Source organism: Aythya ferina (genome assembly GCF_964211825.1).
Source record: "Aythya ferina genome assembly, chromosome: 2".
Classification (NCBI taxonomy): domain Eukaryota; kingdom Metazoa; phylum Chordata; class Aves; order Anseriformes; family Anatidae; genus Aythya; species Aythya ferina.
The window spans coordinates 122,120,783-122,192,871 of record NC_140297.1 but is presented as its reverse complement, the minus strand read 5'-3'; the positions used below and the strand labels follow the sequence as shown (position 1 = coordinate 122,192,871).

Sequence of the window (72,089 nt, the reverse complement as noted above, 5' to 3'; positions counted from 1 at the left end):
TTTATCTACCTGAAGCCATGATATTTTGACACTCATGAATGGAACAACATATTTTCCCTTCTAGTATTCAAGCCCTCTGCTTTCCATTTTCAATCTTTACCTCAAGTGTCCAGAGTTAGAACTTACCTTTAAAAAGCTGACATATTCACACATACTTACCATTCAAGCCGCTATAAATAACATCAAGAAAAACACCAGAAGTTATTTATTCTTAAATATCCCTAAACCTACCTGAAATGAAAAGCAAAGTATCTTGGAAAGAGAGAGCAACTATACTGTGAACATTTGATTAGAGCAATACTGATTGCAGTGAAATGGAAAGATGAAATGAAAATGGCTGCTACATTGCCATGTTCCTGCAACACTCAAAATTAAAACATGCATGGAGAGCTGGAAATCTGTTAAGAAAATAATTCAATTATGTAAACAAAATAAAAACTCTACCTATTTTTATTAATATATACAAGCTGAATTAACTAGCAAAATGAAGATTAATATGGGGTGATTTTTTGAGCAGTTAGGAAAACTTGGCATAGTGTCACTTCCCCTCCCTATTGAAATGACAGTACCTTTGAGCAACTGCATTGCAGATGGCAATAGTATTTGGAGGAGCCTTCTCACATTAACACTATTAATCCATTGGAACATAACAGGTTTGTGCATTTTTCATTTGCATATTTATCTGAATACAAATAATAATACTGTCATATCAACTACCGTATGATTATTTTACAAACTTGCACAAGTACTTACACATAGACTTTCTGTACACATACCAAAAACAAGGTAGTTTGCTTTCCTTATTTTGTTATATATATATGTCTGTCTATCTGCTACTGGGTTGTGCCTGCCACTAACTGACCTCTGAGAGATCCTTTCAGCCACCACATATAACAGGATGCTATGTAATAATGAAAATCCTCCCTCCCTCCTTTCCTTCCTTCCTTCCTTCCTTCCTTCCTTCCTTCCTTCCTTCCTTCCTTCCTTCCTTCCTTCCTTCCTTCCTTCCTTCCTTCCTTCCTTCCTTCCTTCCTTCCTTCCTTCCTTCCCTCCTTCCTTCCTTCCTTCCTTCCTTCCTTCCTTCCTTCCTTCCTTCCTTCCTCCTTTCCTTCCTTCCTTCCTTCCTTCCTTCCTTCCTTCCTTCCTTCCTTCCTTCCTTCCTTCCTTCCTTCCTTCCTTCCTTCCTTCCTTCCTTCCTTCCTTCCTTCCTTCCTTTCTTCTTTCCTCCCTCCCTCCCTCCCTCCCTCTATGGATAACTGCTTTAAAACCTGGCATCATAAACCATGCATATGTGATACATCAGAGATGATTAGTACAGACAGGAGATCGGAAAACCATGAAGTACTTTTGAAACTCTGATAGGAAGTGACTCTTCCTGGTTGTTGATTTATTGATGCTGACAACTTTTTTTTTTTTCCTTCATTTTTAAAAAGCTGAAAGTACCTGGGTACTTTGAAAGATACTGAAGCCAAGTAAATAATGAAAAAAAAAAAAATCAACACAACCCTCTGTAGGATTGAATGTCCCTGAATGTCCCTGCTCCTGAAAGAAACTGTATGTGTAGCTTAAAAAAAAAAAAAGTGGGGGGGGGGGGGGGGGAGAGGGAAATGAAAGAAAAGAAAAAATAAAAAGTAAAAGAAAGAAAAGGTTAAAAATGAAAGGCTTTCAGAGCTGCTTCTTTACAAGCATCCAATATAATTTTCTGATGCTGACAAAGATCCAGCCCAGAAGCTATTTTGTTTCTTTAGAACCAGAGCCAGTATTATTCAACCTCTGTCAAGTCAAGGTCTGGGAATAACACCACCTTTTTAAAAGATGTCTTCCAATAGCCATACACCAATAAACTGACTAATGAGGGCATTTGACTTGAAAGTGACTGAACACATGGAGTAGTAATTTTAAAGGTGAAAGTTTCTTAGATATTTTCTTTTAAAGGGCATAAGTTAATTGCTTTTTTTTTTTTTTTTTTTTTTTTTTTTAACTAGCCCTTTAAAAATCACTTTCAGACCTGTTTTAAGTCCTCTCAACACACAGAAAGATGCAACTAATGTATTAGTGGATTGTGAAAGCTGCCAAGAAATATGAAAACTTCCATAGTCTCAGTTTACTTCTAGAACCACGTGCATAAGTGCATTCATCATAACAACAAAGACAAAAAACTCATGTTGTTTTGACCTATAGAAAAGGCTATAATGTTATAAAGAAAAAATAAAATCAAATAAAATGGACCCCCAAGCCTTCATATTATTTAAGAAAGCATATGATTTTTGAACATTTAAACTTGTACATAGACAGAAATACTGAGAAGCGTACACATTTTCAAAGGGACTGGTTTTTGCTTCACATTGGTGACTACACATGCCTTCCCTGTTTCACCTTTGGTGGCCTTGGATCCTTGGACTATTGACTACATCAGTAAACCAGTTTCCACACTAGGACAAAATATTGCTAAATTTTTAGAACCCGTAGCACTGTTTTGGCCTTGGTCAACTAAGAAGTACCTCAAATGCTTCTCAGACACATTCTAGGAGTTAGGGATAGCTTGCATGCACCTTGCTAAAGATTGCAAAGATTTGCTCAGTGCAGAGCTATAAGAGTGTACCAATAGCAGTATATGGTCTGTCCAGGTTTCTGTGAAAGTTTTTAGAAGACTTTTCTAAAGATAATAAACATTTCTGTTTTTTTTTTTTTTTTTTTTTTTTTTTTTTTTTTTTTTGTGTGTGTGTGTGTGTTGATGTGTCTGATTAAAAATTCCAGATGTTTAGCATAGCCAAGGGACCTAGCTAAGGCTTTGTTTACTCAAGCTTGTAAATATTCGGTAAGTATTTAGTGTCCTATAGATGGACTCTATGGACAGTAGCAGCAAAGGTCTACAGGTCTCCCGATTTTTCCAAAATATTTTACCTGATGATGAAAGCCAAGATAAATTTATGGTGTATTTTCTACCTCGCTGCTAAAGAATCCAGAAAAAATTCCATTGAAATCAGTGGCTGAATTCCAGTTGTCTCCACTGGGCTGATGATTTTGTGCATACAGCCAAAGCTGCTTAGAGAGCCAGATTCTCAGCTGGTGTCCATTGACTTTCATGGAGATAAGCCAGGTTGCATCAGCTGGGGATTTTGCCAGAGATGTTGACAAAAAGGCACAGATGAAAAGAGTCAGCTATGTGAGGTTTACAATTAACTTGGCACATTTGAAAGTACCCAAAACACCACTACAAGGGATACAGTTACTGTAAAGTACAGCAGGGCAAGAAAGTAATTCAGAAGATGAATGTTTCTAACCCTCTTAATAGGCATAGTGATAAGACAGGCTGATATTTTCCCACATAGAAGCTGTGGCCAGGATGACTTAGTTCCATCTTATAAGGATGTCTTCAAATTGTCCCCTTTCTTTGTGCTTTTATATTAATATACCTAGCAGCCAAACCAAGAAAGCCACACACTGCTTGAAGCAAACCAAAAGCAGTGTTCTTAACAGCACACTACTACCACTTCAGTGATATGTACTTCACATCTCGAACCGCATCTAATCCGCTGGGTAGCAACATAGGGCTCTGGGGCTCCTTGCTCGTCTTTATGCCCAAAAGCATCAGCTGCAAAGCTCCCACATCCACTATTTCTTTGTACTTGGTGTAAAGAAGGAAGCCTCAAAAGGAAGAACAAAAAAAATATAGACGTAGTATGTAATAGGTATGCAAGAGAACAGTTAATGCAGGTTTAAATCATCTGCCTTCATCCCTGCTCTGGTTCCTTACTGGGGTTTCTTGTAACACTGCAAAGCATACTGTTGTGAGACCTAATCTTCCAGCTCTTCTGTATCAACTACATACTCATTTGCTTCCAAAATACCTCCTATACAAAACATATCAATGAATATCTGAACAGATCTGATAGTCTGCAATAAATTATATCCAGAAAAATAAAACTACAGTTTTGAGGGGAAAAAAAAAAAAAAAAAAAAAAAAAAAAAAAAAAAAAAGATTAAATGAGAAAGTAAGTACAAAGTGCACAAGGATTTTATGTTGGAGGTGTGTATGAACCTGACAATGGAATAAAAAAAATCCCAGACTATGGGCATACAAATCCTATTCAAATGAAGATAAATTGAAACTTGCACAGTACATAAAAAGTCATACTACAGAGCATACAACAGCCTACATGTTAGGATTGGGAAGAGAACTTCTCTGAATGTAAAAACTGACAGAGGCATAATTTCTAGAAGTTTCTAGTAAGACACCTGATACTGACAACTCTTGCCAGTACAATACTGGAGAGAATGGATATTGGTCTGTTCCACTATGGTATGCGCTTTATCTTGAGGATTTTAATGTAAATAAAAATATATGCTTGCATTGCCTTGTTTTTATCAGTGAAAATATGGTTGCTAATAATCTAACAAGTTAATATACTGCTGCATTTATTTCTGCGTATTTAATGAAACAAATCTTTGAAATTATCCTTCAGTGCAAACAGAGAGGAAAGACTTGCAAGTATCATGCCATGTGATCCATGGAATAGGGCTGAGTCCTCACTTTTTCCTCTCATTATATGCCTGTTCCTGCTTATGAATTAAGTGGAGTTCCTGCTGTAAACAAAAAGTAGCTATGTAAAAGTGTATTGTGCATCTGCTACAAATTAGAGTTGGAGACAGAGTAGTCATGTTAAAAGTACAAAAACTGCTTTATCATGTTGAAGGTCCAAGAACATCACAGAGCTGTATTGGTACTAACTCTAAAGCCTTCCCGCTCCCTTCATGCCCTCTGTGCTATGATATGCTACTTACACTTTAACAGAGGTTTTTCACTGAAATGTTCCCGTCTGTGTCTGCTCTTCCCAAAATTGCAATTAAGCTAAGTTATTATGAACTATATCACACAAAATCAATCTGCTGCTTCTCGCCTCCAGACAGCCAAAGAAAGAATAAGAAGCCAGAAACATTTATTTGAAGTGTACCCTCAGGTCATGGTTTGGGATCATTCTTGAACTCAGCACCCTGTAAGCAATTCAACACCTCTGAAATCCTGTCTTCATCATTTTATGCAGCCAAAATGTAGATCCATGTGCTTGGCTTAATTTAAAGACACATGTTTTTCAAGGTCACATCAGCAGTCAGTGATAGAATATGTCAGAACTGAGGAAAGTAGCAATCTTGATATCGGAGACTGTAAATTGGCTTATAGTGTATTTTTTTTTTTATCTTCTTTTAAATTTGTTTTTGGTCTGTGTGTGCTCTATCTCAGAAGATACTTGTGTAAATAGCTGCAATGGCTTGAACAGATTAAATATGCTCTGTATGTAATATTTTCAATTGATCCACTACCACGCCTGGTTCAGCTTAACTTTAGTTATCAACTTTCTCAATTATATTGTTTGTTTAATTTGAAAATCAATTTGTATATATGTAAGTATTTATATATAAAGTGAATATCAAAGCTCAACTGAAGGCAGTGTGACTCCCCGAAAAACATCGGTCTTCATTACTAGCAGTTGTCTTTGAAAACATGCTGTTCTGAGTCTTAGATTGACAATAAGCAGCCATCTACAATCAAAACTTGAAGAATAAACAGAAAAATGGATGCTTCCAAACCTTTTTCTCTGATTTATTATTATTTTATTACTGTTGAATAATTTCAACAGTAGTTTAAATACTTTGTGGAATTACCAAGTTCATTTGTTCATTATAGAACAAATCATCTTGAGTGCAATCACACAGCATGCACAAGACAACCAACCAGTGGATCAGATCCAGCCAGCATAGGTTCATCAAAGGCAAGCCTTGCCTGACCAACCTCATCTCCTTCTATGGCCAGGTAACCTGGCTGGTGGTAGAGGGAAAGACTGTTGGCGTAGTCTACCTAGACTTCACAAAGCCTTTGACACAATCTCCTGTAGAAGCTGTCAGCCCATGACTTTCACAAGTACACTTTTTTCTGGATTAAAAACTGTCTGGATGACCAGGCTCAGAGAGTAGTGGTGAACGGAATTAAATCCAGCTGGAAACCAGTTACCAGTGGTGTTCTCCAGGGGTTTGTGTTGGGGCCCATCTTCTTTAATATCTATATTCATGATTTGGATGAAAGAATTGAGTGCACCCTCAGTAAATTTGCAGATGACACCAAGTTGAGTGTCAATCTGCTGAAGGGTAGGAACGCCCTTTAGAAGGATCTAGACAGGCTGAATCAATGGGCAGAGACCAATAGAATGAGGTTCAACAGGGCTAAATGCTGGGTCCTGCACTTTGGCCATAACAACCCCATACAAGCTTGGGGCAGAGTGGTTTTAAAGCTGTGCAGAGGAAAAAGATCTGGGGCTGTTGGTTGATGCTCACCTGAACATGATCTGGCAGTGTGCCCAGGTGGCCAAGAAGACGAATGGCATCTGGGCTTGCATCAGGAATAGTGTAGCCAGTAGGACCAGGGAGGTGATCACCCCTTTCTATTCTGCTCTGGTGAGGCTGCAGTTTTGTGCTCCTCACTACAAAAAGGACATTGAGGCCCTGGGGCATGTCCAGAGCCAGAGAAGGGCTACAAAGCTGGTGAAGGGTCTGGAACACAAGTCTTATGAGGAGCGGCTGAAGGAACTGGGGTTGTTTAGTCTGGAGAAGAGGAGGGTCAGGGGAGACCTTATTGCTCTCTACAACTACCTGAAAGGAAGTTGTGGGGAGCTTGAGGTCAGCCTCTTCTTGTAGATAACTAGTGATAAGACTAGAAGATATGGCCTCAAGTTGTGCCAGTGGAGGTTCAAGTTGGAAATTAGGAGACATTTATTCTCAGAAATGGTAGTCAGGCATTGGAACTGTTTGCCCAGGGAAGTGGTGATGGAGTCATCATCCCTAGGGGTGTTTAAGGAAAGGTTGAATGTGGTACTTAGTGACATGGCTTAGTGGGTAATATTGGTGGTAGGGGAAAGGTTGGACAAGATACCTTTTCCAACCTTAATGATTCTATGATTCTAAGTCACCAATAGGCCATAATACTTGTGAACATTCTTAGTTATAAGCAGGAAAACAGTCCTTCTTAGCTGCATTTAAGTGAAAACCTACCCATCTCAGAAAGCCCCTCCTTCCAACCCCCCCCCTTTTTTTTTTTTTTTTTTTTTTTTTTATAACTGCAAGACAGTGCTTTGTAATGGTCAAAATACTGGGCTAAAAAGCAGGAATAACTAACTTTTCTGCTTTGAAATTAATTCTTTCCTTTAGGAAAACAGATAGCCACTTTATAAAATTTCCCTATATCTGATTGTAATTTAATGTTGATTTCTCAGCAGTGTAATTCCATTCACTTCTGTAGAAGGCTCCATAATATATGCGAGCATAAATGAAAATACTATCAGTTTCCTCATTTTCAAGATGGAAATCATAATTATTCTCCCTTTGGGTAATGTAAGGATTAATTAGTATTAGTCAGTGCTCAAGAAGTGTTTCAAAAAAATATATAGTGTTAACTATGAAAACTAAACTGTTATTACTTGCGTGATGAAAGTTCACGCTGAATTGCAAAAAAAAAGGTTTCTAAGCTTGATCAACATAGCAGAAATTTGAGAAGGATGAGGCCTAAGTTCTTGGTAATTGAGATTTACAACCTTGTGATATTTTGTAACCTTGAAAAAATATTAATTATAATAATTCATACTTTACATCATACTTATTCTTTCTTCCTCTTCCAGGAGTTAATAATCAATCTTTTTAAAATTTGAAATGCACCTCCTCTTTCTGAATTCAAAGGCAGTTTTTTATTCTATTCTGGCAAAGTAGAGAGGCCTAAAATTGTGAATTATTAATGCATGCATCCATTTTAAAGTCTCTTTAGAAAAAAGATAAAAGAGACCTTGTTGTAAATGACAATTAGATCTACCATCTATGTAAGATCATAATATTATCAAGTGGTAACAATCTTATAGAGGAAAAATAAAATAATTAACAATTTTGAAAAGAAATAGTTAAAATAGACTCAGTTGTTATGAAGGAATTTATTAAGTTCCTTTAAAGGAATAATGGCCTGTCTACATAAATTTGAAGCTGGGAGTGATTTGAGACTATGAAAACCCATCACGATGACACACACAAAATATTGTTAATAAGGGTTTTTACTCTGAGGGCTCTTTAAAATGATTTTAAACCTGAGTATTCCAATTTAATATAAATTTTACATACTGCAAGTAAATATTAGAGTACTGAAGGATGAGACACAACAAACATGGTAGTGTTCAACCAAGATTGTAAACATGTCATAAACACCTGCAAATTACCTTTTATACTGCTCAGAATTAAACTCAGCCCCATACACATCTTTCATCTGCCCACTTTAACTTTTTCCTGATTTAAACTAATTAGAGAAGCAATATGCAACTGTGCATGAGGAATATGGCAGAAAAAAAAAAAAATCATATTTTTAATTTAAAGCCTCTTAGGAATCAGATAAACAGATACCTTTGTGTAAAGACTGGAAAGTATAGGATATGTTTGTAAAAAAAATCCAGTTCTGATATGCTCCTTTTTGTCATATATCTTATATATTTATGAAAGTCACCTCTTTCTTGTGTTATCAAATTGCAGCTTTTAAAGAAAGAAACAAACAGAATGCTGATATTGTTTGGACCAATACAGAAAATCTGCATTCAATATTCTGGCTTTTGTCTGGCTAAGTGACAAACGGAAATAAGGTCAATGACATTTTTTCAAGTCTGCCCTTATGAAACATACCACTGCAGCAATCTTGGAAAGACAGGCTTTATAATGGTGAGGATTTTGCATACATCTCAGGAAGATTTGGAACCATAAATGGATCCCAAGCCAGAAGCCACATGCTGAGCTACATCCTTTAAAGTTCCCAAGTTATGAGCAATCCACTGCATGTGGGTGGAGAGCTATAAATGCCGATAAATGCTGAATCTTTTCCTAGTTTATGTATCACCGAAAGAATCTAGAGCACATCTATACAGTTTTGTTTATTTCTCAGCTGAACGAAGCTAGAAAAGAGTGGACTTTATAGCATTTAAACTGTTTTGCATATCAATCATCCCAGTCATATTTAATGCATATTTTTGTAGCAATTTTTAATTTTCTAAATTCCTGCAGATTTTTATATGCTTAATTTCTAAGGTACGTTTTAGACAAATTGGCTTAAATTTTGCAGATGTTCCTACAACAATATGATATTGATGCATAAACATTTCATGTATAAATAAAATTGGTCTATATTGAAGGGAATTAAAGTCAGATTGGGATAGTTTTATTTTAGATACACCAATAACTTTGGTTACTAATGTGGTGTGAACACATAATACTTCACTGACAATGAAAAGATGCACAAAACCAGTTGCTGTTTGAAGGCTGAATCTTGATCCAGCTCATACACAAAAAAATATCTGTTTGTTTTATTTTTACCAATAAGAAAAGAATAAACAATGCTGCTAATACTGTGCAGCACCATGCACAACCAAACATCTTTTCCAGCACTGTAGGAACAGACTTGCAGGAGACAGATTCATGAAAGAAAATACAAAAATTCTATCAGCATTTAGAAAATTGAATGTGGTTGATGACCCAGATTAAGATAAACACAGGCTTTGCATTTTTTATGCTGATTACATGGAGTGTTTCTGTTACAAAACCCACCTACATTTAAAACCAAATATATATGATAAAAAACTCTGATACTCCTTTTTTAATCTACTTTTTTTTTTTTTCTTTCTTTCTAGGAAGTGTTTAAATGAAAACAAAGCATTTTAATTTCAAAATGTTATCCTAGAGCCACATGAGGAAAACAATTCACAAGTCAAATATTCTTATTTTCTTCCATGGCCAAGTTCATCAGCTGGACTATATCTCCCATGAGCCACTTTTTTAGGTTGTGAATGGAACAGTGTATGCATCAGAACTAGTGGCTACAAGCTACCCACAACCATGAAAATCAAGCACCCTGAAGTGTTTCATTTGAGAGAAATCTTAAATCTCAGCATCTCAGGTATACAACAGTATGGCCATGGGGATTATTTTTATTTTTTATTTTTTTTCTGTTAGAATCTAAGTCTGTATATTTGTAGTAGCAAACTGTGTTGATATTTTGGAAGCTATCTACAGACCATGTACTGTTCTGTACTGTTGCCAGGGCTCTGCTTGTTGCCAGGTAAGCACTCACGTGATTAGGTAACTGCATGTTCTTCTTTCAGGGTTGTCACATATAGATTTCATCAAACAAGAGAGCAAATTGGCCACCAACCCTGGCTGATAGGACAGGTAAGACAGAAGCAAAGCAAGAGAGAATGTGAGATCTATGCAATAAGAAAACTTCAGCAGCATACTGTGTGAAATTATGAAAAGTATACATGTATTTTTAAAAATGGGCCATAAACCTCTTCTGAGTCACTGAATGTGATTATTCATTATTGTTGTTATTTCTAATACTTACCGTGTTCTAAAGATGATAACATTTTATTAAACAGTAGTTCAGCCTTTATTAGAAGGTATTTAATTAAGTGAATGGATTTATTGCACACATTTTTATTAATTGACCTTTGTTAGGTAGCTATAAGGAAAAGGCAGATCTAGCATACTGCTGTTTAGCTTTCAAATGTCAGCAATAGAATGATACAGTATTACAACACTTAGCAATTTTCTTATTAACTTCTATACTGAACTCTACCCTAGCTCATAAATAAAGCAGGAGTTATTCCTAATACATAAGAGAACTGAGTCAAAAAGTGTAATCAAAATGAATAAGGATAAAAACTAAGAATAAGAAGAGGAAAAAAAAAAAAAAAAAAAAAAAAAAAAAAAAGGAAAAGGCAAACAAATTAAAATAACATGATACACTGATTTATATGACATGTTAATCATCTATTATTTATCCTAAGTGCTTTTTGAGTTCTCATCTAATTTTGCTATAGTGTCACAGATAGACTGTAGTCACCTTTTCCTGAACATTAATAATTGATAGGCAATAGTTACGTTGCAAATAGGAAGCTGACGTACACACTTTGGAAAGTCATACATTGTGATGGTCTCTCCTTTTGGGCAAAATCTATTTCGTCTGCGTAATATCATTCTATACTGCACTGAAGGCTTTGAGAAACTGAATCCACTCCTTCCAACCAACATCCACAGTCCTTTCTCCTCACAGCTGATCCTTACATTTCACTTATGTCTTACCTTCTTCATAGTTTTCAACATCTTACTGAAAGACATCTTTTTGTGTGCATATTTCAGTTTTGGTTCATCTGTTTTGTTAGGCTTGTTTTGCCTAGACCCAGAACACCACAAAGGAGTGTGTGCTGGGTGTTTACACTAGGTTATTTACTTCATAATAAGTGCATATATGAAAGGATGCCCAAAGCATATTCTAGGAATTTTCTGACGAAAATTCCTGCACTGGAAATTTCTGATGAGGATTCTGATGAGGAGAACTAGAGTAAGCCTGGGAAGATTAGGGAAGGCAGGGTGATTTATTTTTTTTTTACTCTTTACAAACTTGCAGTTCCTTAAATGAACAATAAGGATGAAGTATACTGTAAATTCTACTTTTCTCATGAGACAACATTTAACACTTTTGATAAAACATGTTTTGCTGATTTTCACCTTTTCACTCAGAGCTGGTTGTTTCCTTTGCTATCATATTCTGGGGATCAAGGAGAGTATGATTGCAAAAGTCTTTATAATATTTTATCATGGAAATCTGGTGCTAAAGTTCTAGATAATTATATGGCTATATTTCTATTTGGAAGAAAATCATCCCTATGAAGAAAATTTTGTTTTGAACCAAAACTATCTGACTTCCTGGTTTATGTTACAGAATCGGTTTTGTGGTACATGGACACTAGTTATATATATATAAAAATTTCTTTTTGCTTGAATTCTATTTACTATATATTACAGTGTCTACTTTGCTTTATATTTTTGCTTTATTTTTCAAAGTCTTTTAAGTCATTTCACTTGTTGGCAAAAATGTTTACAGATTTTGTTTTGTGTATGGATTTGTCTTTAGAGCTTTTCATGCTGCCTGTATTTTACTTGAATCATTCATTTCTGACATTTACTGTCATACTTGCAATACATAGATTTACTGAAAAATATATTAATATATTAATACAATATACATTTTAAAAAGAGGAAGGATGGTTCCATAATTCTATAGTAACTGCGTCAATTTGGAAGTTTTTTGTTTGTTTGTTTGTTTGTTTTTTAACATTTTACTGACACCACTATGTTGTCTATCAATTAATTTTTCATCACAGTTGTTCCTATTAAGTAGTCAGTTAACATATTTAGTAATCATGTGTCCAAACCATTTGATTCAAAATATTCATCGTTGCCTGCAAATATGAAAATAACGTAATTTCCCAACACTTGAGCTGCTATCATAATGGACCAAAACCAGCTTAATTTAGTTGTATAAGTATTCCCATTCAAATCATTTTATCAGTAATGGCTGGAAATGAACCGTGAAATTTAACTGTTTTCTAGTCAACTATAATCTAGAGTAATATCTCTTGTAGCTTTAGATGTTGATATAGAATTTTTTTTTGATCCAGTATGTTAAATCGATTCAGAATGCACTTGCCAACCTGACAAAAGGACTTGGAGCTGATTCCTATTAATACTGATTAAAATTAGTCCAGGAAAAGTCACTGAGCTCTGTAGAGAGTGAGAAAGGTTGCTAGAGGACTTAAATTCTTTCATTTTTCCACTTAGGCTCTTAAAAATCGTAGTTAAGTTTTATAAAATAATTCATTTTAGAAAGTTAAAGGAAATGGTGAGAAATAATAAAGTAATTTCTGAGCAAACAGTTAATAAAAATCATTAGTTCTTCCCTTAAATTTTATAGAGTTTAGAGAAGGATTTAATTCATTGATCATATATATATATATATTTGGTTTCAAAATTCAATATCTATTGTTTACAAGTAGATATATGTCACCAATTACTACACATGATAACTGAAATACCATAATACCATAATTTGATTATAAAAAATTGATTAACTCATAAACACTTGGATAGTAGAACAGGGGCAAGCAAGTCACTGTCACAATGGCAATACAACTTGAATCAATTTGTTCAAGAAGTATTAGCTTCAATTACAATATTAAAAGAAGTTAGTTTAACATTCTTTTTATGGTCTACCATGGGATGTTTTTTTATTAGTGTCATCATGGCTTATTAACAGATCAACTCTGCTTGAGTAATACCAGACCTCTTCATGACATTTATCCATTTTTGATACTTTACACAAAATCTATGTTAAAAAAACTTCGCCTAGGTTTTAAGTCATGACATTTTCCATTAGGAAATGCCACAGTTACTGTGGCCTGGATAGCCTCAGTTCAGTTCCTGATGTTATTATTTGTCTTTATTAACATATCCCATATTTCATTCCATGACCAACCACTATCTGAACTTCCAACAAGACCCTTGCCCCCTTCAGTGCATAGGCTGGACAGTGCTCTTTTAATGACTAGGCATTCAGTTTCTGTTTGTCTGTTTGTTTCTCATTTTTCATGACATAGCCCTAGGCAAAATATCTCTTGAACAAACCAAGCACTGAAGAAATAATTATCTTTTCCCTTGGGAGCACTACCATAGCAATCCTTCCTGTACTATTGAAATAACTCACAAATATTAATTCATTTATCTGCACAAAAGCCCTGTTCAGAAGAGAGAAGTTATGCAACAAGCAGTTTATAGATGGGGAATTTGAGGCACACAAAATTAAAGTCAACAGTTTTATGTTACATTTTTAAAAAAATTTTAAATGACCTGATTTTCATAATGTGTAACTACAGTAGAACTATACAGAGCTGGTCATAGCTTTTGTCAACTTTTTCAGTTGTGAGTACAACATAGGTCTTGAAGCAAATATTTGTATTGCAATGTTCAGATTTATGGCATCAATGTGGAACTCTAAAGGTTTCAAAAAGACTGGTCTGAAAGGGAGGTTCACACAAGGGGCAGACAGTTCTTACTTCTTTTAGGACGGTGGCTGAGCAAAAGGCAGAAGTCTTGTGGAACAACAGGAATGTCTCAGCTTCCCAAGAGAATGATCAACATGAAGGCCATGATGGACTAAAGCGAACAGGATAATGTTAACGAAAGCCAAAAATGGAATGAAGGCAAACTGACAACAAATGGCTCAGCTCACATAGTCATGAAAAACAGACAAAAAGCATGAGATGTGTAAGAAACAGATCTGTAGTCCCAGCGTTACGATTACTCAAGATGGAAAAAGAAAAAAAAAAAAAATGTACGTCTGCACAGAACTTTCCAACAAGGAAACCAAGTCTACCATTTAACTTTAGGTGATCCAGATTCCTGAGACACAGAAATTTCAAAAATGTGTCAGGCAATTATATTATAATTAAATTATTTGCACATTGTATATTACTACAGATGGGTAGAGCTGTTTCTACCCATCCATTTATTTATGTTATATTCTGTTAAAAAGGTCATGTAGGGGATCAGAAAAGCTTTATACCTTACCTTTGTCTTAGCTACCACACTTCATGAAATATTATTTCATCCTGGAAAGCATGAAATAGAAAGATTATTCCAACAGTAGTGCAGTACACTTGGTTCTGGAAAACTTTCTGGTGTGTTGAGTAGAGTAGATAGTGACAGAAAGAAAAAGTAGCCTGTCCAGCAAGGGAAGTCACAAACTAATTCTTTGAAGTGTCAGAGAAGAGAATTTCCTGAGAAGCCATATGGAAAGACTACAGGGAGAGTTGAATTTTCCTTGAAATGATAAGACATTGAGGTTTGGGCTTGCAATTTTGTATGAAAAAAGGCATAAACACTGAAAAGACACAGTGATTAGGAAGCTGACTTGTTTCCAAGCATCTTGCTTAATCCCTCTCATCCAGTGCTTCTAAGGCCTCCCCTATTCAGCAAGTTACCTTGCTTTAACTTGGTAGTTGTTCTTTAAATAAAACATTAGCTTTAGGGATTGGATGCCATAAGTCTCTCTTGGCACACTTGCAACAAGAATGGAAAGTGGGGAGAAGTGGTTCACTTTGGCAAAGATAGTACCCTGGAACTACAATGTGATCCTTTCCAGCCTGATATGAGTAATAGCAGGACAGAAAACTATTGAACTATGCAATGAATTTGTGTCAAACTCACCTTTGAAGTGGGAAACTCACAAAACACATTTCTATTCATTCTATCTGATAATCACATCTTGAATCCAACCATAGCTGCAGAGAAATTTGGGAATTTAATTTATTTTGAATGTTATATTCTAGTAAAGTATTCTAATGAACTTAGAACTACTGTGTTAGAACAAAGTTAGTAATATAAGGACAAAGACGTAAGTTAAAAGATGATTGTCTTTTTTTTTTTTTTTTTTTTTTTTGGTAGAATTTATTAGGAATAATATGGACAAAGAATATGGAAAGATGTTAAGAGTGTGAATTTAAAAAAAAAAATGGACTCTGGAAAAGCAGAGACACCAATCCTGAAGATCCTTTAGATTGCGCAGAGCCACCCATAGTTATGCTGCAGTATATCAAAGTGGACACTGACTGATATAGGCATTGAGGGCATTATATTCAGAGGGGTTGTGCTGAGCATGCAACTGGATCTGAAAGATTGTCCTTATTGATCCAAGACTGGGAGTCCAATTAGACTGCAGACTACCACAAGCCATTGCTCTGTAAGCATACTAATACCCCTAACAATAAATGAAAGGATCTTTGTTACAGTGGAATTTCATAAATCTTGAGAAGAATCAAGAGAGGTCCTCTTGTGTTCAAATAGTTTATTACCTCACTTTAAGCTCCACTCTCTTTCCTACTAGTAAGCCTCTGACCAAGTTCTATTCTTTCTGTTTTTGTAAGATTTTAGTGCTTGGCTTTGGATACAGCACTCGCTTATCTTGATTTCCAGACTTTTACAATTCTTGCCCCATGCCAGCATTACTTGATTTCACTAATACATAATCTTTATCTCAGAATTGCAACATTTCTGTCAGGTTCAGAGGAGCTCAGATTGGGACTTTTCTGTTATATTCAAAAACTAATTGAACAAGTTTTGAAAAATAAGCATCATAGCGTCCAGCTCTATACCTTTTATTCAAGCAAGAATACAATGGTTTCTGTTTTGTTATTTCCCTGCTTTGTTCAACATAAAAAATCAACACTCTTTCTCCGTTCATAGATCTCTTTGTTTCAGCTTCCTTTTCTTCAGTGTTGCTTATTCCTTGCTCTGTTGCATGCACACGTTTGGTTAATTTACCCAATTTAGCGTCCATTGCATCTCCCTTTCATTTAAGTCTCTCCCATGCTGTGAAGAATGACTGTACAGGTCCATTTTATTTCTCTAAATATTGCTGCAATATCTACAGGAGCTTCTTTTTCCCTAAAGGGCACTGAGACAGATGCTGTGTTTTCCATAATGCCTGTGAATTCTCTTGAGTAACCTTCACTGGACTTCTGTGGATTACATGACAATTCTGAACTGTTGTTACTCTTAATAATCTGTTGCTCTACTGTAATCTCTTGCTCATCTTTCTTCAATGCTGCCAAAAAGTTAAGATCCAGAAAGGACTAAAAATTTAAATATTAGACTAGATTGCAATCTAAACCACTTGGGGGTAAGTATATAAAAATACAAGTATTTTGGCACCTACCTCCAATGGAATTCACAACCAAGACTACAAAGGCAGCATACTGATTTCTATAGGAACATAGACCTTGATAGGACATTGAAAACTGGACACAGTTTTCAGAGACAGGGTGAATCAGTCAGTTCTTTCAGCAGAAAGCATCCCTCATCCTCCCTCCAGGCTGCCAAGTACAACATGCTGTTTTTAGAGCAGGCTGGAAGAGGGGGAAAGGGGTGTCTCCTGAATTCCTTTGGAGAGGCAGGGCTATGAAAACAACAAAACCCTGGTCAAATTTACTATCAGTGCACAATTAGAGTTTGTCATTTTAGTATTTTTCCATTAAAGCATGCTTAGTGTGACTCTGTATCTAATAATGATTCTGAGATAGAGACAAAAATATCTTTTTTATTATTATTATTTTAGTTTACTTTAAATTAAAAAAAAAAAAAAAAAAAAAAAAAACAACCTCAAACTGAAATTATTGAGAATTTTATGCTTTGGCAACTTAAATTAAAAATATTTTAATAATATTTATCAGAGATGATGGTAGTGGTTTCATTTTTATTTTTTTTTCTCACTTTGTCTTTGAAAAGTTTCTGGTTTGATTCCCAGTAGGTCAGATTCAATTTCAAATGTGATGCCTTTGCTGAATTGCAGAAGAAAGTCAGAAGATGATTAAATATGCAGAACTGCAGACAGTAATGGTCAAGGCTGAGTCTGCAAAAGAGAGTGAAATGTGAAATAGAAATACATGTCCTTAATCTTCTTTATTACTGATGATTTGGTATTTGGGGGCATATATACAGGAGTTTTCAAGTAGCAAATTCTCTTCAGGAAGGATATATAATTTACTTTCCTTATTATTTTTTCTTAAAATATTCCACTGAATATTTCTCCAACTCTTGGCTTGATTTTGAACAGAAACTTCAGCAAAATAAGTCAATTATTATCAGGACTAAAGAACAAATGGTAAACTGTGTTGGCCATACACATTTCAGGATGTCCATTTTAAGGTGTCTAAAAGAGGCTTTTAATAAATTAAATATTTATCCTGTGAAATGAGGTCAATTTTCAGTCTTCCAAAAACTGAGATACTCAAAACCATTACTATTGTAAATTTTGGCCATGTGCACATGCGTGTATTTATCTGCATGTATGAGTATGCTATTGTAACGGTTTTAATTTTCTCTAACTTCCCTGAATAATTTGCTGGAAATTCTTCCCTTGTCATGTATAGTAATATGGATTTACCATGTAATTAAACATATGGTGACAGATTTAGTTATACAAAATGCTATTTGTCAAATAATATATCCACTAAATTTCAATAAATGTTTACTATATGCCTTATATACATTAAATAGGTGATAAATTTCATTAGAGAGATTCTCAAAACTTTTTTTTTTTTTTCCTAAATCCTAGTCACTTTTAACACATTTAAATTAAATCCGTATTTCAGTGACTATATTTAAAGTGTGGCTTAAATTCCCTGTAGTTCACCTCAGAGGTTTTTTTATTTTTACTTCTGGCTAATAAACTAAGAGGCATACCAATCATACCAGTAAAACCCCAAGCAAGCTGCCCTGTATCATACTTCACACTTCATCAAGATTCTTCCTTGTGTAGTAATACTATTCATAGGGTTTTATATTTGTTTGTTTTGTTTCTATGGTTATTTTTCCACTTACCTTAGGAAGTGGGATTGGTTTTTCTCAGCTTCCAATCTCCACTAGAACATTCTGAGTTCTCCAGAAAATCACTTAAAGCTCTTACTGGTTAAATAGAGCTGAGTGAACAGACGTGATTTATCTACATCTGCTTGAATGAGGTGAAAACAGTCTCAGATACAGGGAAAAAAATACAGAAAAGATTTCACCTCCTAAAGTTTGTTTAGATCATTTGGTTATTTCCATTATAAAAAGCATACATCTAACATTGTAGGCCCCCAAAACTGTCCTTAAAAATAAATTAACTTGTATCAATAACTAGAAAATAATTACACAGCAATTCTCAAATTTAACAGCTAACATTCTCTTTATCACCCATCCTATGTCCCAGTTCAAACTACATTTTCTTTTTTAGGAAAAAAAAAAAAAAGCAAACCACAACAACAACAAAACAAAACAAACAAACAAAAACCAATAACATAACTACAGAGGAGTTTCACTGCTCTACAGGACTCTGAAAAATAAGCAGCAAATTGAATTCCAAAACTACAAAATCTCCCCAGTGTTTGAGAAAATGCCTTTACACATATGTTCTTGTCACAACTTCACAGAAAGCCTGGAAATTTGAATCATCCCAGTCATCATACTATAATCATGACAATCACTCAAATAGCAAGCATGCATTCAGGATGTGAAGGACAAAACAAGTAGATCCAGTCTCCTGGAACTTTAATGGGAATTCACATACTTTGCTGGGATTTTCCTCTTCAGTGTGCTAACAAACAATAAGATCTACATCAAACATGCAGACGGCTGTTCAGTCCCAATGAAGAAGTGCACACCTTTTCAACTAGTCTTACAGTTTTCCTAAGCATGTTAACATGCTAGCTCCTGCTCCCCAGGAAGGTGTTTTCTTCAATGCCATGTGTCTGTCCTCTGCCACAGGGATAGGGTGTTCTTCGTCTATCCTAATGACCAACAGCTATGAAGTCATGCAAGTTTTCTCATCTTCTCTAAGAGTAATTCCTTATCTCAGAGGGCTGTTTTGTCCATTCCTAAATTGATAAGGAATCAAATGCTTATTATAAAAAGAATTGAAATCTTCCTGGCAAGTAGAGATGAAATATACTTTGAGACTGCCACCACATGGACATTTAAAAAGACACAGAGAAGTCAATGAGTCATTGAGTTCCTCAAGAAGCAAATGGGATGCAGATAAATAAGCTCCTTCAAATAGAAGATAGAAATTTCTTCTTATTCCACACCCTACCAGCTTACAAAGCCCATATTGTCTATGGAATATGTCAGACTAAGTTTCAGGTCGTTCAGCTGAAATAAATCAAAATCCTTATCTTTTCTGTTTTTACTTAGGGTGAAATCAAACCTAGCTGTAGCATCCAGAAGATTTGAAGAGATGGTGATAGAAATGATTGCATCCAACAACACAAAGCCTAGAGATGCAGTCTTCTCTTTGTCTCCTCTAGTGGACTCTTGTACATGCTAAATATGTAAACAACAGCTGCAGGATGTAAAAAGCCACTAAAAGCTCAGTCCTGTGTTTCAGGTATTAAATTACTCAAGCTCACAGAGACTTATTTTTGTTCTGATTTTAGAGATGTTGACTAAGTAAATCTTATGTTGACAAGAATGAGAGCAAATTGGAAGCTAATTTGTTGCTGGCTGATGTCAGAAACAATATAACTTTCCCACTGATGCTACACAAAGAACTTTATTCCTAAATAAAATACTTTGATAAAAAGCCATCCTCTTCATGTAATTAGAAAATACAAGAGGGTAAAGCTAGAATTTAAGCTTTAATAGTGAAAGATAATAAATCCTGTTTACAACCCTTACAACAAAAGGCTTTCTATAACACAAAAGAGATGGAGAATTCAGTTTCAGAAATATTCTGAAAGCATGTCATCTCAGAGCTATAATGAATTGTTTCAGTCTGCTAGAGAAGAAAAAAATATAACAAAGTAGTTTGGCAATTTCAAACAATGTGCAAGCTTTTGTCCTCCACTGAGGATGAATAATTAAGCACACCAGAAAACATGATCTACTACCAAAACATAGTTCAAATACAGAAATACCTTCAAAAAATATATATATATATATTATTTATTGGGTTAAAATCTTTAAGCATGTGATAGGCTGTTGTGTATAAGGGTGAGTGAATTGCTGTGTGGTGCTTAGCTGCTGGCTGGGTTAAACCACAACAGGTGTCCTTACTGTGTCCTCTTTGGCCTTAATACAGGAAAGTATTTACATTTCTACCTGTCTGTAAGTGTGAAAGTCACCATTTTTGTGTGTGTGTAAATGTGAATAACAGTTTGCCCTGTGGTCTTAATATATTAAGGGATATTATGACCAGTATCAGATTAGGCATTAATTGTGGAAAATTTCAATTGCAAAAATTGATTGGATCAAAGCTTCATTAGGATGAGATGCAGAAATAACATTTTTGAATGTAGGAAGTGGCTAATTCCAAGAAATATTAGTCTCAGAATCCAAGAAAAGGCATTGTTCTGAATTTGGTTGTCAGTATTGCACACAACATAACTCAGGAAGTACTAGTGGGAGAGCCTTTTTGTAATATAAATGACAGCTTTAACATTGCAGAGGATAGAGAAATAGAAATAAATACAGCATGTGGCTATGAAATTTAAAGAAAGAAGGATTAAAAAAAAAAAAAAAAAAAAAAGGAAAAAAGGGAGGAAACAATAAAAAAAAAAAAAAAAAAAAAAAAAAAAAAGCCAAAATCCAAATGGGAACATTCCAGACTGGAGTCTGCCTAAAACACTAGTGGAAGAAATGTGGGATGTATGAAAAAGGAAAGAAAAGCAGACAAAAAAACCTGCAATGGGATAATGGGATCAAAGGGAAATCTTACAAGCTTATCACAGGGAAAATATTAGCATTTAAAAAATGAAAACTTTTCCTAAATGAAGAGAACTCTATAAGAAAATAATAGATCATAAGAAGAGAATAAGAGGTCTAAAAATTATTTGAAATATACCTTGCAAAAAATATTCTAGATGATAAAAATAAGTTCTTTCAGCACTTCAGTGTCTGGAAAATTGGTGGTAATATCTGTGACAAGTGTGTAAAACAACTCATGAGTGAAAAAAATAATAATAATAAAAAATATCAGAAAAGCTCAGTTGTTGAATTCCTTGATGAAGATACTGGGAACAATCTCACATCTGAAGTACTCTTTGCAGTAGATGTCAGAGGAGCTAGATCCAGTTGAAATAACTATAACACAAAGTACTAAACTGAATGGGTAGGCTGGAAGTCTGCAAGTCACCTTGTCTGTGTAGGATTCACCCAAGGATGAAATTCATATGAAACTGCAAAAGTAACACCCTTGTCACAGTGACCCATATGTTACCCACGTGACATAGGGTTACAAACAGTCAGGTGGCAGGTGGAGTGCCAGCATAAGTCCTTGGGAGGGCCCAAGAGAGGATCCTGGGAACTACAAACTGGCATGGTAGCCATTGCACAGAAAATGGTGGAGACTGTATCAAAGAATAGAGCAGGCTGGGCCCAGCTGGGAAAAAATCTGTGTGGTTTCTCTGAGGGCAAATACTGTCTCCCTAACCAGTTGGAGATCTACAAGGATGTCAGTATGCACATGAAAAAGATAACACTTCAAAGGTTATTTAAGAATCAAGATTGCAAGAGACAAGAAAAAAATTCTAGTTGAAATGTAAGGCTGGTTAAGGTCAGGAAGCAAAAGGTTGGACTTACTGCCACTTTCCAGGATGTAGAAGAGTCAAGTGGGGTTCCCCGTGGATCAATGCCAGCACAGTTTTTACCTGACATCTTTTTTCCCAAGACACCTGAAGAAAAGAGCCTGTGAATGTGAAATCTCTAAATTTCCAGACAAAACTAAGTTCTTCTGGGAACTCAGATGTTGTGACAATACCAAGCAATTCCAGAAGGACACCATAAAACTGAGTGACTGAGCAAAAATGTGGCAGATGAGCTTCAGCGTGGATAAAACACTTAAAGAAAATAATCTAAAATGTTCCTAATCTAAAATGTTGCAGTGCTGAACTCAGAACTGCAGCTTCAGAAAGAGATCTTACAGTCGTCACTGACAGGTTCTTGAAATCATTGATTTAATGGGTAGGAGTCAACAAAGTGTTTACAATCATCTAGAAGGATCTTGAGAAGAGAGAATATCTTTTTGCTACTGTATGAAAATATGATGAACTCATATCTTGAGTTCAACGTGTACTTCTGGTTCTTGCATCTCAGGAAGGAAGCAGAGTTTAGGAAGGTTGGAATGTGGCAATTATAATGTCCTAGAGGGCAAAGCAGCTCATGTTGTGAGCAGAGGCCAGGGCTTTCCAGTTTCAAGACAAAATGGTTGTGCAGGGATAGGTTCACAAAATGAATGAGGTTCACAAAATCTTAAAAGCAGTGGATAATAATGTGGAATTGTTGTTCTTGAAGTCCTGCAATAAGAGAAAAAGAGAACACGATTAAACCAGCTGAAGATCTATTTAAAAGAGCATTCTAACATAGAAGGTGTGGAAGGTACTTATCCAGCACTATGTTGTGAAAGCAGAATGTGTCAGCAAGCTCAAATGGGAATTAAGAAAAGTTATAGATAGCACCTTCAGGAGTTGTTGAATATTGTGGTGTGAGGACAGGAAGGTGGGAGTTAATCTGTGCACCTATTCATTTCAACATGATATCAAAATACAGTCAAAGCCCACAATCACATGTGTATATACACACTTGGGAACAAGAAAATGCTCCCAGCTTGCCTTTCTCACAGGGAACTTAAGTAACTTCCATGAACATCTAAATGTTCAGGTGCTTAGGAGCACATTTAAATGAAAAATTTAAAGGCTTGAAGGCTTACTTAAATCAGTTACTCATCAGGGACTCAAGCTTGGACCATGCCTATATTTTCTCTGTCTTGAGAAGGGAATGAAGTTCATTCTGAAGGAACTCTTTACCACAGACATTTCTATACAAGTGACAGGCAGTATAATGTTAAGTATAAATATTATTGCATAGAGTATGTTTCCATTACCCTTTAACAGTACTTTTACTAATAATTATTCATTCATTTACTTTCCAACATGCCAGCGATTGCATCAAGAAGAGATTTTTAATAAACTTTCCATGCTTTCCCTATAAATATATTTTTTTAAGTTGTAATAAAACAAGAATTCTGGCTACTTTGGTGTTTATAATATGAAGCTCAGAATTTCCATAGATCTTTGACAGTGCCAAAATAAATCCAAATTATAATGCCCACAGGAGAGTCAGAGATCAAAAAGTCTGTGACTCTGATAACTCTTTGCTGTGTACCTACTTCATGTATCAAATTCTTTTCAAGTACCTCTAACATAAGCCTTTTATGAAACCACCCGTAATTCTGTCTCATTGCTAGCTTCATGCAAAATGGGAAAGAAACTGCCTCTATACCTAGTATTTTTGCTAAGACTTCTATTTCATCCAGAAAGAAAGTATTTTGCTAGAGGTAAAATAAAGTAGAAAATAAAGCACCATAGGAAGGACCTCTGCAGTTGGTTTTCACTTTGAGCTTTTAGTGATGCTTGTTCTCCCCTATTAATGTAGCCAGCATTGTTAACTCTTTCCAGTGAAAGGCTTTGGAATGAAGGGACAGAGAACTTTGGAGAATATTTATATCCAACATCATCAAAAGCCTCCTTGCTGCATAGTAGTGTTTTGCTTGTTTGTTTGATTTGCCCAAAGTTTTTATATTCTTAGTTAGAATGACAAATTTCATATATTCTTTATGGTGATAGATGATAATGATAATGATAGTTATTATTGTCTAACAAACCCAGAGAGGACTGAGGACTCCAGTGTGCTCAGTGAAGTACAAATAAACACACTACAGTACTGGCCTAGAAGAATTAGGTCATGTAGAACAGGTGGGTAAAATTATTTATGCTACACAAAACTACCCGAAACAAAGATGGATAAGCACATTGTAAATTTCAGTGCTTCCTACATATAATCACACTGACTGTGAGAACAGAATGGGCTATTAGATGTTCCAGAATTTTCTTGACAGCTGGTTGACATTCATGCATCTGCCAGTGGACATACGTGGAGGTGCAAGGGAAGATTTCTTGAATTTCCTGCATTGGAAAATTAAGATATGAGAAGTTATTTCAAAATGTTTGCAGTCTGAATCTGTCTTGCTGCTTACCCCAGGCCATTACAGGTGTGTTTTAAATCATTTGAGTTTAAGCAGAGCATCTGTTACTGTTATGACACTGGGGGGTGGTGTCTCACCTTCCAGACAGCAACACATTTGATGGTGGGCATTTTCCATGCTGTTGCAACACCACAGCACATGTGTAAAGTTGTATGATGAGGAACACTGAAGCAAACAGTAAATAATTTTTTGGTATTTGAAGAGTGAATGTATAACAAGAAACTGTGAGAAACACAACACAAGACTGTTGTACATCTATTTTTGCTTCCTTTACAGTGCAGACTCCAGAATAGATTTTAAATTCTTTTCCTAGAAGAGCACACAAACAAATTCAGTACCTACTCACAAGGTATTGGCAGTGGGCAATGCTGAGAGTTAAGCAAGAATGCAGTCGTACCTTAAGCATACTTCAGGAGGGATAGCGCATTGAATCTTAGAATTACAGAATCATAAAATCATAGAACATTCCAAGTTGAAGGGATGCACAAGGATCATTGAGTCAAACAACTGGGTCCACACAGGACCATCCAACAATCAAACCACATGCCTGAGAACATTGTCCAAATGTTGCTTGAATTCTGACAGGCTCAGTGATGTGACCAATAGCCTGGGGAACCTGTTCTAGTGCTTAACCACCCTCTTGGTAAAGAATCTTTTCCTAACATCCAGCCTGAACCTCCTCTGATGCAGCTTCATGCCTCTCCTTCACAGTCTATCCCTGGTCACCAAAGAAATCAGTGCCTGCCCCTCTACTCTCCTCATGAGGAAGCTGTAGGCCACCATGAGGCCTCCCCTCAGTCTCCTCTAGGCTGAACAAACTAAGTGAGCTCAGACATTCCCCATACATCTTGCCCTCCAGACCCTTTACCATCTTTGTTACCCTCCTTTGGGCACTCAGTGATAGTTTTATGTCCTTCTTATACTGTGGTGCCTAAGACTGCACACACTACTCTTGGTGGGGCCACTCCAGTGCAGAGTAGAGCATGACAATCTCTTCCCTTGACCGGCTAGCAATGTCATGCTTGATGCATCCCAGGATATGGTTGGCATACTGTTGACTCATATTCAAATTGCCATTGACCAAAACCCCCAGATTCCTTTTCGCAGGGCTGCCTCTCTTTCCCCAGTCTGTACATATATCCAGGGTTGCCCTTTGCAAGGTGCAGAATGCGGCACTTGCTCTTGTTAAACTTCATATTATTGATGATTGCCCAGCCCTCTAATTTATCAAGATCTCTCTGTAATACCTCTCTACCCTCAACATAGTCAACAGTTCCTCCGAAGTGTCATCTGCAAACTTCCTTAGTTACTTTCAAGTCTTGCATCCAAGTAATTTATGAAAACATTAAAGAGAACTGGCCCTAAAATGGAGGTCTACAGAACCCCAGTTCTGGCTGCTTCCAGTTACAACTGGCTGCCAGCCTGTTGTAACCCCATTTACTAGAACCCTTTAAGCCCGACTCATCAGACAATTGTTCACCAACAATACATGTATTATTTATTTATCTAGCAGTGTGCTGGAAATTTTGTCCAGAAGAATACTGTGAGAAACAATATTGAAAGTTTTGCTGAAATCCAAAAATATTACAACACCTAGCTTCCCTTGGTCAACTAGGTGGGTGACTTTGTCATAAGAGGGAATTAAGTTAATTAAGAATGACTTTCTCTTTTTGAACCCGTGTTGTTTGTGACCAATGACTGCCTTATCTTTCATGTGTTTTTCAATAACTTCCAGAATAATCTTCTCCATAATTTTACCAGGCACTGAAGTGAGACTGACAGGCCAGGGTCTTCTTCTTGCCCTTCTTGGAAATGGGAATGACATTTGCCAGCTTTGAGTTAAGTGGGACCTCTCCAGATTTCCAAGACTGTTGAAAAATAATTTAGAGTTATTGCAATGACATTACCTGTCTCTCTGAGTAGCCTGAGATGAAACCCATTGGGTCCAGAAGACCTGCATGCATTCAGTTGGAGCAGCTAGTCCCACACAAGTTTGGTGTTGCCTGAGAGTTTATCATTACAGCAGTCATGGTCCACCAGCTCACCATCATTGGTGTTGAGAAAACAGAGGTGAAGAAGGCATTAAATGTCATTGCTTGGTCTATGTCCCTATTTGTGAGGTGAACATTCTCATCAATTAGCTAACCGGTGTTATCTCTGGTCCTACTTTTGCTGTTAACATATTTAGAAAAAAAAAATAAAGAAAAAAAAAATCCCCACAGTACTGTCCAGCTTAAACTCTAATTGTGCTTTTGCCACATGAATTTTCTCCCTACAATGGCAAACAGCATCTCTGCAGTCCTTTCATGTTGCCCAACCTCTCTTCTAGAGCCCATACACTTCCTTACATATGTTTCATTGAGACAGGGAGAACACAGAAAAATGTTTAGCTCCCAAAATTGTACTGTGGCTTCTTCATATGCATTTTTTCAAATGTTTTCTGCTTTGGAATGAGCTCACTCTTCAAAGAATAATTTGAAGCAACATCTGTCAATAAACTGAAGCTGATGTTGCTGTTATGGTCTGCTGTTATGTGTCATTATTATAAATTAACTTTCTCTAATATGCTTAGAAAATGTAACTCCACCTGAAAAAAAAAAGAGGAATTTCCCTGTTGATTATGATCCTATATATCCTGCTGGTCATGTTAATTATGTTCTGTGCCAGAAAACATGATGTTGAGGTAAGCCTTGAACCTTTGTGTAGGCCAGCTCTGCTTGTCCATTTGGCATGGTTTAATTTACACTTGGTATCAAGAACTATGTGTAGCTTTTTGTCAGAAGATGTCATTGTATTATCTGGCCAAAACTGGGTCAATATAGTGATAAAAATTAAACTACTTTGCTTCGATGTAGTTTAAAGAAAACTTTTTTTTTTTTTTTTTTTTTTTGTAGCACGCTGTTTTCCTCACAATTATGGACAACAAATGTGGAAAATGACTATAAATATAATAGGCAATGTTCTAGAATAACTGATATTTCATAGTTACACCATATTTTTTCATCTTCAGAAAATCTGTATTAATATATCACTGTCCAATGGAATCTCAGAAATGGCAACTAAGAAACATACTTTTCTGAAACTAATTGGTTTTGCATATACAGTAGTGAAAGCAAACTGAAAAATGTTTTCCTGCCTGGTGAACATTCATGTTATAGCCTTGAGCAAACAGGGGTAGTTTTCTTTTCAACTTCATTTTTGGCACAACGTCTTCACTTAAACAGACTGCAAGCTTATAAATCTTGACTAGCTCTTAACTACACACAAGCTTATTGTACATACATTCAGAGACTGTCCCTACTGCACTCCAAAAAGCTCATAATTAGAGTAATTATCTGAGACCTTTTTTTTTTTCCAAAATAATCTGATAAATGAAAAATTAAATATTTTGCACATTTCTGGGGAAGAAACTTTTTACTTTGAACTTAAAATCTTTAGAAAGTTGGGGAACAATGAAGAGAAAATATGAACAGCTAACCAACATTAAGGAAAATAATTGGAATGCTAAACATCTGGTTTTGTCAGAAAATAGATATGTTACAACTAGAAACAACTTCAGATATCTTATGATAATTACTATAAAAATCTGAACAGAAAAAGTCAGTGGAGTCAACTTTTCAGGGAACTTCAAACACACTTTGAAGAAAGTGTGTTTTCAGCCTTGATCTGAGCCAGAGGAAAATCTAATAATTGAGTTTAAGATTAGAAATGAGCATTACATTTAAAAATATTTAAATGTGTAAATTGTCTCTGGGTGATGAAACTTGTTTGGTAATTTAAAATGATTTTTTTCTTTTCTTTTAATGCAATATCTTCCTTTAACCTAATACATAATGATTTCTGCTCAATGTGCCCAGAAGGAATTTTTATATCATCATTCACAACTTAGCAATAATAAAAATCAAGTTTAAAAATGCCGGACTTTTTATTATTATTATTTTTCCTGAAAGACAAGCAATAATATTTGTAGCTGATCGCAGGTTCTTTCCTTTCTCGGTTCTGTTTCTTTTATTTTTCCAGCATAAAGTACATAAACTGTAGTTATCTTAAACTGCTTCAAGAAATATCTCAGCAACTCTCTGAAACAAAAGGGCTTCCTCATTGCTCACCCATCTGTAGCATAAACTGTAAATATTTTTCTTTTCTTTTCTGAGAATTGCAGATATAAAATCTTCTTTTTTTTTGATATATAGAATTTCAGCATATGCAACTAGCTTGTTGATATAACACTGTTGATTGATATAAAGTTTTGATCTAAAACTAGGATAAGTTATTCGTCTTTACAAATTTATATATACTGGTTAGAAAAACCATACATCACTGTATACCACCATATGTCGAGGCAAACAGAATTAATACATATATAGCTAGTAAAAAAAAAGGTAAGCAGAAACAGAAAGAGACAGAATATTTGAGAAGGAACATCCAGCAAAATTGCACATCCCCACTGAACAAGAGAGCACCTAGGCAACAATTTATTTAATTTTGGAGAGTCACAGGAAATTCAGTGGGGTGGGAAGACTTTAAGAATAGACCCACAACACCAACAGATAAATAATCTGGTGTTTATTTATCAGGACAAATATGACAGGTGGATAGCAATTTTTATTCTACAACATATACTAAATGTCTACATGAACCAGAGCTTCTTCACCTCCATTCCATTTAGATTAGTACAGCTGATACTCAGGGAAGCAGGACCCTCTCCCCACCTGGTGACATGCCAGGTCCATGGCCTATTGCTTGGGTCCTAAATGTGCCAGTGCCTCACAATCTCTGGCTTCTGCATGGTCTTGCATGTCTGTATACAACATTCTCTCAACAACAGAAAACATTTAACTGTTTTATCTTTCTAAATTATATTCATGTCATAGGTCACTATTGGCCTTGTTAGTCATGTAGCCTTGCACCAATCCCTTTGACTTCTTCTGTACCTAAGGTTTCTCTCACTATGTTTTCTCTCACCCATTGGGCTTCCTGCCCCAAATGTGATTAAAAAAAAAACAACAACTGTGAACTCAGCAATAGGAACTGCATATAAATTTGACTATTGCTTCTTTATTTTTATAAGTCATATTAAATTAATGCCATCAGTTGGAACCAGTAGTCAAGGACTCATTTTTGGGGGCACCAGTTTCAGTGAAGGCTGCACTGCATCTCATGACAGGATGATGCATCAAGCAGGTGTAGTAGTCACTGGTGTAAGGTCCTAAACCAGTTAAGGAATTCTATGCTTCCTATATCTCTATATCTGTGCACTATACATGATATATGTATATACACACTGAGAAAAGGCTTCCATCCTCATCTCCGTCCTCCACTGTCATCCTGAGCTCTCTTAACAAAGCAGTTTCTGCTGCAACAAGCATTAGCTCTACAGGGAGGGAGAGCCTTTTACACAAGAGGAAAACTTTTCTTAAGGTGGTTCGGATCTATGGAAGTTGCATGCTAACCATTTATTTGCTAAGTGCCTCAACAAGCTAGTCATAATATATAAGGAAATAAATGACTTGTGAGGTGATAACAATTATTGACTCAGTACAAAGCTTTATTTTATTATTTTTCTTTAGTACATTGCATCAAATTAACAACATTCTGTTAATTTTAACATACTTTCCAATTTGAATGGCTACTTTCAGTGTAGCAGAGCATGTACCGTCTTAATCTTAAAAAAAAGAAGAAGGGTATGGCCACAATAATGTACACATTTCCCACTTTACAGATATTCTTCTTTTCCTACCTACATGCAATACAGATAACTAAACTGGAATTTAAAGAGTCTGAAGATCTCTAAGAGATTTGTAGAGAATGGAAGACACTGAGGGCAATCTCTGGTTTTAGTACTACTTATTTGTTATGCTTCTTTACTTCCACAGTCCTTCCTTTTCCTTTCTTCTCTTTGGATTGCCAATATAGTATACATGTATCTTTAGAAAAATTCCTTTCTGACTACCTATGTGTATTACAAATATTTCTATGTACTTTTATGTATACAAATACTTCTACACCCATTATCTCTTCATATATCCTATTTCCTTAAAGTCTTTTCTTACTTTACATCTTGTCAATTTTGACCTGGTAAGAAAAGAAACAATGTTTCTGTAGTCTATAAAACTATTTGGGTAAGGGACAATATGATCTTAATATACACGGGACTGGACAGAGTAGGTCAGATCAAAACTACTTTTAGTCCCACATCCTGTTTTCAATGTAGGCAATGATAGATTCACTAATACACTTTAAAATTTTTAAATTTAGGGTTTTCAGAACTCAATATAATTTATTAACCTTAAATTCCTTCATTCTCTTCTTGAAGCCATGTAAACTTTTAAATCAAAACAACATTGAGAATATTTTAAAAACTATGTTTAGACTTCCATGCATACAAGAAGAAAGCAACCAAATGAGAAAAATAAATAACTACAGGTATTAAATATATAAAACAATATAAATCAATATTCAAACTTATGAGCTGAAAATCACTTTCATGAATATGTAAGATAAGTCATAACTTTTTTATAAAGTCCAGAGGATCTTCAGTTTATAAAACACTAATAAACTATACCAGTAGGTTTCTTTGTTTTATTCAATATTCTTTTCACTCTTGTGCTTACATTACATAAATGCCAAAGAAACTGTCCCATAATCTGCAATTAGCACTGAGTGATATTTAGAAGTAGCAACCAAAACCCAAAATATCTTTTCTCCCAGCACTTTCAGAGATTTAAAATGTATCCTAGAAAAATATACATATCTAGTATATGGTATTAAAGTATTATAATAGGCAGCATTTCTTTAGAAATGCTTGGAGTTTCTAATCACAGATGAACTGAAAATCTCAGCTCTAAGTACAGGCAATTGTTTCTCTCCACTTTATAAAACTTTTGAACTTGAATGTCTCACAATTGTCACAGTCTTTTGGCTTGATTAATGAATCTTCCTTTGGGATAGCAGATTCTGCTGCAAACATATCACAGGCTTCAGGAACATAAGGAGTTCTTCACATAAGCAAAATCTACTGTACCTTATCATCTTCATAAGGTGACAGAAATCGTCTATTATTACTCCTGCTGTTGTATAAAGTATACTATCAACTAGAAAACCATTTTGTGTATTTATACGGTAGTATAAATGATAGGTATTGTGGGGTTTGTTTGTTTGTTTGTTTGTTTTGTTTCAAATCAACTGAAGTCTGATATTGTTATATCACACTGGCTCAAACTTTTCCACACAATTTTATAAATCACAGTAAAGACCTCACTGCTTTATGCTGGAAACATTCCACAAGATCTCAAAATACGTATCATTAACCCTTCTGTTTAAAAACAAACAAGCAAACAAAAAAATCCACCTATAGATAAAAATATTATATAAGTGAGTTGACTAGAAATCCCACTAGTCGCCAAAAATATCTGAATGTAATATTAAGAAATGTTGAACTCTATTTAGCACCTGCAAGTCATCATTCACTGGCAATAGCAAAACACAGGCCCCATAAAATAGAGATGTACTGTAAGAAATAAAGTAAAAATATCAGCTTAAATGTCCTTCTGCTCTTTAAAGAAGAATTGTTTTGGAGACAGAAAGGGTAGAAAAATTACTACACTGTTATAAATTTAGTTTCAGTGCAACTGACTAGTCCATAATTCAGTAAAGTGCAGGAAATGTTGGCAGGCTCTTTTCTTGCACCAGTCTTTGAAGGACTGCAGAACCTCCCAAAAGCACCCTCCAAAGGTGTCCTCTCTGTGTCCCCTGACCTCCTTGTTGCTTGATACTTCAGCCAACTGTGTCTTATATATAGGAAAGTAATTCTTCCTTAGAAAGCTTAGAGTTCAAATGCAAAATACCACCATAATGTAAGTTAAAATGGTGACAGGTGAGTTTGGATCTGGCAGCTATGAAGGACATTTCCACTGCATAGAAGTGAGCAACTTATGCAGGGGAAGATACCTTTTTAGAAGGGGTTTGGAGCACAAAAGGGAAAGATAAAACAGGTATGCCTGAAACTCATGATGGCCCATGATACTGGTATCTTTACCTGCAAACATACCATTTATTGCTGCTGTTTTTCTGTGCCTGTTCATTTGGAGTGTTTCAACATGCCATACTCTTCTATGAGTTCAGGTGTGCTTTCTTTTACTGTCACCTGCCTGCCTCTTACAGGCATTCTAAATTTTCTTGACGAAATATTTTTTTTTCCACTGTTCATCCTGTTTTGGCCTCATATCTTCCTTTCTGTGATTTTTAAGGCAGAACTGATCAGTTTGGCCCTTTGTTTTCTGTATCAGCCCATATCAAACTCATCTCTTGGGGAGGAATAGGAGACAGCCAAGGAAGCTAAGCACACTCTGGGCACTCAGCTTCACATTCTTCCTCTTGACCATACAAGCTATCTTCCAGGCAAATTTTGAAGTGATTCACATGTGCAAAACCTATTCAGGATGAGATGATGGCGCAGTCTTGTGTTTCTCAGTGTTATCTCTCGGTCTTAGCCCCTGTACTGTCTACTAATTTGGACGTGTGTAATTTTACTGCTGACATTATGTTACAATTTTGAGATTGTTAGAATCCATATGTTCATTTCCTGTACATAAAAAGAGAATAGTAATAGGGAATTTCCCCACTGCATTGCCTTGTAATAGGGAAAATGGCAAAAAGGTAAGCAATTCATGACTCTGGGGAGTTTTCTTGTCAGAATAGTGTGTTTCAGGTGAATGTCCCTCTGTAAACCACATGTGCAGAAGATGGAAGGTGAGGCACTTGCAAGCAGAGTGGATTTGGAATTTTTATAAATATTAAAAGTGCAGGATTTTTGCTATTTGGCTGGATGTTATTTTCCAAGGCTTAGTTCTATAGAAAATAAATGAAATCTCTATCATGCAACTTTTCATGCATACTAATGTTATTATAGGGTGCTGAATATATTAGGAATCAACATAAGATAGTATTGGGATGATATATGCTGTGTGGTCTAAACATACATTAATGAAAATGCAATAAAGTAGTTATGTGGTATTTTGTGGGGAAATCAACCTCATGCACACATATAGTAAAGGTATCTTAAATGAATGTTTGTTATGAATTATTTATGGTCAAAAACAAAAGAAGTAAATAAGAATATATATGTCGTAATATATTATGTAAAATGAAGCTAAAACAAATTCAGTTTCAAACTTTTGGCTCAGTACTTTGCCATATGCTGTTTGAAACCTGTTGAGATTTGAGATCTGAGTGCTACAAGTCATGTGAAGAGAACATGAATTCACCAGAGAATCTGACAAGAGAGTTTAGCCCTGCGTTGCTGATCTACGGTATCTATCTTTCCTAAACAATCCCTGAAAGTTTGCGTGCTCCAAAGTATTACCTTCGAAAAGAGTGAGCTCATCAACTTCAATGAATTCATCTTTTTCTACTTAAAAACAAGCAGAAAATGCTTGTGTTAAATGTATGCTATGTATACCTATTAGAAAATCTTACTTTTATTCATTGTGAACACCAAAAGAAAAGGGGTTTATTATGGGCATATATTAATGTTTTATGCTGTCTGTTTGTTCAAGGTTCAAAGTATTTAGAAAAACATCACATCCAGTTTTTCAATAACTGACCTCAATTTATAATACTTATCTATTTTTTTTTAATGAAAATATAAGGCTATTCTTGTGTACAAAATTTGAATTCCAGTATATATAAACAATAAGCTGTAACACAAAATCTATAATGTTCATATATGTTTGAAGCAACTAAAATGTCCAAAATATATGGACTGGCTGAAGCTTGTCCTACTAGCTTTAATTAGTCATTATTTCTTGGTAGCAATTACCCAACATGTCATTCTATACTGAATGAATTCCAATTACAAGTGATTGCAGATCATCCTGCATCAATCAGAGAGGATAATTCTTGATTCAATGAGATGAAATGGATAATGTCAATTAGCTTGTTGGTGTTCTTTGATTGCATATTCTTTACAAATAGTGTAACAGCTGAGTTGTACCACTCTGGCTAACTTGGCTAACATTTCACAGATTATGTATAATGTCAAGAACATGAGCTGAAAATGTGAAATACAGTCTGTGTGGTGCATAAAGACTTATTAGTAAAAATGCCAGTACATAGTAAGACAGACTGCATAGTGACATAGATGAAAGGATCTACTGGAAGATAGCTTGGGGAAAAAGGAAAGAGAGGCCTGTGGGGGGGAGGGGGGAGGAAAGGGGTTCTTTCTTTCTTTCTTTCTTTTCTTTTCTTTCTTTCTTTCTTGCATGCCTTCCTGCCTTCCTTGTTTTCCTTCTTGCCTTCCTTCCTTCTTTCCACAAATATTAATCTTGCATGAAACTATCCCTAACATGGGGTTTTACCTCATGTCTATCTCTAATACTTTAAATGTTGTAATGTTCATTACATTTGTCTTCTGCAAACAGAGAGTAGGTTCAAGCTAGCTCAGGCTTACAGGAACAGCCCGAATCTATTAACACAGATTCTGACTAGGCAATCCCTAAATGAAGGAAATGGTGCAGTCTTTTCTCATTTGGCAACAGACTGAAGGGGACTTGAGGTAAGCAGAGGCTACTGATCAAGCCAAGGAGTAGTACTGTGTACAAGTAGTAGCACTGTGTAGTAGTAGTACAAGTGATATGTGCACAAGTGTTTTTTCTATATATATTTTATTCTCAGAATTCCATGTATTTTGGTGAGAGGGAATAACAAACTAATTCTAGGGAATCGGGCTTGCTCTAGTAGCTTCCTTTGCATGGAAGAAAAGGAATGACAGACATCACACCTTGTTGTGGGTTTACTGGTTTAATATGACTGGTGAGAAGTACAGAAGTACAGAAGTACAGTCTGAAAGCACAGTCAAAGAGAAAAGTGATTATGTACATTCATCTAGAGAGAAGTGAAGATAATCTGTGCGCTTGAGTACCAGTCATAGCAGCCTAAATTATTACTGCATTTCTAATCAAAACTGGAGGGTAGAGGCAATGCATAGAACCCAGAGATCTACTTCAGTGTTTATTCAAAGAAGAACAGCCTCGAATTGACATTGTACACTGAGTGCTGTTGTAGCCAAACTGTAGGGTTACTATCAAGTAACGCTCAAATTGACATAGGTTCCTTCTCCTGGCAAGATCTATTCAGAGAAGATTCTTTTTAGTGGGCCAATTTTCTGTTTTCTGTTTTTGTTTTTGAGAAAAAAAATAGTCACCATGTAGAGAAAAGTCAAATCAAGTAGATTTTAAACCGAAGGAAGAGGAGAGGCATAGAGAGAAGACTGGCACATCATATTCTGGTGTAAAATTTGTGCCTTTATATAGATTAAACACTCTATAAAGAGGCATTAAATTATGAAATAAAGTTGGAGATAAGGATGATAAGCAGATGTAAAGGCTTGAGTCCAGGATGTTCCTAGAAACACAAAACTGACAACTTCTTGCTGGCACAATTGGTACAGTTTGTGTTTCTGTCATTCTGGGACAGAGAGGCATCATACTAAAACCTTGCAGATGACTGAAACACAAATTATATAACCTAATGATGTGCTATTAACATGATGTAGTGGTTACTGTAAGCAAAGAGACCTCTTCAGATGATTCTTGTTTCCAAAAATAGTCTCTTGCCAACTTTTGAGAGACAACTCCAGCATTCGCACTGATATTCTTTCTTTTGTTGTAGAGAGATCCAGTGAACCTTCTGGACAGATAGGTCCCACAGAATCTGTGGGCACAAAATGTTTACAGTTACAAGGAGATCCCCAGTATGCAAGTATCTAATAACAAATATCCTCTAAGTAGAAAATCAGAATAATGAAAACATACAAAAATTTCTAACACAGATAGATCTGAACAGGCTTCTACAGCATTTTCTAATCAATCTTGAAGTCCTGGAATAATGCAGGCTAGGCACCATTGCAATAACACCTTGATTCCTGCCCCATTTACATAACTAAATTTTATTTTAAAGAAAATACAGACATATGGTGATATTTCTCCTGTGAAGTCAAGATGAGACCAGGGAGAAGAAACCTGGATTTTAAAACTAGGAAGTGCTCCTGTGTTTCTACTCCAGATATCCTTGATATCTTTTGCAAACCTAAATAACAACAGGAGCCTTGGAAAGGGCTCTACATCTCAATGTATACTCCATCCCTGCTGTTTGGTGCACATACAATACTAATGACTCAAATCTGGTCAAATCAGGCCTCTTCTTAACTGTACTTTTCGGAACTGCAACTTTTGGAATCTATGAATGTTTATTTTTTTCTGCTAGAAAGCATATATTCAACAGATTAAAATTTCTGTGTTGGAGAAGAGTCAGACTTTAGTAGGAAAAAGTTTCTGAGGGTTAGTGTGGAACCTGTGCTGAAAACAGAAGGATCAAGTACAGAAAAGTATTCAACAGTCTGTTGAACCAGCACTAACCTGCAATGTCTGAGTGCTCTTAACTAAAATGCTTGTCACTCTTTCAGTCTATTGCTCTTTTCGCTGGTGAATTATACAACATCAAAAAGCAAGAGGAAAAAATGAGAACTGCAAATAGTGAAAAAAAGGATTTTTTATGTCTATGGGCAATCAGTCTCAAGCTTTTGGTCTGGATCAGGCAGGTCTTGTCCTGTATGGCTCATAAATTATAGGATCGTTTGGTGTGCCTTAGTTTCCTTTCCCCTCAATTAGTGTTTTGGATAATATCCTCCCTTCCTTCCTTCCTTCCTTCCTTCCTTCCTTCCTTCCTTCCTTCCTTCCTTCCTTCCTTCCTTCCTTCCTTCCTTCCTTCCTTCCTTCCTTCCTTCCTTCCTTCCTTCCTTCCTTCCTTCCTTCCTTCCTTCCTTCCTTCCTTCCTTCCTTCTTTCTTTCTTTCTTTCTTTCTTTCTTTCTTTCTTTCTTTCTTTCTTTCTTTCTTTCTTTCTTTCTTTCTTTCTTTCTTTTTCTTTCTTTTCTCTCTCTCTCTCTCTCTTTCTCTCTTTTCTTCCACATTTTAAGTTTTATGATAGATCCTTAACCAACAAACAGCTATGATTCTATGATTTTACAACCTTTTAAATGCCACCATGCATCCCATTTGGCCATGGAACGTTTCTGTATACTATGCTGAATTCAGCCCCCTCAAAATTTCTAAAGAGTATGATCTGGGAAAATAAAATTAGTCCTTCTGTTCTCTAGCACGAGTGAGTCTTATCAGATCTGAGTTACTTGCTTATTTTTTGGCATTAAGGGGATGGACAGTCCCCAGATAGAAGTGAAAGTTATTGTTATAAAATGGATTAGAAAAATCTAGCCACTTCTTGGTTCATCTCCATATTATTAAGAGGCTAAAACAGCAGGGCAGGAAAATTTTCCTCATTCGCCAGTAGCCAAACTGTGGCCAATCTGGATTCTCTTCTTCTCTGATGGAATCTCTGCAGCCACATTTCAGGACTGAAAATAATTTCTTTCTTTTTTTTTTTTTTTTTTTGTCTTTTTTTTTTTTTCTAAAAACAAACAAACAAAAAAAAAACAACATTTTTATTTTTGGTAAATTCTTATTTGTGCCTTAAATGTGCTAAACAAAGCATTTTAAAACTAAAGAGATGATCTACAAACCTTAAAGATGATCATAATGACTGGTGCTTTGCCCAGAAGAGCTGGCAATTTAAATGAGTTATTGGAAACATCATTTATTGGACAAGACCAAAGACAGCATAGCAGACAGAGTGGCTCCAAATCCTGTTTCATAATGGAAAATTTTGTACAGCCAATTCTAACTGTGAAAAGGGTAAAAGAAAAAGTTAGCATGCTAAAACCAACCTGCTTACTTTGGGTTTTGTGTTTCAGACATGAAACACTAACTTGTTGACTATAATAACAACCAGAGGGTAAACCGTGTTACTTTGAAAATAATTTGAAAATAGCTAACATACTATATGTGTATTTGATGTAGGGTGAAACTCCTCAATGTTTGTATAAAGATATAAGTACTGCTTTCTCTGCAAAAATAGGGAACAAGTTTAAAATAGATTTTCTCCAGAAAAGAAAGTCTCATGTTTAGAAGCCAAAGTGGGATTTCTGACTGAGATGTCTGTCATTGATATTAAAAATAACTAAATCAAAATCATTAACAAAAACAAGTAAAATTTTACACTTCTAAATCAGATCTCAGCAGATCTCTTAGCAGTATATTAAATGTATCATTTGGCCTGAACAGCCTCATATGCTAGAAGATATAGCAACTGGTTCAAGCATCTTTATCATTTTGCATTTTGAGTATGTGCAGCATATAATTAAACAAGAGCCTGTGTCAGCAGGGAAATCTCCATTGAAGTGAAAATTTGATCACACAGTTAATTTTGCAACTGTTTTCATGAATAGAAATGTTTCTGGTTATTCAAGACTCAAAGCTACTTTTATTCAAGTCACTATTGGAATCACTGAGACTTCAGCAGAAACAGAATCAAAGTCATTATATGAACCACTAGCAATTCTTGAAATGCTAGTGACTTTTTCCTTTCTATAAAAAGAAATTTTTGGAAGAGTGAGTCATCTGGAGAAAGAAATTGGACAAAATCTTTTTTAATACAAGGAGCTGTCCTATTGGGATTTCTTACTCTTTTTCACCCACAGAAATATAGCAGACAGTATATTTATTTGTTCAAAGAGAATGTTAATTTTGAGAAGAGAGTGCATGATTTTAACAAATGTTCACATGTTCATATCAGATTTTTTTTTCTTTACAAGAATCAGTTGGTCTGAGATTATAATGTGAACTGTGAATATTGATTTCAAGTGGAAAACAACAACACTTTTAAATGACTAAGCTATTCAGTTTTTTATGTAACACCAATGAGTTTAAAAAGCAGACTAATAGTGCTCCCCCCATCATTTCATCTTAGGCAAGTGAGCTAAATTTAGCAAATAAGCTGGATACAAGGTTCTCCATGCTTGTCAAAATATGATGGCAATTAAACTGGCATCTATTCTGTACTTTTTTTATATATATATATTTTTTTTTTCAAGGGTTTGACAGTTAAAAACTATTTAGAATATTTATGACACTTCCAATGAGTTAGTTAGATTTTTTTTATTGCGTTGCATTTTGCATAATATAATTTGTCACTACTTCTTTATTAAGCTAGTTTTATATTCATAGTTGTCCCACAACACTATATTTTCCTCTTTGTCAGCTCAGAACTTCATTATGAAGGATGAGGTTTTATCGTTTCCTAGTGATGCAAATGTCTACAGTGAATAAGTGTCATTATGCAGGAACAGGAATTTAGTTTTCCTCCATTAAGCAGCCAAGCTAATGACTCAACAAGTTTATAGCCCACCACAAAATTTGATAGCTTGGTGTGAGTTAAACAAATGATGGTTGCATATTTATATGAAAATGAAAGCGACTTTTTGGGGCTGGATGTTGTGCTTCTCCCATTTGCAGCCTAGGCTTCCATTTTGAACTTAAAGAAAGGAAATTCCCAGTTACTTTAAGACGAGCACACCTCTTGTCCCTCCTCTAGCTGACATGAGTCCTATATGACAACACCAATGTAATGGGGAAAAAATATAATAGCGAACATTCAAACCCCATGGAAACATTCCCATTTAATGGTTTTAAATCTCACAAATTTTCATTATATCCAGCAAATAGGCTATTCATAATAAACATTAGATGAAACAGAAGAGGATATGTTTTTAGCAGTGAAGCATTTCCGTCTGGGTATGATACTTACTCCATGCTGTTTCAGGGCAATGGACAGCTATCTAGCCAAAAAGCCTTCCAAGCTCTTTCTTTTCTCTATACAGTTAATTTTAATTAATTAAGAGAATGACTGAAAAAGGCCTATCTCACTGTCCGATTCATTCCCTCTGTTGTATAAATTTTTCCACATGGTATTTTTTTAAATGCTTTGCTTCTAATTCCAAATATGTCCAAACTTAAAGCTTTCAACATTTCCTTTGGGAGATTGTTTCTCAATTTAAGGGATCACATTGTCAGGATGATTATTCAGATATTTAGACTTTTTTTTTTTTCCTTAATTTCAATCTATTTCTCCTGGGGTCAGATTCCTGGCTGGCATAAACTGTCATAGCTACTCTAATTTCCTTTGGGTTTGGACAGTATGAAATTTGGTCAGGGCTTTCCCTTCCTACTGTGCTAAAAATTCTTCTCTCATCTGATACATTATATGATTAATCATCATGCTCGCATTTAGTCATTGCATTCTGTATTTAATAACTCTATCAAATCCTGCTTTCTAATACCATATTGCTTGCTGTGTCAATCATTCCATCCCATAATTCACTTATTAATCCATACTTCATGTAGAGATTAAAATCAGATGCTGAACTAGATTAAACTTCTTCATTGTGATAGTAGAACAGCTGCCATGATCATAAAAGAGGATTGTACTGAAAGCAATGAAGATACCACTTTTGATAAACTTTGTATTTGATATTTCTGTTTACAGGTAAAAGCAAACAGAATCAGTGATATAACATGTTTTTGTTGAGATTATTTTTAAAAAGTCCTATAACTTCTCTGCATCTAAGTGTTCATAAACAAAAAATGATTATTTAAGATCAACTCTATACTTCAGTGGTGTTTCCTACCTAAAATATATCCCCAAATCTGGCTCATAATACTTGCTGATATAAAATTACCACCACTTCCCTAGCTTGTAAATATATTAGTTCCACAATGAATGGCTATTTATAAATAGCAAGGGAATACATTGACTCAGGTTTCATGACTGAGCTGCCCCTTGTTCATCTTCTCAAGGAAGAAACCAAATGAGATTTAATAAGAGCAAGTGTAGAGTCCTGCACCTGGGAAGGAACAACCCAAAGTATCAGTACATGCTGGGGAGCCTGTACTGATGTACTGAGTACCTGCTGGAGAGGAGCTCTGAGGAGAAGGACCTGGGGGTCCTGGTGGACAACAGGTTGACCATGAGCCAGCACTGTGCCCTTGTGGCCAAGAGGGCTAATGGGATCCTGGCGTGCATTAAAAGGAGCGTGGCCAGCGGGTCAAGGGAGGTGATCCTCCTCCTCTACTCTGCCCTGGTCAGGCCTCACCTGCAGTACTGTGTCTAGTTCAGGGCTCCCCCGTACAAGAAAGACAGGGATCTCCTGGAAAGAGTCCAGTGGAGGGCCACAAAGATGATATAGGGCCTGGAGCATCTTCCCTATGAAGAAAGGCTGAGAGACCGGGGTCTGTTCAGCCTGGAAAAGAGAAGACTGAGGGGGGATCTCGTCAATATATATAAATACCTGAGGGGTGGGGGACAGAAGGATGTAGCCAACCTCTTCTCAGTGTTTTGTGGGGATAGGACAAGGGGCAATGGCTGCAAGTTAGAGCACAGGAAGTTCTGCACTGACATGCGAAAGTACTTCTTCACGGTGAGGGTGACGGAGCATTGGAACAGGCTGCCTAGGGAGGTTGTGGAGTCTCCTTCTCTGGAGATATTCAAGGCCTATCTGGATGCCTACCTGGGCAGCCTGCTCTGAGGAACCTGCTCTGGCAGGGGGGTTGGACCCAATGATCTTTCAAGGTCCCTTCCAACCCCTACAGTTCTGTGATTCTGTGATTCATCACTCATGTTTTCTTCTTCTATATGTACTTTTGCTACTTTCTGTACTGAAAAGTGGCATCACTGTTGTTATATGGCCAACCTTTTCTAAAGTCAAAGATAGATTCACTTTCTGAACAAAACACTGGTGCATCACAGAAAAACTGTGATGAAATTTTTTTGTGTGACAAATAATGTTATCACTAACAGTATCCTAGAAACTCCATTACTTATAAGTATTGCAAAAACAATGTCTTTAAATGATAATACTATAAACATCAATGGTAGTTGAATGCCCTGACCTTGCTTATTTCCAGCCTAATTCTTACAGACATCTATCTTTAATGTCTGTTACTCTGACAGTACCAAGGTAGTTCACATTTTTGAGTACTCTTCATGGTGACAACACACAAAAATATCTCTTTGGATCTGAGAATTGCTTTAGCCATGTATCATTAGAGCTGGAACCTCAAAAAGTATTTCAATGGCTTGAGCAATGTGTTCTTAATGTATACCCATGGCATTGAGGACTATATTAGGAAAAATTTCAAACTATTGCTTCACTAGTCTCTTGTGAACAGTAGATCATGTTTCAGACTGTAGGCTTAAATTGGTGGCTTTTTTTTTTTTTTTTTTTTTTTGCTACAGCAGAAATAAATTTCACAGGTAGAATGTATAATGTAAGTTTTTATAGGGAGGGAAAAAAAAAAGGAAAAGAAAAGAAAAGAAAAGAAAAGAAAAGAAAAGAAAAGAAAAGAAAAGAAAAGAAAAGAAAAGAAAAGAAAAGAAAAGAAAAGAAAAGAAAAGAAAAGAAAAGAAAAGAAAAGAAAAGAAAAGAAAAGAAAAGAAAAGAAAAGAAAAGAAAAGAAAAGAAAAGAAAAAAGAAAAGAAAAGAAAAAAGAAAAGAAAAAAAAAGCATAAACTAGTTCACAGTTGGCTTTCAGTTAGTTCTACATATTAGCAGTCACAAAAATGAGGTTTGTGGCCTCAGGCACTAAATTCAATCACTTCATCTTTTCAAGTAGCAACCCTATTTTTGCTTCCCTCCAGGCACACACTCACAGGGCAATCATGTTGAATTCTCAATTCAAGTATGAATGGTTAGCTAAGCTTTTCTCTCAACAAACCACATTATAGAAAATTTAGGGAAAATCAGGCTATTATTGAAAATCACAAAAGCCAGATTTTGGTAACATGATAGCTCTAGGGACTGGAAAAAGAAAAATCAAACAGTTGATCAAGTCTAAGCCATGACACAGGTTATGCTTGATACCATCATCTAGTAGGTGTTACAAACCCTGTGTGAAGTGATTCAGTGGTCCCAACTCTATAGTTAAATGTCTCAAATAAAATAGTTGCAAATAACATGACGTTTTTTGTTGTTTGTTTTTTAATAGGCTTCAACAGATAAATAATGGATATGCTAGAACTGATGATCTGTAGCGGGTACCTTCAAATCAGGTTGAAATATTGGTGAAATAATCCCACTGATTATATTATTCTGGACTGGCAATGATTTCAATATTTTTTTTCAGAGAGTTGGATTTTTATTTTTTTTATTTTTTGATAAGTAGACCAAATATTTTTACAAAGGCCACAAACATTATTTTATCACTGAGTTATCACCCACTACTGATGCAAAAGAGAAAATAATCAGTACCATCATGTTGTGTAGGTAGGGACAGAAGAGGTAGGTGGGGATAGAATATTCTGAAATTCTTAAGAAGCTCTGCTACATAACGAAAATATACCCACAGCAGCTTTTGGGCCCGGGCCAGATTCACAATAACAGGAACATAATTCTTTTGATTTTGTAGTATACAGTTTAACCATAGTATATTGTAAGGTGAGAAAAACTGTAAAAATAAATCCTTGGTATAATAATGTGACAACAAATTATAATCATAGTAACACATTTTGTATGTGTTATCACTTAACATTAGGGATTTGTTTGTGTTACAGAATTATTGTTTCCATTTTATTGATTGAGAAATCAAGGCCCAGAGAGATTTGTGATTTTTTTTTCAGACACGCTGAGTTTCCCCATTTGAGTGAATTGTTGTTGGTCCTGTTCCCATAGGTCAAGTGTTCAGCTCATTAAAATGTTCCACCATCACAATTCAATGACCTTGTGGGCAATCTTTGCAGAGGCTAATGACTTATTTAACATCAGCATTGATCTGCCAGGTATGATCTCTTTGAGTTAGAAGATCTATAAATACAGCTTAATCATTCAAAGGGCTTAATTAGCTACTGCATCACTGCAGTTTTATGTTGATGTAATGTCATTGCCTTTATATGAGATTACTGAAGAATCAGACTGTGATTTAATATTTACTAGCTAGTCTTTTAAATACCTCAGGCTCTTCATATCTTATTTTCAGAGATGCTGCTATCTAGTGCCCATGGGCTGTATGAATTTTAGCTTGGACTGCTGGCTAGTCCAAATTTCTGTATCTTTGCATGCAGTTGTGAAGACTGCATGCACAATGTGTCTAGATCAACATATATTTAAATAGGTATTAATGTGCAAAAATAAATCCACACACAAAATTTGGTAATTGCATACACATATACATTTCTGGAAAACTGATGTTCAAAGATGCTTTTTCTTTTCAAAATCTTTAGTTAATGGTAAGTCTGTTAGGGAGATTGCTATTCTTTTCCTTTGCTGTTTCCTATGTGAATAGCTAGAAAAACATGCTCTCATTTATCTTTGACAGAACTAAAAATATGTGATTGTGTTCATAATCCTTATACTTCAATTATATTTCATGGTAATATTTGCTACTTAAACATTATGCAAGCTGTTCCCCATTTAATGACTGTTTGCTCCTGTTCACAAAATTTCAAGGTTAGCAGAAGGTCAAGCTGCACTTTGCTGAAGAAGCCAGTTATAAATCTCACTAATGTATTTCATCATGTGATGTTTTTCTGGTCATACTGGTGATTGTTCTGGAGTAGCAAAAGGTTAGCTGAGCCTACATGATACAGTGATTACTTCTGAATTCACTGTTTTTACAGAGAAAATATAGGTAATGTTGCTTCCACATTTCTCTTTCCTATTGCTGTATTTGAACTGAGAACTGTATTCTTCCTTAAACATAATGAAACTGTGCTAGCTGATGGCAATAAAGGTTTCCTTGTGAGAATTTTAGTTGTATGGTAGATTCTAGGGACATCTGCAGTGAACAGTTAGCTGTTTTCTAATTGATAGGTTAGCTGTTTTCTAATTTATAGGTTCTTGATTATTAGCTTCTTCCTAAGAGACTTATCCTTTATTCAAAAGAACTGCACCTTTAGTCTCAAGCTGTCTGCTGTATAGAGAGTAGCTGAATGGGGAATATGTACTGGGTAAGTGGGAATATATCAAATAGAGGCTTTGGGAGTTTATGTATAGGAGACTCCAGGTAATGTGGAAGAAGCACTGGTAGTTATAATCCACAAGGCTCAGTCCCTAGCCTTGGCTGGAGAAATCACCTTCAGAAAACTAGAAACTATGACCCAGGCATTGATCTGGAGTGAAGATGCTCCTGCACAGGCAGCACCCATCTCAAACAGCATCCATATCAGGCAGCATCGAACTCAAGAATTTTTAGATGTTTGCTATGAAACAGAATGTATTTGTAAGCATGTTTCTCCCTTTCCCTTTCACAGAATGGAGGATACCCAAAGGAGGAGAAAAAAAAAAAAAAAAAAAAAAAAAAGGAAGTTGCTCTTCCTTTAACAACTAATGTTCTAACCCCACTGTAGAAGGCCACCAAATATGTAAATATGTCAAGATATGCACTGTGAAGCCATGTTGGCTGTTACCAATCACCTCCTGGCTCTCCATGTGCCTTAGCATAATTTACAGGAGGATCTGCTCCATGATCTTGTTGGGCATGGAGGTGAAACTGGCTGGTCTGTAGTTCCCTGGGTCTTTCTTTTTTTCTTTTTTGAAGAAATGGGGGTTATGTTTCCCCTTTTCCAGTTACTTGGAACTTCACCAGACTGCCACAACTTTTCAAATGTGATAGATAGTGGTTTAGTAACTTAATCTGCCAGTTCTCTCAGGATCCCCAAATGCATCTCATCAGGCCTTATGGACTTGTGCACATTCAGGTTCCTTAGATGCTCTCAAACCTGATCTTCCTCTACAGTGGGTAGTTCTTCATTCTCCTAGTCCCTGCCTTTACCTTCTATGACTTGGCTGGTGAATGTTATGTGATTGGACTCAGCCCATTAATATAGCCTGTCCTCTCTGCAAAGCCTTCCTGCCATCAAGCAAGGAATGTAAAAGAAGTTTGGCTTTGCAAAGTACGGTATGCTGTCACATCTACAAGAAATTCTTGCAAAGCTGATTCTGAAATGAATGGGTGCTTATACGCTTACCCAGACATGCTAAGGACAGAACAGAGAGGGGTAGCTGAGACAAAAACTGTCCCTTAGACTGACATTCTGTGAGTGACTGAGCATGAACAGACTGACTCAGGTAGATTTTACACTCACATTGAATTTTAGGGAGCCCAGCACTTAAGAGAAACAGAAAACACTAATTCATTCAGGGGCCTTTTGGCCTGTGAGTTTTCTATCTTTGATGATTTGTCAATGGTTCAGGACCAAATTAATTATTTTATTAAAACACTTATTTTATGTTCATGGTAAAATACTCCAAGACATTCTGAAGGCATCTTTTTGATGCTAAAGGTCACGTATTTTCCCACCAGCCATGTTTACTCAACTGACTTTAGTGACAATGAAGAGCCAAAATAGTTGATTGAGTTAATAACGCACAGATTGAAGTATTTCTAAGTAGCAATCACAGAACAATCATATTATGACCTGTCTAGTCAATTGCACATGAATTATGAAGCATTAAAATAGGCCTTGATGGCCACTACCATAACAAAGGCACAAGTAGCAATGCACCGATTGGTTTTACGATGACATTCATAGCACAAGAAATGAGTCAAGTGTGAGTAGAAGTGCCCAACATTTTTTATTATATTTCTGTGTTTTAAATATTACCTGAAATGCTTCCATCATTTTCCCAAAAGGGTTTGTGGGATCTTTACCTTTATAGTTTGCATTAGACATTCCAGCAGCAGGAAAAAAAAAGGCTTAGTGAACTCGACTTGCTTATAAGGAAGAAAGGAGTGTGTAATGTTTAAAAAAGTGACTGTGCCTTACAGGAAGACACATGTTAGAAGCTGCCAGGTATGCGGCCAGATCAGTGATCCCCCAGAAGATCCCCCATCTGTGCTGCAGATGCCTATTTAAATATTATAAGTTCTAACCCCAATGTTAATGGAGGGAGGTCTTTGATTTTTTCCCAATTGCATGCAATGTACACTCACAATCAAATGGTGTGTGGTTGGCCTTGAGTCTGTAAATGCCTGTGAACAAGTGGAGTTGGGCTGTAAGAAGGTCTCTTTAGAACATTTCACTGACAAGGGCTTGCACTGCCTCAAGCAGAAAATCGCATGCCTAAGTGCTGGCTTCTGTCATCATAGCTAAACAAACCCCGAGAGAGGATTTTAGGTTTGTTTTTAAGGAAAAAGATGTTAGTCTTTTGAGCTCTATTCTCTAAAACAGAATAATCTCGATCCACTGGAAAGCAAAACAAAATAAAAATCAAGATTTCATGATCCAATAGATCACAGTTAGATATTGTAACCTTTATAACTTAATCTGGAAATCACTATGCATAAGAACAAAAGTAGCTGAAATATAGCTCATAGGCAGGTTGTAACCTATGCTTGCTCCTCTGAGATTAATAGCACCTTCATCTCCGGAAGAGTATCAATCATCATTAATAGGTTGGATTCCAGGCTTCTGCCGTCATTGCTTTTCTGATTATTGAGGACTCATAGAGATAAGGCATATGCTGTGAATAATAAGCCTACCTGGTCTCCAACCAAAGTTACAAAAATCTGAAGTTACTTATTTGGGTGACCTGCACAAGTCTCAGTTATCTGAGATTTGAATGGATTGCTTGTATTTTAGAAATCTTTAACCATAAACAGAAATTCTTATACAGTAAAATATAAAAACATATTGGAAACTTAGATGTATTTTATGGAGTGTGTATATATATATATATTTATTAACTACTTGCTAAGACTTGTGTGTGTTTTGGTACTTCTGCAGCAGAACAGGTAGAAACAGAAAAGACCATAAGCTGTATTTCTTTCTGTATGGAGATAAACTTAGCTAAATAAATGGGTATTTGTATTGAGATTTTATTTAACCAGTTTGATAGAGGCTTCTGTGGCAAAATTTAGATTTGGCTTCAAAGCAAACTTTAACTCATCCCCAAGCAGAGTAATTTCCTCTAGTGCTCTAGGGTACATCTACATTCAGGTAGAACTATCCAATAACTATTGCATTTCTTATGTATGTAAACATGCTCTGTTTTATAGAGAACAAGAGAAACTGATGGTCATTGAGTGTTCATAGTTTCCTTCCTATTACCCGAGAACTGAAATTCTTTAGTGTCTTCTAAAACTAGGTCATTAAGTTTCTCTTATGTCTAAAATAAATATGAATTTACTAGCCTCAGTATATGCATTTTAAAGAATTAATAAGAATTTAATAAATGAGTTGTGTCATTCTCATTAAAATGTACTACACATTACTGCACACAGTTATGTTAAAAACGCTTTTTCAGTGTAAAGCAGTTAGAGATATAAGTTAGCTGAATACTAAGCTCTCTTTAACTCCCTAGTATATATGACATAATAATCAATTATAAGATCACCCATGAGATTTTGCACAGAATAATTGATCCTGTCTGAATAAGGAGCTATTCAGCTCTGTTTTCCTTTTAAAAATTATTATTGTTATTGTTATTATTTTTATATTAATATTAATATCAATGTCAATATTATTTTGGTGTGTGGCTCTCTTTCCATCCCCAGCAATCTCCCAGACTCTTGATTGCCAGATAAAATCTTGACATCAGTGAAAAGCAGTGTCTTTTCCCCAGTCACAGCTTCAGAAATAGAACAGTTGTTTTGGCTGTAGTTTAAGAAAAACACATAAGGGGCTGATACCTGTCATGGAGAATATTAACCAGAATGCATAAAAATTGGCAAAGAAATAAGCAACAAGGTCTTATGACTGGATCCAATACTTTAACAACAAACAGGACCATGAGTCCTGACTGCAGACTATTGTCTGTATACATTTTTTGGCTCAGAACAAGAAGGTTCTGCAGTGAGGATGTGGTTTTCTAACTTTAGAGCAGGAAGCTAGGTCACGGCTGAGATAATTAAGAGAAGTTCTTGAGGGAAGGTAGTAGGCCCTGGTAAAGGACTGTTGTCCTTTCCTTAGTCTAATACAAGCTTCATTTCTAGTGGAGAAAAAGACTGAACCTTCCTATGAGTCTTTTGTCACAGAGCATGTACAGGACAATGCTTAAATGGGATCTAGAGCTTTAAGCAGAAAACTTTGAAAACCAAACTGAAACTGCAGTTGCCTTTGCACTAATGGAGGAAAACCACCTACCAGAGGAATCTTCTCTTTTTGCCAGGGTATTGCTATTCATGTTCAATGAAATGTCTGCAAAGAAAAATTCTCAGTAAATGAAGGACCTTACCGTTGTCACTTGGTTAATCAGAAATGCCATTTCCGGGAGAGTAAACATAGTTTTTCTTCAGATAAAGCATTTCTACAAAGTAAAAACAGTATCTATGTCATAAATACTATGAAGTTATAAATAGAAAAAGACCTGTTACATAAAAGGTACATCTACATGTTAGAAAGACAGAAACAAAGGTATTTATACCTACAAAATTAAAGTTTAAATGTATTTTATTCTGTGTCATCTTTCTGCAATCTAGACAACATCAGATATGTGTCAGAGGTACAAAACAATGAGCCAAATGCTAGTAAAAGACCAATAAGAAACAGTACCAGCAACACTCTTTTCCATTAAATTAATCTTATATCCTTGAAATGCAGAAGGTCCAGAGAAGAGTGGAATGGAGATATATTTGTTTCTCCATTTTTACTTCATAAAGCAAGAAAGAAAACTGCATATGGAAGCAAAATATGAAAGTTTTAAAATGTTATTATTATTTTAAATGAAGTTTACATGTTCTTCAGAGAAGTTAAATCAAATGTTTCAAATGTATGGTATAGATTTTAGTCTGTATAAAGGCTGACAAAGGTGAGCAGCATGGAGGTGGGAAAAAGGTGCTTCTCTTTAAGAAAAGCTTTGAAAATAACTGAGTGTGAACTGAACGCTATTTTTTGCAGAGCTGTTTTTATGAATTCCTAAAATATCGTTGGAGGAGTCCAGTATCTTAGCTGTGTGTTACCTAGCTCTGCCTCAATTTGTAATTGAATGTTAGTAATGAGCTCCTGACAAAGTGTCACAAATGACAAAAGGCCCATATTGGACCCAGTTGTAATACATTTGGGACAGGAAAGGATGGGGAGAGCTACACCAGTATTTGCCCTGAACAAACTGGTAAGTGTGTGCCATGCCTGACAGTGCTCATGAAGAGGTATACCCTATTGCTGCCCTTCCTGCTGTCTCCCTAGTAAACTCATGTATATTAAAAGAGCTTTTAATACAAAACTGTAACCATATCTGTTTTGAATATTTACTATCAGATGACCATGGCTACTGGAATCAGAATTTGCCTGTTCATAGCCAAGTATGAGCTTTTTACCTGTTTTTAGCACTTATTCCAACTCCCTCAGCTGAGTAACGTTAGCAATAGTAGACTTTGGTCAGAGTTCAAATAAGCAAGTTGCTCTGTTCTCTTTGGACACAAGTCCCAGATCTTAAGTGATGATATTTATCATGGCAATGTCACCTTCATATGGAGGAATGTATGGACCATGTATTTAAAAATATAAAAAGCAAGAAGATTGTGTTCCTTTGGGGTTTGGAGAAAGAAACCCCAAATATCAACAATGAGATCTTTGTCATTTTTAAATTTAGATTTTTCTATTTTTTTTTTATAAATTTGTGTTGATGCCTAGATAACAATCTGTGAAGGATTGGCCACTATTGCCACAATCTGTCCATCCTGTACCAGAGAGCCCTTGAAGGGAATTTCCATCTTGATGTTGCTGGGTGTCTTGGCTTTTTGGAATGCTACAAAGCAAATTGTAAACAGTCTTCGCTACACCAGCACAAGCATCAGCTTTAGTACTGCTTTCTGCTGAATGTGCTCCACAAAGATTCAGTGAATGACGTTTTTTCAGGAATAGTAGGCACTGTTTACCTTCTTGTTGTAACACACTGTAGTTTTCTTCAAACTTACAAACCCTATTAACTATATTAGTCACATTCATTAATTATGTTTTTCTGTTTTACAGCTTTAAGACAGGGATCAGTCCAAAATCATGAAGTCTGTTTTAACTCTTTTCACTCCAACTTTAATAGCTAAGAAAATGCTCCTGAGCAGCATATCTTTTCTAGGTACAAAAGAGTCATCATTACCCTTAAAAGCAACAAGCTTTATGCCTGATTTGCTTTCATATGAATATGGTACAACATATTTCTGCTGAATTCTGTCTTGGCACACTTCCTGTTCAGGAGCTGGCACTGATGACTCAGCCTCACAGTCACTTCTTGGCTTTATAGATATGCATCTTAACCGCCTTCAAGGAAACTGTGAACATTTGCATATCTGCTTTTGCATTGTCCTCCACTATTGCACATGGTATACCTCTGTTGCAATGACTCTCAAGGATCAGGTGTGTTTTATTTCTGAAGATGCTTTCCTTCAGATGCTTTCATCATCCTAAGGACTAATGAGAAGTTCACAAATAAAATTGCCATAGTCATAAGTTGGTCATATTCCTCAAGAAAGATGATTTTCTTTTTGACACATATTTTGTAAAGAAAAAATAAAATAAAATTTAGTGTGCAGCATCTGGGCTCTACCGCAGCAGAAGGACAGAGAAAGAGAACAGGTGCTTCAAGCTGGGGAGATCAGAAGAGTACTGTAAAGGGGACTGAGAAATGCGTGGCTCAGAATGTCATCTGTTATCTTGGTTCTTCAGGCAAATAACCTCATTAACTTGGCTTTAAAATAACGTCCTGTGAAGTGGCTTCATACTGCAGTTTCTAGATTTTACCAGTACCATAACGGTGTTTCTTGACATTCTTTTTCCAATAATGATAATTTTCTTAATGACACAGTTAGTTACCATTACTGTCCAACAGGTGAAATTGTCAGAAAAACAAAACAAAACAAAACAACAACAACAACAAAACAACAACAACAACAAAAACACTTCAGAATATTACTGGTTACAGCCACTAACAGGAGAACAGTGCAGAAAAGGTTGGGTAGAGGATCCTGATCTTCTAAGGCCTTCTTGGATACCTCTGAAGGACTCAGCGTAGGACTTCCTTGGTCACATCAGACCAAGATGGAGCACAGAAGTGAGATTACTTCTCCCCATCATGAGTTCCTTCACTCAAAGGTTGAGAGAAACAAGGAGGTTATTGAACTCCACATGTAGAAAGTCTCTGGATTAGGTGTGGTATCTGTTTGATGTGTGGTACATCAATCTAGATGTGTGGTACATCTGTACACACATTAACAGCTACAAAAAGTGGCTAATAAGAAAACGTCCTACAAAAATACAAAATTCTCTGATATATATATATATTATTTTATTTTATTTATTTTATTTTATTTTTATTTTTATTTTATTTTATTTTATTTTATTATTTCATTTCATTTCATTTCATTTCATTTTTTACTTGGATATCTGTCTAGTAGATTTGTCACTGAAAAATCAGTCACTTACAGGTTGTAGCCATCTTTGTCGATTTGGAGGATGTAAATATGTATATATAAGTGAATACTTTAGTCTGAGTTCATCATTTTGTCTTGAGAGAATGCTTTCTTAAACATTAACTAATTAATTTATTTTATAATATATTATCACATGGCCATTACATAAGCATTTGCCAATCTCTTAATCATATTCAGGAGTCATATTCAGGAATTATTAATTGCTCTTTGATGTCAGATATCTTCCAACTTCAGAGTTTTATCTTTCTTAGAAGGATGGTGGGTTGAAATTTACATCTACTACCCATTTTTCTGATGAATGAACACCAAACCATCATTCTGTCCACAGCTGTTAACCAGAGACAATATATTGGTCCTTTGCTGGAGAGAAAGGTGACATCTCAAACTACTGATCAGGGTTTCCCCAAGCTGTGGCTCACTGTTGGCTTTACTTTCATTTAGAAAATTTTGAGAAAGAATAATAATGGCATACCAGCAACCCACCCAGATCCAAAGAAGAATTTTTGTTTCTTTTCAAAAGCTCAGAGTTGGAACCCAGTTTCACTACTTATGATTGATGTTGCAGACAGTGATAAGTTCTGAACACCATGAATTTTATAATTTATTCTTCTATGTTCTGTTCAGCTTCTTCTCCTTTCCCTCATCTTAGCTTCAAAGGACAATGCCTTTAACAGAGCCCTTAAAATATTTTGTCTGTTTTCAAATAGCCCAGTAAAGTGCACACTAGTATTTATCATCTGTCAACTTTAATCTAAAAAAACTCAAAACAATTGAGAAAAATTATAATATATATATACAACAAATTCATTATTGAGATTTATCGTGGCTTACACATGGATAAATCGAACAGGTACCTTCAGTAAGTCAATGGTAGAACAAAGTCTGCATCATTCTACCCTCCATCTTTTGTTCTAACCATGCGATATATATAAACTGTGACGTTATGTAGTTTTAGACACTTCAGACAATGAGGAGATGCTTCCTGAGAAAAATTATTTTGTTGTTGTTGTTCTGATATGCATGTTTATCTAACAGTACTTGAATTACAGAGCATTGAACACTAAACATGCTAACACTATTTCTTGCATTGCAGATGCATAAGTTTTATGGTACTATTATTCATAATTTAGCCAAATATAAGTTTAAAATGCATAGTTTACCTGTGATTTTGCTTTAAATTAAGTACAGACATTCAATATTTGTTTCTAACTTCTCATTTTTTGTTAATTCCAAGTAAATCTTTAAAATATAAAAATATGAGATTTTTGTAACCATTTCAGAATCTAGGTTATGAAGTTAACCGTGCAAATAATTCATATGATCAGACCAGTATAACTGTAGTGTTATAGTCACTTTCAAATTCTGAAATTATAATTCAGCTACCAGCAATTGTCTTAGAATCATAGAATCATAGAAGCATAAAATGGCTTGGAAGCATAAAATGGGTTGGAAGGGACCTTAAAAATCATCTAGTTCCACCCTCCCTTCCATGGGTAGGGAAGGCCACTAGGCCAGGTTGCCTAGGTCCCCATCCAACCTTGTCTTGAACACCTCCAGGGATGGGGTATCCACAACTGCTCTGGGCAACCTGTTTTGGTACTTCATAGTAAATAATTTATTTCTAAAATGTAATTTAAATAAACCTATCCTCCTTTAAAACCATTCCTCCTTGTCCTATCATTATCTGACTACGTGTTCACATGATCCTGTATATCTATTTTTTGTATCATCAATGATTCTGGAAACCTCTTTTTCTCAGAATACATTCTGGCATATAAAATGAATTCAGATGGAGTTTTACCAAACAATTTCCTAACTACAATGTCTGTTGAAATGTGGATTCTAGTTTAAATGTTTAAATGACCGCATATATTGTTTACAGAATAGAGAGTGGACTCAATAGCTCAGTTATGTGTGCAACTTATTTTCTGGAGATATGAGTATGTGGAATTTATCTCATTGATATAGGAGTTACCTCGTAATAGGACCATTGTTATCATGTGAAAATATACCTTGAGAGCAACATCTTGCCTTGTATTTTCAGGCACCATTTTTTGATTCCAGAGGATATTTTGAGTAATATCTGACAGTTTTCTACAGTTTCCACTTTAATGTACAATTGACAACTTAGCAGTACTGTACAAAACAGTTGTGACAAAATTGAGAACTGTCCACTCAGTAAAGTTTTGGTTATTGTCTTTCATAGTAAAATTTATCTTACACATATATTTAAAATAATCTTGCATTATTGCACACATATATTCAATATATATGAAGTGAAAGCAGACATTTAAGGCACCCATGTGACTACCCTGCTTTTTAAGTACATAGATACATAGATAACACATGGCTGTTGCTATGTGTGCTTCAACGATCTACTTATACTATTTTAGTAGATAAGAAAAGAGGAGGGAAAAAAGAAGAGATGGAAGGGCTGGGAAGAGGAAGAAAACATCAGTCTGGTCATGTAACCCCAACTGTTTTCCTATTGAGTAGGAACCTCCCTCCCTGAATGGCCACTGAGAACCATAAAGTCCTTTGAAAGAATAGCTGAATATCACTATGACAGTGTGTAATATCTTGCAGCTCACAACAACAAAATCAGAAATACTGTGACAGATTTGCAGAACAATCACTCAAAATTTCCAGTAAGTAGTGAATATTGGGTGTCTAAGGCTTTGAGGGCAGGTTGTAAGCCCCATTCTCTAAAAAAAAAAAAAAGTCCACATCAGGGAGATTTAGCACCCAGATACAGTGACAATTAATGTTTTTTGTCACTCTAGGAAATCTTTGGTATAAAATCTCTGCCTCATTTCCATCTATAAAATAAAAACAATAGATAATTTATTTGGTCATTCTGCAGATTTCTAGTTCTTTCAAGGTGATCAAGCCCTTCTAAATAAAAAGTAATCCTAATTATCCACCAGTGATAGGTGGGGTGCCCACATTTTTACCTGTAAGTAGCAACTAAAAATTTGGTGGCCATGGGATATTCTGAAATGCTTATCTAAACAGAATTGTAAAACAACTACATGTATTATATCCTGAGTGCAAATGCATGTGTTATTTGCAAATAAACATCATGCACTTTCAGTTAGAATTGCCCATAACAATTATTTTATTATCAAATTATAGTCCTAATTAATTAATTTTATTTATATAGTAAAGCATAGACATATGGACTTTAATCAGGTTTATAAAGGAAGCCTTCCTTAGGTAGTTAGGCAAAACTTCTGCTTCAGCTAAAACAAAAATTTAGGAGTTCCAGAAATGCTCTAAGTATTCCATCTGAGGCATTTAAAATGCATTTCTAAGGGAACAGGGAAAAAGAAAGATATAAAGAAAAAAAAAAAAAAAAAGAAAGAAAGGGTGTCAGCAAATCAACACAGAAAACTTTGGAAAACATTGCTAGTCTTGGGGCAGCAGACATTAGCTCAACATTAATGCTGAGAAATGCACAATTATGCTTAGTGGAAGGGATTGTTTCCTTTTCTAAGGCAAACCAACCTGAGGTTCTAAAATAATGCCATATCCTCAAAATGGACAGTGAAGCTTAATGAAACTTTCTTCAACATGAAAAGGAATAGAGGCCTATGGAACATAGGGCTGGAAGAAAGTCCTAGAAGATGTCATAATGCCAACAGCAAATTGTGTCTGCTTACCTACTCCAGTTTGTAAACTTTGGTGTTAAAGACAGTGTCAAAATCTTTGTCAAGTTTAATGCTAACTGTATTTTCTTCATTGTATTTTCTTACCAGAAAAAAATAAGAAACATTTAAAGACAGGTGATGAAAATGATAACAGATGACAAGCTGAAGATTACATAGTACAAAGTACAGCCTACATGACTGAAGAAACTGAGAAGATTGGAGCTGCTTAAATTAAAAGAGAGAGAGAGAGACTTCAGTAGGAATACATTTGATTCAGGTAAAACAACAAAAGTTGCAGAGAAGGTCAAAAAGGGACTCCTGTTTATCCTCTAACAATACACGAATGAAGATGTTTGATGAAATAGAAAAGCAATATACTTTTACACAGTTTGTAATTAACCTGTGGAACTGGCTGTCATGAAATATCAGTGCACTCAAGAGTTTCAGAGATTTAGAAAAAGAATTGACATTTTGCCTGAGTAATGGGAATATCTACCCTTAATTTATGGAAAAAAAATAATGTTTTGGACAGGACACAAAGTTTCATACTTTGATATATTAACCAATTTCCATTTAAAAGGTTGAAATAATTTCTGTCTGGAAAAATCTTTTAAAAATTCTTCTCTGTGGATGTCACAGGCAATTTTGCAGTGCTCACAGTCAGAAATTGCCCACAACTCTGCAGTGTGACATAACGACTAGATGGCCTATTGGCAGTTTCTTGTATTTCTTGTATTTCCCCTCTACTCAGCTCTGGTGAAGGCCACACCTGTGCAGTTCTGGGCTCCCCAGTATAAGAAGGTAGGGAAATTCTAGAGTGGGTCCAGTGTAGAGCCACAGAGATGATTAAGAGATTGGAGCATTTGTCTTATGAGGAAAGACTAAGCAAGCTGGGACTGTTTAGCCTAGAGGAGATTGATCTTATCAACCTTTACAAATACCTGAGGGGACAATGTAAAGAGGATGGGGACAAACTCTTCTCATTGGCAGCCAGTGATAGGACAAAAGGTAATGAATATAAATTGAACCCCAGGAGGCTTCACCAAGGTCATACGAGGAAGATCTTTTTTTATAGTTTGAGTGACAGAACTGGAACAAGCTGCCCAAAGAGGTTGTGGAGTATCCTTCTATGTAGATATTCAAAACCCATCTAGATGTAATCCTATGTAACTTGTTTTAGGTGACCCTGATTGAGCCAGGGGGTTGGACTGGATACCCTCTGGAGTTCCTTCCAACCTCAACCATTCTGTGATTCTGTGATTTTCTGGATTTTAGAAATTAATTAATTTTTTAAATGAATCAGAATGGTAGAATATCCTGATTTGGAAGAGGCTCACAGGGATCATCAAGTACAAATCCTGATTCCACACAGGACTGCCTAAAAATTAAACTATATGCCTGAGAGCATTGTCCAAACACTTATTGAACTACAGTGCTGTGACCATTTCCCTGGGGAGCCTGTTCCAGTTCCCAACCACACTTTCAGTGAAGAAACTTTTCCTAACATCCAGCCTAAACCTCCCATGATGAAACTCCATGCTGTTACCCTGGGTCCTGTCACTGTCCCCAGAGAGCAGATCTCAGCACCTGCCCCTCCGCTCCCCTTGTGAGGAAGATGTAGGCCAACATGAGGCCCCCCCTCAGTCTGTTCTTCTCTGGGCTGAACAAACCAAGGGACTTCAGCTGCTCTTCACATGTCTTGCCTTCTAGACTTTTCACCATCTTCGCAGCCCTCTTTTGGACACTTTTTTTTTTTTTTTAATGTCCTTTTAATGCTGTGGTGCCCCAAACTGCACATGGTACTTGAAATGAAGCCACACCAGTGCAGAGCAGAGCAGGACAATCCCTTCTCTCAACCAGCTAGCAATGCAGTGCTTGATGCACTTCAGGAAATGGTTGGCCTTTTTGGCTCTCAGGGTACATTGTTGACTCATATTCAACTTGCCATTCACCAGAAACCCCAGATCCCTTTCTGGGTGGCTGTCCTCCAGCCTCTCATCCCTCACTCTGTATATATAACCAGGAATGCCCTATCGCAGGTGCAGAATCTGGCCCTTGCTCTTGTTAAACTTCATGCAGCTTCATTGCCCACCAAACAAATGGTAGAACTAGTCTCCAAATGTTGTAAAACTCTGTTCCTATAAAGTCTTAATATGCACAAGATTTTGTCTTACTTGCTGCTTACTACAAGTAATATAATATTTCACTTCTTCTTATCAATACAATTCACTATTTTACCTATTGTGACTGTTATATTTTTTGACATGACTTTCTTCTGTGACTATTCCTACTCTCTATTTTCTGTTACTGAACACAATGGAAGCTTTATTCAGTCCAGTTTCTCTTATCTGCAGTGTTTCTTTGTCTGGTTGTTTTGTAAAGAATTGAAAATGTGAGAAACTGTTCATTAAAATAATCTTTTCAGTTCCAACATCCTTCAGTTCTACAGATACTCACACACAGTATCATGCATTGTACTTACAGTTATCAAGCCAAAAAATAAACCTGCAGAAGTCTGCTGTTTCCCTACATAAAGCTTTTTGCATTTTTTTCCCCAGGAAAAATTAAAAGTAAGCAAGAGAGATGAGCAAGGGAAAAAAAAGTTTATTTCAAAATTTTAATAGTTTTCCCTGCTGAGCAGAAGAAAAAGGTTTTCAAAAGTCATTTTGGAAGACAAAAGATTTGAACAACCAGACAAAATTACTGATGTCACATTGCTTTTCTTTGTTCAAGCCAAAGGCTTGACCTTTAGTCGTTCATATCCCAAGCAACTGACTTAACGCCAAACTATTAAATGTTCTGGAAATGTTTGTCTAACAATTTTATCCAGAAAAACAAATAAAATAACTAACAAGAAACTGACTACAGAATAGAACTCTCTATAACTAGGATTAGAATACATGCCTATTGCATAGGATAAGTGAAGACTTCAGATTATGACTCCAGCTTTGCCTTTTCTCTAGTTTGTTGATTATTGTCCTTGTGAAAGAGGTGCTGAGGTCTTCAAAGCACACGTGCTAAGATGTTGCTCTGATTTACCCTTTGTAAAAGTGCAACTCTTACAAGTGATGTTTTATGGAGAATGGATTCCTAAAACTGAATGTCTATGGGTTTTGTTGGTTTTCAACATTATATTTATTCTGAATTTAAATGAGAGTATGTGAGTATTTGATGGAATTCTCATTGAAATGACATGTACTGTAACCCCATTAAATCTGCATTTTCAGATAGAAATATTCTGTTGGAAAATTCCCAAATGGTTTTATACTCAATACATCTCATTTTCTTCTTTTCTTTTATAACAACTAAAATAACAAAAAATTGTGATCTATGTTTTATAAACTCTACATCAACATTCAAGAGTCCATGTACTCATGTCTTTCTCCTTCTATTTGTAGCACGCAGATTTTGATTATTTAAATATATTTATTATATTTATTATATTTAATTATATTTAAATAATATTTAATTATTTATGCAAATTTTACTATATAGAATAACCTTATATATGTAACTATATTATGTAGATAGAAGACTCTGTAGTCATATTCTGCAAGTAGTTTTAATTCAGTGATGGTCTTAATATAGTTAACGTGTAGTGAGTTGGTTGAGAAAATTGAATGTGTGTTCATGCAAGCGATTGTTGAGGATCCAAACTCTTAACGTGTCCAGGCAGAAGCTGTGTTAATGTGGAATCTAGACAGTTACACAAAGGCATGAGCTATCTCTGGTACAACATCTCCCCTATACAGGACATTCTCAACATTCAGTTCTACTTTGTACTATGAGGGAGGTAGAGTAATATAGGATGGTGGCAGAAATACCTCTTTTAGAAAGAGGTAGTTTTCTATTTTGCAATCTTTTGGATGTTATCTCACTATACACATAATCCCATTGGTTTGCAGGAGTAAAGTAGTACTGAATGTGAACAGAGTGGTAACCTTGTGTCTGATGTGGTTTTTGAAATTAAATAAATAAATTCATGCTTTGCTCTGGGCTCTGTTATTTTCCTTTGCAATAAAACTGAGTCTTTATAGTCATATGTAGAACTAGTACCAAGTAATTGGTCTAAACATCCTTCTTGAACTTATCATCAAACCATCTATCATGTAAAACCAACTGTACTTGGGAAGATGGACAGAGATTCTCTCCATCCTTTCTGTTGCCTCTGTGGGGAGTCTATTTAGAAAATCTTCCTCAGAATGCTCCATTACCTTAAAACATATTGTATAACACTTATTTTTTGTTGTTGTTTTGTTTCTGTTCTTGCTTTTGTTTTGTTTTCTAGCCAAAAATCTTCAAAAGCTTTTAAATGACAAAGCCATGAAAGATTGTTGTCCACATGTATAAAGCAGAAAAATCAGCAGAAGGTCTCCTGATTTCTTTCATTCTTGATTTCTTGCAGTAAGCCAGTTATTTAATGGATAGAAAGTTATTTTAAAATCCTTTAGGATGTGAGGCAGACTACAGCAGAATCTCTCTAAGCAATGGAAAACAATGTATCACAGAATCATCTAGGTTGGAAGAGACCTCCAAGATCACCTAGTCCAGCCTTTGACCTAACACTAACTAGTCCTCCACTAAACCATATCACTGAGCTCTACATCTAAATGTCTTTTAAAGGCCTTCAGGGATGGTGACTCAACCACTTCCTTGGGCAGCCCATTCCAATGCCTAACAACACTTTCGGTAAAGAAGTTTTTCCTAATATCCAACCTAAAACTCCCCTGGTGCAGCTTTAGCCCATTCCCCCTCATGCTGTTGCCAGTCACGTGGGAAAATAGACCAATAAAATAAATATAATGTATAATAAAATGTATAAATAATAAGAACCTAATCTTTCCTTTTAATGAAAAACTCACAAGGGAGGAAAGATATGCATGCATGTGCCCTGTGGACTTGTGGCCCTGTGAAGTATGATCTTCAAGCACCATTCTGAAGCTTAAATGCTTCTGTGTTTCATGATGGAAAACCTAGGTAGGGAGGAGACAGTGCGGTGTCATCTCATTTTTGGCAGCAACCTAACTGCAGAAAACAAGAGAAAACTTTGTTTTGTTATTTCAGTTTTGACATAGTCTTCCCAAAATAAATAATATTTTTTATGAAACAAAACAAAAACAAAACAAAGCAAAGAATAAATAAATAAATAAAACAATGGAAGACCCAAAACAGCTCAGGAATCCTAGTAGTCACTGTACTTGGGGAGTGTAGAGAAGTGTACAAGTGTAGAGAAGAGAGTTGAAGTCTTAAAGAGAAGGCTTCTCCAGTAGCCTGAATTTCGCCCCCCACAGGGTCATTTAAGTCCTCCATACTATTCAAGACAGACACCACCTCTGGCTACTCACCTGGGACAGCAGAAGTCCAGCTTTAAAGTCAGTTTACTTCTTCATATTTGATGGAGGTGTTTCAAACATCCAGCAGCTTTTCTCCATGCTCTATTAATAACCAGTCTCTGGCTGTAGGTAGGAAGGAACCAAGAGAAGACAGAGTGCTTACATGCTTAATAAATGACTCTATCTGTCTGTCTGTCTGTCTTTCTATGTACTTATCTAAGTATCTAGCTAGCTAGCTAGCTAGGTAGCTAACTTCTAGCTTCTTCTAACCACAGCTATAGTTTCTGCTGTTATGAAAAACAGTTAATGAAAAAATATACCAACACTAGTAACCAAAAGTGAAAGAATCTGAGATGGATTTGTTGAATGCTAGCTGCCAGTCTCAGAGCCAGAAAATTTGGTTACTGTTTTCAGAAGTCCATTTATGATTTGAACCATTTGATAAAATAGTATGAAGATGAAAAATGTTACGTTTATGGCAAAAAGCTATTCTAAAACTCCACATAATATTAAGAAATGAATGTTTGACCACCTCTCTTCCCCATCCCCCGGATTACCTTTTTGTATTCAGGTACAATTTATAATGAATTTCAGAATATTTCAGTCCATTCTATTTCACCCTCAGTTCTTGTCATCTTGCTTGTACTTTCTTGGTATCCAACAGCAGCTTTTTTTTTGGCAGAGTCAAAGGTTATTTCCTAACACCTCATTGAGCTGCAGTTCCTTCCTGCACAAAATGGGCAGATACTTTCCAAAACAACTTTATTCAGATCAGTTAAATTCTGTCCACGTGTTGGTTGATGAGGTGAATGCTTAACAGAACTACCTTCTCAATTACTATGTTAGAACCATTCTTACCTATTCCAGGAATCACGTCAGAAAGTTCACCTTAACAGCGGAAAAAACATAACTAATGAGCCATTGGTTGCAACTGGGATGGGACATTTTGGTTTATCAAGTTTAAACCCTTTATAAATATATATATATTATATATATATAATACATTAAACAACTGGAATTTTAAATGAAAAATAACTAAATAAAAGAGGACTACAGCAGGGAGATGTTTTTAAGAGGCAAAATGGACATATCTAGGATAAAAGAAGAAAGTGGAAGGTTATATTCTCTAAAAATGTGTTGTCCATGAAGGATTAGAGGTGTGTGGGAGCTGAAGTTCACACTTTTAAAATTTTAATGTCAAATCAGAGAGCTCCCAATGAGCCCTCAGTAAGTTTTTCTCCCTATCTTCCTTGTATTTTTAAAATCTACAATTATTTAGGGCTGAAGATTTAAGGAAATTAAAATGTAACTCAACAGGTTTCATTAGGGTATTTTTGGGCTATAAAATGGGTGTTTGGTGTGAAAAAGGGAGTTTCTGTTTCTTACCATTGGAGCTAGTTATGCAGTGAAATAATTTCTCTCTTCAAAAGACCTGTTGAACACACACCAATCCTGTATTTACTTTGCATAGAATGCCTGGAGGTGTTTTGTTTTTCTCTCACTTAATCTATTTGTACTGTAGAAGTGTATTGCATCTCCTACCATACTCTTCCTAAGAACGTTACTACAACACTTCATTAGTATATTTGCAAATCTCAGAAATTACTCTTTGTGGAAGAAAGGAGAAACAACCCCAAGTAATTAGCTAACATGCTATATTATTGCCTCAGTTCTTCTTTAATAGTTAATGTGAAGAAATGAAAGGGGAGTCAAAGCTGCCATAAAGTGTAGTACATTTCACTTATACACACTGTGAATTTATCACATGATAAACAAAACTTTTCCAGTCTGAGCACAGCTGTTATAAACGACTCTATTTGTATAGCTGCCCCAAACACTGTTTAGCATAAAGTTGCCTCTACTGCTAGACCGTTGTGATACCTTCCTGCCTGTTTGTTTTACTAGCATGCATCCCAGTGTGGGAACTGTATGCCATATCTGTTTGTTTGATCATGTACACTGTGTATAACATCCTGTGTTTCTTTAAGTAAGCTTCTAGGTAAAAGAAAAAGCACAGCTTTTATATCACACTCTGATGGATGTATTGAGTATATAGTCATCTAAAACTATGTTTGCAATAGTTGATCATTAACACTTATGGAGCATAGATAAGAAAACTGCCTTTTTTCCACTATTGCATCTTTACAAAATGATATTAAGCCTAACAATATATGAAAGACAGACCTGAGATAATTTTAAATGTTTGATTCTCTTAAACAACTTTCATATAAGTTGAATTTAGAAGATCTCTTTACAGTCATTTTCAGATAGATCTGCAGGATAATTAAACAATTATGTTTTGTTTGTTTATTTTTTGTTTGTTTTGTTTGTTGTTTTTTTTTTTTTTTTTTTCTTTCTTTCTTAATTGAAGAACAAAGGCAAATTCAATGTTATTTGGGAATTCATGTGCTCTGTCAAGGGGGACTTTTTCTGATCACTGGTTTGAGTATGACAACAAGGCTGCAGAGACAAAGAGAGACAGAGGAGAAAACCTATTTCCAGGGTCATTTCAGCCAACATGAGCACCAGATTGGTGGATCCCAGCCCCATCCCCACTTTCAGCTGCTCATTTCTGCCCCCCCCCCCCCCAAACACACATGCCTTTTCAGTTGTATCACAACACTATTTGTGGGGCTATGCAAAGAAATAGATCAGAGAAATTATATGTGTTAAAAATAACAGCATATTTTTCACCTGTTTCAGTATCTTGATTGGCTGACCACATGGCCTGTAGTCCCCTAACAGAGGAGGCAGTGCAGGGATGGAAGATGAGAAGCAGCAGGACAAGAGCAGGCAGCAAGAGACTGAGTTAGTGCTGCTGCTGAAGCCTCTAGAAGCTTTGCCTGAGTCAGCCTGAAAAAAGATGTTGTCATAACCCTGACTTCACAATAAAAGGACAATATTGGCCAAAGGAGACTTGGATCCTGAATACAAAAAATGATACAGAGTTTCTTCTTTGGCAAAAGACTCCAGCCTTTGATCGTTCTTTTAAGGGAGCAGACATGCATCAGAGGAATTTCTGCTATCAATTTTAGTTGATTTTAATAAGTGCAATGCCAAATTGGTGAAAAATGGCTGAAAGAGAGTTAAAATTATGTACAAAGGTGAGAAGTCTGAAACATTGCTTTGTGCATTTTGATGCTTTTGTTCATAAAGTAGCACAAAACAGAAAATCAGCTTAGCAAATGATGTAATTACTAACAGTCCACTCTACTCATCTTGTTTGGTAGACCAGAGCACCATCATACTTGCTAAAGGGAAATCTTTCAGTAGAAGTCATTTAATTATAGAGCATTTGGCAGTTATATTGGCCAGTCTTTCCATATTATTCTGTCCAGTTTTCCAGTCCATATAATAGTTGACATCGATAGCAGCAAGAATATGTTATTGGAACAAAGGTAGGTAATTTCTGCTTGGAAAACTTTAGATTTTCTTTATTCCAAAATCATAATGAAGATCTTTATTTTGAGCATCACATAGACAAAGACATGAAAGTAACTTAACACAGGGCTATGCAGCAGCTGAGTGCTGGTAACTGTTGGTTCAGTTTTAACAAAAAGCAAATGCAACATGATGTAACATAACTTTGTACTATGTAATTACCTGAAAAATAGCGTCAAATCATCCAACATATTTAATGCCTTAACAGCAATTAATCCTGACTTCAGTGTGAGTCTAAGACCTCTGTATTGATCTACTCATTACTCCTACCTGGTAATTCCTTACTTTTCTGTGAAAGTATTGCTTGATTTTTTTCACTCTTTATACAGTTACATTTATTATGTAGCTTAAGCAAAGGTATGTTCTGGTTTTACAAACAGCAATGGACATGCTTAATTTTAAGTTTGTAACTATGCCTTGGAAGTCAAAAGCATTTCAGTTCAAAGATACACATAACCACCCAAAGAATTGGGTCCACAGCCATGAAAAATATAAATATCTGAAACACAAATGAAAATACTTGAGCATATGCACAGCTTACAGTGGCATTACTAAGTCATTAGGGGTGATTGCTTGTGCCAGCTACCTAATATAAACATTAGATGATTTTGCATCTCCTTGATTGATCATACATTTGTTAGAGATGATGAGATGAATTTTGTATTTCCATACACCCTGAAAAAACTAATAAAATGGAATAAGATGGTGTAAAAAAGAGAAGACTTTCTTCCAAGTCTTGAAGGTCATTTCTTCATGAATACAAAACTATACCATCTCTTGGTAAAAAATGTACAAATATATTCTGTAACATAATGCTCTGTATTTATATTTTAAACATATTAGTTAAATATTAAACATATTCAGTTTGAGATCCTGTTATTAAGCTATAGAAAAGGTCATGACAGTAGAAAGACTGCAATAGCTACTCTGAACAAAGTAACTTGTCATTTGGTAACTAAAAATAATATGTATATTCTCAAAACTTGTCTCTTTCTTAACCTTCATTCTCTCTTTCTAGACCCTGCTTTTTCCTCCACATTCTACCCTCCCTCCCTCCCCCAGTTCTCTTCAATTTGATCTCATCCATATGGTCTTAGACAAATTGGCTGAAAAAGATCTGGGTAAGGTGAGCAGATGTCCTGTGAAAAAAAGGCATCAGGGTGTCCATTTTTCCCTATATTTCGTATTATCATACTCAGTTGCACGGTAGGGGAAAAATAATAACCAATTTACATAGAGTAAATTCCTGGATAAATCTGTTTTAAAACACTGGAAAAGGAACTTCTACAATACTTTGTCAAAATTAAAAACAAACAAACAAACAAACAAACAACAACAACAAAAAAACACCATTGTTCATTCTTTGCAGTTATGCCAGCAGGTTGTCTAAAACATCTGCTCTGGTAATATGTCACAAGCAATAGCCTGTGCAGGTTAGGCCAGTACATAATAGAAGTAAATGTATTTTTAAATGCCAGGTTTTAAAAGAAGACAGATCTGCTTGGTATCTCATTATAAGAGAAATGGCTTTTCATGTCAACCCATCAGTAGTTGTGCAGCTCTGGAGAAAGTTTCAAAGGTTACAATCCATACCTTTTAACTCTTAACTAGTTTACATTTTTCCAATGAAGAAAACCATAGATAGTTTCAATTCTCAAATGATATAATTTTCTGATTTTTTTTGACTTTAAAAAGTGAAAGAAAACTTGCCTTTTATCTGTATATAGCAAATTACTGTGCTCTCACCAATATCCTTCCTATTTCCTTAGAGGAAAATCCCTTAGGAGCATCATGTAGGGGTTCTATTTTATACCTTTGCTTCACTGCATGTTCATATGCATGTATACATGTACATGTATACATGTATCACAAAAATCTTTTAGGATTAATTCTGACTTGATGGCAAAATAACACTGAATTAAACTCACTGATTTCCTAAAAGTATTCAGTCACATCAGTAAAACTTCCAAAGAAAAAAACTTTCTTCAGCAAAGAATTCAGCTTTCTCTGCAGAGAGCAAAATAGACCTGTCTTAAGTCAAAAATCTTTATATAATCTGTATATTTTTGATTCAAATTCAGTGATACTAAATTTAAGCATGCTTAAAATTTGTATTATCTGACTGAAAGAGAGGTATTCAAGTATGTAAAATTTACTAAACCATGGATTATCCAACAAAGAACAAAAAACAGTTAGATTATAAAAGGTTTCTGGATGAATTCTATATTTAAATAGATGATTCACTTGGAATAAATTATGTTTCTGTAGTTATGCAAATACTTAGAGATTTTGATAAACTAGATCTATATCACTAGTATATAACTCCAGTAGTGATAAATTTCCCTTTGTTTACTCTGATAGTAAATATAAAATAAAAATAAAATAAAAATTACAGTGACACATATAAGAAGTCAATTATCTTTCTGGAAGCCCTGCAATTACCTCTGGAATAAGTCAAGTGTTATTAAGTCAAATCATTGCTCATCACAGAATACATGCATACATACCAGTTTTGACTAAATTTTCATTGTGAGGTCAAGAATATACATGTTTGGTTAAAACGTTAGAGAAAACAAGCCCAAAATAGAAGTATTATGCACAATTTTTCCTTCACTGCAGAAAAGGCCTTGCTATACCTGTTTTGGAGAACTTTTTTAAAGATCTTCCAGTGTACTCTTAGTTGGGCAAAAATCCTATAATGTGAAAATTTTTGAATCTATTCCTTTTTGGGTGTATACAAATTAGTAAATGAAGATTTTTTATTTATTTTTTCTTAGAATAAGACAATTTCTTCCTTGCTTGAATTATCTCTGGATTGAAACTGAACAGAAAAACAAACAAACAAACAAAAAAACACCACATCTTTCTTTTTTAATAGAAATTATTTCCTCTGTTGAAATGTTGAAGAAAAAAAACAAACAAAAAAAAACAAAAAAAAAAAAAAACACTCTAAAACTGTGATTAAGAAGTGTGAGGAATAAAGAAAATGAATGAAGTATAAAAATGCACCAGGAAAAAAAAAAAAAAAAAAAAAAAAGAGCTGATTATCTGGGGAAGATTCTGCTTTGCATTGATATTACATAATAGTATTCTGCTCTGAACTACTCTCAATTTCTTAACCAAATTACCCTTTAAATTACCAAGCAAGGGCCATATGCTTCCCTCATTTATGCTGTGTATATCTCAGATTCTCACTTAATTTAAACAAGAGAGACATGGTAAGTGTCTCTTTAGTTTGAAGGAAACCTGCATGCATTTCTTTTAGAGCAATTTTCTGAAAGTTACCATGGTGAGAACTGCTTTTTCACAGTGTCCTCCTGATCTCTGACTCAGACTAGAAGTTCCTCATTTTTGCCTTCTTTGAACCATCCTCTTTCTCGTCAAGGACTAGACAAGACTCTTCTTCAGTACTTCACAATGGCTACTTTTTTCCTAAGGAGAGGTATTGTTGGTGAATAGCATCTGAGACAAGAAAAACACTAAGATTCAGAAATGAACATAAATTTGCTCCTAAATTTAAATTAATTCATAACTCAGCAAGGTCACAAAGATTAATCATATGCCTAAAACTATGTTCAGTGTTTAGGTAACTCACTATACTGGGGTGCATTTTCTTGGAAATTTCCATATGTCCATAATTTGATTTTTTTTTTTTTTTTTCTTGGTGGACTTTTCCATGCATTGTGGTACCAAAATATTTGCTCTATTTTTTCATATGGTCTGAAATTTTTCTCTAGTGATGTGGGGGTGAGTAATAGAACCAGAATACTATAACCTCTAACAGGAACTGGGGTTAACAAGTTGTATAAACAAAAAGTGTCAGGCAAAATTTGGCTTGTTATGTTTCATTTCTAGTCTTCACAACATTACTTCTTTAAAAGGTTAATGGAAGTGGTGTAACAGAAACATGAATAGACTGAATTAGGATTTAACAGCAATGGTTTATGGACAGCCAGAAGCTGGTCATAATGAAGTAGACTTCTTGATGAAACAATTAATCTGGATGCAGAAAGAGGGAAATAACAACATATACTTCTTGACTTGCATAAATCCTGCTATATACATAAATCCTGTTAAATTTTCTATAATGGTTACATGGAGTTCACCTATTTCCACTCTTGTGCCTCTGTTCTGCTAGTTCAGTGACAATAGAAGGTCATTAAGTCTTGAAGATTTCTGTTTGAATGTGAATGTGGGATGGTTGTGTGGTAGGTGAGACCAAATTCTCTAAGTCTTTTTTCAGAGAACTGACCTGTGGAAAGTGAGCACCTATGAGGAGGAGTGCACTGGTGTCTACTAACTAGATTTATAAGACACAATTTGTAAATACCTATATGTGTCTTTTATGTAAAGAGTGAGTCCTCACATTTTCCCCTGTAGTGTAATCATTCATACACCCTCTTGCTCTATAACACCACATGTTTGTCATAGGGTTTGCCAAACAGCTGGACTTAGTGTGTTGGTGTCATTATTTTGCTGTTGGGATTGTGATCCCTGGTAGAAAATCACATTTCAAAGGATTCCTGCCACCCAGTCCTTCCCTGCTGCTTCAGTGAAGTATGGCAGCCTCCTCCATTGGTAGCACTGACTCCCCCGCTAGTCAGTAATGAGGGGATCCAATACTCAGCTTCTCTCATATTAAGAAAGAGAATACTGTGCTCAGAGACAGGCAATGAGAGGAGAGAAAAACACACACAAAAAAAAAAAAAAAAAGCTTTTTGAGACCGGTGAATCTGAAATTTCAAGACCAACCAAGCAAAAAGGAAACTGTAGAATCAAGAAAGTCACACAGAGATTCAGAGGAGAAAGAAAGATTAATGTTGGTTAGTTTTGCAGGTTTCTTTTTTCTGGTTCAATGTAATTCTTCAGTTAGCTAATAATGAAGGATACTTTTTGGTGACACTTTTAAAGCGTCTGTGTTCCTGACTTTTAGCTCTCCTTGAGAAATGGGATTGACAATAAGTTATGAGTGATATTTTTAGGCTCATGTGATTGTTTTTGTTTGGGCTCTGAGCCATAGGCATGAGGCAGCTGGGTCCTCCACCTTATAACAGACTTCCAGTAGATATTCTGTGTTCATAAATATACAGCAGAACTCAGAAGATACCAGTGTTGCCACCTACTCAGCAAAAGCCCAAGTAAATTAAGACAACATATTGTTGGCACCCAAAATTGGTCCATGTGGGGAAGGAGAAAAAGTACCATATCTGTGTGATGAATGACTTACTTAAACTGTATTTAAACTATGGCTAGTGAGATAAACCATCAGTAGACTTCTGAATTTCAAGAGTCCCAGCAAGAGACTTTTACACAATTTTTTTCTTTGCCACTTTAGTAAATTACCTGCCATTTACTATTTTTCTATTCATTCACAATATACAGTTAAAGGAATCATTAATGTTTTGGAAATCTAATAGCAAAAAAGCCTGTTCAGTGAAACACTATAAAAATAGCAGCAACAAAAATGTAAAGTCTTGGGTTTTTTTTATGTGTTTTTTTTGTTTGTTTTTTGTTTGTTTGTTTGTTTTTTGTCTTGTCCTGGTCTACCAGTCAGTCACCTCAAGCAGCACTTCAGTAGATAGCAGAGATATCCATACCAAAGCTCATTCAGGTTGCCATTCAGATTTTTACCTCTGCATTCTGTGCTCTCTTTGTGTCAGTTTTTGCAAGTGATGTGTGTATCATTATGCTCTTCATATGACATCTGTGTCTGCCATAGTTTTGTGCATTTCAACACAATGCACAAAAACTAGCTCAGTTGTGACCTTTGAGTTTCGTGGGCTCCTGGGTGAGAATGGCAGTTGGAGGGTTCAAAAAGTGTGAAAGGGAGTTAAAAAATGTTTATATGCTTTATTTGATCTAATTTACTAGTCTCAAAGCATACTAAGTTAATTCAGTGTGGATCTGTGGTACTGCTGCAGTGCCTATGTAAATCATTTGGTCTTTCTTCAATGCTTTTCACTGTCTTTTCTACCAGAGCACAACAGTCTTCACCTTCTACAAAACAAACCATAAGTTTTAGTTTTGTACATGGCAAAAAGTTGATGTGCAAACCTTACATTTTAGTGCAATTCAGTATTATGGCAGGTAAGAAATAATTTTGTATTTTTTTTCCATATTCTGTATAGTACTCTGTATTCTGTATAGCATTTCTATTGTCATATCTTTACTGTCTCCTGACTATTTTAAGTATAGTAGGACGTACTTAAACAACAGGATGGGAACCTGTGAACCTCCATCACATGCTTGTCAGACATGCACAGATGACAGGATTATCAACCTCTGATGGCAGAATTAATTTTGTTAACCTTATCTGTAGTGGAAGTGGAAAATATGCAGGTGGTGAATAAATACTATGAAGAGATAATACAATTACTCAGCCTCATTAAATGGCTACACATTGTGCTATTTAGCAATGCACTCAATAGCCAGGTATCTTGAAGTGCAGGTACAATAGATTATTAACTGTAGGGGGACAGCACACATAAAGGCATAACTGTTGAGAGTATTCAATTCATTCTGCTCAGCACCAGATGCATAGAGACATGAAACAGTTGTTATTACGACATTATCTCAGCTTGTCTAATCCAACTATCCCTATCCTTTCACTCAGCCTTCCTTTCTCTGTTATCCTCCCTTCTCTTCTCTGTATGGGCTCTAAATCTGTAAAGGAACATAACAAAATCTTTCAAATTGAAATCTAATACCTTTCCACCTTTTTTAAGAAAGGAACACAAGTTATCAACAATGCACATTAATCAGTTATAAATGAAAGTAATAACAATCCGCCATGCTCTTCTGCCTATTATCATAAGTAGCATGAAATGATAATTTAATAGTATGCAGTACTTCACTTCATCAATAAGAGTATCCAAG

The 72,089-nt window shown here is 35.6% G+C and overlaps 1 long non-coding RNA gene across 1 annotated transcript; it reads right to left on the bottom strand.

The window, feature by feature from the left end:
• Window positions 1–35,859: 35,859 nt before the first annotated feature.
• Window positions 35,860–62,428, bottom strand: LOC311432216. The gene is made up of 5 exons (XR_014689902.1): window positions 62,330–62,428; window positions 61,785–61,895; window positions 49,600–49,671; window positions 38,056–38,216; window positions 35,860–36,193 (listed from the first exon to the last, which is right to left on the bottom strand). It is a non-coding gene; the product is annotated as an uncharacterized lncRNA (long non-coding RNA).
• Between the last annotated feature and the right edge of the window lie 9,661 nt (window positions 62,429–72,089).